Here is a 67,458-nt window from a genome sequence, read left to right as displayed (position 1 = left end):
TTGCACAGCGCTGAGCAAGGAGAGAGGGCAGCTAACGCTCAAATCCCAAACTCCCCAAAAAGCTAAAAGGAAGGGTTTTTATTTGGGGATTTAGGTAGGGGAGGGGGAGCATATGGCCTTGCTGGTCGGAGCTTTCCCACCAGCCTGTCTTTGGCCTTGAGACACTTGCAGAGAGGAGGAAGCCTGTGACCTTGCTGGTCAGCAGCTTTCCCACCAGCTCGTATCTCTTTATGGGAGGAGATAGTCCAGTTGCTTGTCCTTGACGGTGTCTGTCTCCATGGAGGAGAGTGGATTCTGGAGCCAGGAAGCCAGAGAGTAAGCAGGGAATGAGTGTTTTGGTTTTAACCCCACATATGCTGGGTTCAATGTGGGGAAACTGATATCAGGGCCGATATCAGCAGGGAGCCCTGGAATGAGAAATGCGTGGGCTTCTCAATGAGGAGCACCTCCTAGTGGTGCAGGCCCCTTGGTTCAGACTCTTCTGTAAGTTAAGTCCTCTACAGGTTACGTTCTGTGATTATAATGTAATAAACACAGACTTTCAGCCCACAGAGAAAGTTTAATTCACTCGATGTAGGCCACGGTTTCACAATGCAGGGCCTTGTGAGATACAGCAGTAGTTTAAAAGTCTACTCTGACCTATTTTGGAAAATCCTTATCATAGTAGCATACCTAATTACCTTTGCTTATGGGTGGTAGCAAGAATAGAAGAAGGAAAAGAAATTAAGGCTAAGAAATTATTGCTAAGGTACAATGGGCGTGGAAGGATGATGACATGGACTAGGTTAGTGCCAATGGAAGTAGAATGAATAATAGATGGATTTGTGATATGTTCTTGAGTTAAAAATGTCATAGCTTGCTCATTGCTTGTATGCGAAGGATTGAAAAACACAAAGAAATCCAATTTGTCCCCTATATTTTAGGTTGGAAAATTGTTTCACAGTAACCACTGAAGTTAAACATACACATGCGACCCAATGATTCACTCTAAGTATATACCTGAATAATCATCAAAACACTTGTATTAGAACGTTTATAACAACACTATACAAATGAGCCCCAGACTGACTGAAAACCACAGTAAACTGTGGAATAATCACATACTGAAACACTACAGCAAAAAGATAGAACACTACAAAACATCGTAGATAATTTTCACAGCCAACACATTAACCAAAAAGGAGCTATATAGAAAGAGTATATACAATATGATCCCATTTTAATAAATAATACGTAAATAAGTAGTCACAATATTGGTTACTCCTGGGGAGGCAGTAACTTAATGGTGGGGAGAGGGACTAAGTAGGGAGATTTAGGGGTACTGGTAACACTTTTTCCTTGATTTCAGTGACGTTACATGGATGCGTTCAGCTTGTGAAATTCCATTCAGCAAAGCACTTACAATATGTGTGCTTTGGAATATACATATTATCGTTTAAGTAAAAGTAAAAAAGTAATCAAAAAAATAACTTAAAACAAGGTGTCCACTCAAGATGCCGGATAACTTTATGTGGACTTTCCCTGGTCCCTTGAGTGTATGCTAGAGAATGTAGGTTCTCAGCTGCAAATGACCAGGAAGAACTGAGAAATAGTAGAGTTACTGCAACATCATTGCTCTTTTATTCTCATCAAAGAATTAAAACTATCATTTCATGGAAATTTATGCTTCCATGTAAAGTATGGTTTAGAAAGATCAGACTCTCTTGGTTCTAGAATCAACCACGAAATCAATAAAGCTGTATACTTGTCTTATGGGAGAAAAACAAAGCACCAAGGTGTTGAAAAACTACATAACTCTTCTAAGATTTCTATAAAACATATTTTACACAAAATGACAGAGAGAGAATAAGAGTAAACATTAAAAATGAGAAATGCCGTAGAAGAAATGGAGTATAAGGATATCAGCAAAGATAAAGTTCATTTTTAATGAGAATACTTTGTGCAGCATTTAGATAAATGTATTTCTTAAAATTACCTACCATTTTATTTCATTTTTTAAAAATTTACTATCGTAAGGACACTTAGCATCAGATCTAGTCTCCTAACAAAATTTTTGGTGTACTGTACAGTACTGTTAACTATAGGCATTATGTTGTACAACGGATCTATAGTACTTACTCACCTTGCATAACCGAAGCTTTGTACCCATTGAACAACTCTCTATTTTCCTCTCCCTGCAGTGCCTAGCAAACACCTTTCTAATCTCTACTTCTATGAGTCTGATTATTTTGTATATCTAAATGGAATCATGAAGTTTTTATCCTTCTGTGACTGCATTATTTCATTTAGCATAATATCCTTAACAGCCAACCATTTTGTAGCATATAACAAGATTTCCTTCTGTTTTAAGTATGAATAATATTCACCTGCAAGTATATACCACATTTTCTTTATCCATTCATCCATTAATGGACATTTAGGTAGTTTCCATAGCATGGCTGTTTCTATAATGCTGCAATGAACATGAGAGTGTATATATCTTTGAGATCATGATTTCAATTATTTTGGATATACATCCAAAAGTGAGATTGCTGGATTAAATTGCTGTTTTATTTTTAATTTTTTGAGAAACCTCCATACTGTTTTCCATAGTGGTTGCACCATTTTACATTCCCACCAAGAGTGTACAGGGTTCCAATTTTTCCACAACTGCACCAACACTTATCTTTTTTAAAAAATAACCTTCCTAATAAATGTACAGTGAAATCCCTTTTAGTTTTGATTTGAATTTTCCTGAGGATTAGTGATGTCAGCACCTTTTTATATACATGTTGACCATTCATATATCTTCTTTGGGATAAAGTCCTTTGCCCATTTTTTAATCAGGTTAATTGTAGTTTTATTATTGAGTTATAGGAGTTACTCATGCATATTAGACATTAACCCCTTATCAGATATAGGGTTTGTAAATATTTTCTCCCATTCTATAGGTTGCCTTTTCACTCTGTTGATTGTTTCTTTTGTTGTGTAGAAGATTTTTAGTTTAGTCCAACTTGACTATTTTTGCTTTTGTTGCCTATGCTTTTGGAATCACATCCCGTAAATCATTCCCAAGACCAATATTATGGAGACTTTCTCATATGTTTTCTCCCAGAAGTTTTATAGTTTCAGGTCTTACATTTACATATTTAATCCATTTTCGGACTGATTTTTGTGTATGGTGTAAGACAACGATCCAATTTCATTCTTTGGCATGTGGATATCCAGTTTTACCTATATTATTTTTTGAAGAGACCGTCCTTTCCTCATATGTAGTCTTGGTACCCTTGTTGAATATCATTTGACCATACACGCACAGGTTCCTTGTTGGGGTCTCTATTCTACTTCACTGCTAAATGTCTGTCTTTACGCTGAGACCGTATAGTTTTGACTACTGAAGCTTTGTAATGCGTTTTGAAGTCAGGCAGTGTGATGCCTTCCACTTTCTTCTTCTTCTTGTTCAACATTGCTTTAGCTATTTGGAGACTTTTGTGATTCTGTATGAATTTTAGGATTGTTTTTCCTGTTTCTGTAAAAAATGCCATTGGGATTTTTATGGGTATGGCACTGAATCTGTAGATTGCTATCGGTATTAGGGACGTTTTAAAAATATTAACTTTTCCAATCCGTGAACACAGATATCATTCCATTTTATTGCATTTTCAATTTCTTTCATGAATATTTTATATTTTTCTCTGTACAAATCTTTTGCCTCCTTGGTTAAGTTTATTCCTAAGCATTTTATTCTTTTTGATTTTATCATAAATGGGATGATTTTTTAATTTCCTTACTGGATAGTTTGATGTTATTATATAGAAATACAACTGATTTTTTTGTATATATTCATATCCTATAAATTTAGTGAATTCATTTATACTTCTGTTTGTGTGTGTGTGTGTGTGCGTGTGTGTGTGTAGTCTTTCGGGTTTTCAACATATAAGATGTTGTCATCTGTAAGCATAGATAATTTTTTACTTCTTCTTTTCAAATTTAGATCCTTTTTATTTCTTTTTCTTGTCTAATTTTTCTAGCTAAGACTTCCAGTAATATATTGCATAGAAGTGTGGAGAGTGAGCTTCCTTGCCTTATTCTGATCTTACAGGAAAAGCTTTCAGTTTTTCACCATTGAATATACTGTTAGCTGTGGAATTTTCATATATAGCCTTTATAATATTGAGGTACCTTTCTTCTATAGACAGTTTGTTGAAAGTTTTTATCATGAAAAGGTATTGAATTTTATCAAATGCTTTTTCTGCATCTACTGATATATCATGTGGTTTTTATAATTCATTCTGTTAATGTGGTGTAACACGTTAATTGATTTGCATATCTTGAACCATCCTTGCATCCAGGGATTATGGTTTATTGTCCTTTTAATGTACTGTTGAATTCAATTGGCTAGTATTTTGTTGAGGAATTTTTCATCTATGTTTGTTTAGGATATTTCTCTGTAGTTTTCCTTCCTTATAGTGTCCTTGTCTCACTTTGGGTGTCAGAGTAATCCTGGCCTCATAAAATGAGTTTGGAAGTAGTCCCTCCTAATATTTTGGAAAGTTTAAGGATTAACATTAATTTTTTAAATATCTTCTGGAATTCACTAGAAAAGCCCTCTAGTCCTAGGAATTATTCTCTTTGAAGGTTTTTAATTACTGATTCAATCTCCTTACTCATTTTTGGTAAATTCAGAATTTCTATTTCTTCATAATTAATTCCTAGTAGGTTTCTAGGAATTTCTCCATTTCTTTTAGGTTATCTGATTTATTGGAGTACAAATGTTCATAGCAGTCTCATATGTTCCTTTTTATTTCTGAGGCTTCAGTTGTAATGTCTCCTCTTTCATTTCTGATTTTACTTATTTGAATCCATTGTCTTTTGTTCTTAGTCTAAAGTTTTGTCAATTTTATTATCTTTTGAGAAACTCTTAGTTTTGGTAATTTTTTCTACTGTGTTTCTATTCCATTTATTTCTGCTCTAATCTTTATTATTTCCTTCCTTCTGCTAACTTTGGGATAGTTTGCTCTTCTTCTAGTGTCTTGAGGTGTAGAGTTAGGTTGTTTATTTGGCATTGCTCTTCTTTTTTAAGGTAGGTGTTTATTGCTACAACCTTCTTTCTTAGTACGGCTTGTCCAGCATACTATAACTTTTAGTATGTTGTGTTTCATCTGCTTTTTCTTAGAATTCTTCCAGCCATACTTACTTTCACTACAACCATCACGAGAGGAACAGTGATATCTAAGGAGCAGGAGGAAGAAGAGGGCCTCAAAGAAGTGACAGAGAAAATCAAAGGAGTCAGAAAAAAACTGGGAGGAACTGAAAAATATAGTCCTCTCACATGAAAGGCAGGATAGCATGATGATGAAGTGCCTGGATTTTGGAGATGGACTGACAGCTCCACCACTCACTCACCAGCTGTGAGGCTTTGACAAAGTATTAAACTTTATAGTTGCTTACCTGTAAATTGTAGCCAGTGGTAATATCTATCTTAGAGAGTTGTCAAGATATGTTGGGTTTTCATTTTCCTTTGTTTTCAGATCTTTTCTGATTTTTCCTTTTATTTATTCCTTTTGTCATTGGTTGTTCTGGAGTGTGTTGTTTAATTTTCACGTATTTGTGAATTTTTCTTCCCTTTGATTTCTAGGTTTATTTCATTGTGGTCAGAAAAGATACTTGGTATGATTTCATTCATCTTAAATTTGTTAAGACTTGTTTTGTGGTCTAAAGTGATCTATCCTGGAGAAAGTTGATTGTGCACTTGGATATGTACTCTGCTGCTCTTAGGTAGAATGTTCAGTAAATGTCTATTAGGCCCAGTTGACCTAAGTGTTGTTCACGTCAGCTGTTTCCTTATGGATTTTCTTTCTGGATGATCTATCCATTGTAGAATGTGGGGTATTGAAATGTGCTACTCTTTTGTATTGCTGTGTATTTCTCCCTTCAGTTCTGTCAATGTTTGCTTTATATATTTAGGTGTTCTGATGTTGGGTGCATGTATATTTATTATTATCATATCTTCCTGATGAATTAATCTTTTCACCATTATATATTGTCTTTTCTTGTCTCTTGTGACAGTTTTTCATTTAAAGTTTATTTTGTCTGATATAAATATAGCTACCCTTGGTCTCCTTTGGATACCATTTGCATGGAATATATCTTTTCCATCCCTTCACTTTCAGTCTATATGTCTTCTTAAAGCAAAAGTATATCTCTTAGATAACATATAGTTGGGTCTTCTTTTTTTTAATCCATTCAGCCACTATATGTCTTTTGATTGGTGAGTTTAATTCATTTACATTTAAAGTAATTATTGATAGCGAAGGACATACTGTTGCCATTTTGTTAATTCTTTTCTGCCTGTCTTGTAGTTCTTTTGCCATTTTCTTCCTCTATTGCTATCTTCCTTTGCGTTTTGTTGATTTTTCTGTAGGTGTATGCTTTGATTTTTTACTCTTTTTCTTTTTTGCATCTTCAATATGTATTATCTTTGTGGTTACCATGGGAATTATGTAAAATATCTTATAGTTATAAATATATTTTAACTTAACTTCAATTGCATACAAAAACTCTATACTTAAGTCCCTCCACGTACTTTATTATTGATTTTGTAATTTGCATTATTTACATTTTTTCCTAAGTTTTTGTAGTTACAGTTATTCTTAATACTTCTGTAACTTTTATACTGAACTTAAAAGTGATTTATGTACCACCATTACAGTATTAAATTATTCTGTATTTGTCTATATATTAACCTTTTTCAGTGAGTTCGACTTTGCACAATTTGATTATAATGCGTCTCAGTGTAGACTTCTTTGGGTTCTTCCTATTTAGATCTCTTTGGCTTCATGAATCTGGGATGTCCATATTGCACATATTGATTTTTTTTTTATGGTGTTCCAGAAGTCCCTTAGACTTTCTTCATTCTTTTTCACTAATTTTTATTTTACTCCTCTGACAGAATATTTCAAATGACCTATCTTCAAATTTCTTTTCTTCTTTAAAATTCTTCAAATTCTTTCTTTCTTCAAACTCTTTATTCTGCTTGATCAAATATGATGTTGAAGCTCTATTGAAGTTTTCAGTTCAGTTGTTATATTCTGTAGCTCCTGCTTTTTTTAATGGTTTTTGTCTCTGTTGATATTCTCATCTGGTTCATGTTTCGTTTTTTCTGATTTCATTTGATTGTTTATCTGTGTTCTCTTGTAGCTCACTGAGCTTTTTTCAGATGAGTATTTTGAATTCTTTGTCAGGCAATTCATAGATATATATTTCTTTAGGATTAGTTACTGAATATTTATATTGTTTGTTTGGTTGTATCATTTCCCCCTGATTCTTAATGTTCCTTGTAGATTTGTATTGGTGTCTGTTCATTTGAAAAATCAATCACCTCTCCCAGTCCTTATGAACTGGCTTTGTCCATACTACTTTCTTACAAGTATTAAGGTTCTAGGTAAAGATTCTTCTGATATCCTAACATAGATTTGGAGTCTTAATGTATTTAGTTCTAAGGGAACAACAGGTGAGCATTGATGGATAAATTTGGTCAAATACAGTATATACAGTCAGCTGAAATTAGCCTAAATTTAGCGATAGTTTTATGCACAGAATATACTGTTATGTTCTGGACATCTCTTCGGCACTACTTCTAAATAATTGGCCTCACTTTTCTCTCTTATTCCAGGCACCTTCACAGTGACTGGTTTGCACAACTTGCTTATCATCTCATAAGTGGATATGATGACAATTTGACACAGGATGCTGTTATCATTTTGTTTCTATGTTCAGGGCTTCTCTGTTATTACTATAGTCTGAACTTCTGAGAAAGATTATTTAGTACTCATAAATATGAAATCAGCAGTTATTGCCTTATTGGGTGAACTTTTGGACAATAAGGAACCAGAGCTGATGGATAAAAACTTCTTTGATTTTCTCTCCCGGTGCTGAATCTAATCAGTAGTCACCCAGAGGAGAGGTCAACTTGATAATGCTTGTTTTATTGTAAAATTATATCATCTCTCCCCCATCCCTCACTCCTGACTCTGGGATCACATTCCTCAGTGAAGGGATTTATAAACAAGCCTTTGCCTTCATACTGCTTTCTGTTGATCCCAGACTGAGAGGTTAAATGATTTATTTTTTTAGGATAAAATGATCAATTATCTAGATTAATTCCATATATAAACATGGGAGATCGATATTTTTAAGGAAATCGTGTCCATATTAGAGGATATTGCATCAAATAGTAAGTTCTTTAAACACATGCCATTTTTAGTTAGTTACAAAATAAGTAACTAATTACAATTACACTGTATCTACTTAGACTTTTAGTTTTGGCAGTGTTTTCAATTTAGTCCTCATTACTTTGTGACTTTTAATTATTCTTACATTGGTACATAGTATATTTAGGCATTTTAGTTTACACATGTTTATTTTATATTTTCTGGAATCAAATTCCTGCTTTTGCTTATAACACCAAGTCCTGTTCAAATTCCACTTCAATTTATCTATTTTGATAGCACTAACATTGTTATTCCCTCTTTGCGATTGTATTATTTAGTTGATTCAAACTTAGTATAAGGTATGATCACAAACAAACACAAAGAAGAAAAAGAGCAACTTTACTGAATAGTGTTTATGTCCAGTTAAATTTCACAGATAGGCATCTCCTTTATATTGATACATGTTCAATGAACCCATTTGTATCTTGTTTAAATAGCCAGAATCCTCTTCTAAAGCTATTTTTCACTTTTGTTTTATTTCTCTATTTTTCCATTATCCTTGTATGTATATTCTGTCCTGAATTGTCAGTTCATTGTTAACAATTTTCTAGATGACTGACTAAGAACTTTAGATAGATTTGAAGTTGCATTACCCTTTTCACGCAATTGGCTACCACCCAATGATTTCTCTGTCCTTCTGCTGACACAAGATATTTCTTGCTGTTAGTCTGTTTTTCCCTCTTAGCTATATTCCAGACTTTGCATAGATAATCTATTTAAGTCCATCAAATAGAGTGTAAAATGTAGCATCTCAATAACTTTTCCAGCCTTTACAAAGTGGCATCATCCATCATACATAATAGGCTCCTTTCAAGCACTCAACCACAACAGGTTTAAAGAATAAACACATGGATCAAAACGGGAAATGACTTGAAAAAATTCTCCCTATTAAGAGAATACAGTTAAAATGTTTAGTATTAATGTATAATAGTAACCTTTTACTGAAACGAATACCAGAAGTACCAAATTAAATTTAATTTTCACACTTAAACTCATTTTTGGATTTTTAATTATTATACTATACTTTGGTCATGGATTTTGTTCTTAATGTGGAGAATTGCATAGTCTTAGGCATTAAAATTTGTCTTCAGCTACCTCAAGTCTTCTAGGGTATTTTTAAAGTATACCCACGTTTACTTTCTAAATGACTTCATCCGGGATTAGGGTTTGGCTGCCTGTCAATTTAGAGACTGAATTCCTTATGCCCTTAATATAATTATAGAATTAAGGAGCTGAACTACTTCCAAGAGCTAAAAAAATCACATATAAAATTAGTCTGTAAGAAAAAGTCTCATTACAATAAAAGACAGTCAAGAAAAATCAAACAGAAAATTAGTGAATATATTTCAAATATGTCAAAAGGAAATGAAGATATGACATTACGTCAAAGAATAAGAAAGTAGAAAACCATATAGGCAGAAGTTTAAAAAATGAGGTAAACAGGAAAAGCATAAAATAAGTCATATAAATTAAAACATATTTATTACAATTAAAATATTAGTAGATGGAGTAAATTCTAGCCTGGAAAAATAAGAGAATGTTAAAATTTTTCCGAGAATTCTCAAAGAACAAAACTCAGATATCAAAAATTTTAAAATAGGTAAAAATATTAAGGTAAATGAAAGACACATTTGACAGCTTGAGAAAACATCTAATAGGAATCCTAGAATAAGACACAAGGGAAAGTAGTCAAGCAGCAAAATTTGAAGGGATAATGACTAAGAATTATTCAGGTGTGAAGAAAAATCATGAATCCTGGGGAAAAGGTGAGTTCTGAATATAAAGAAAAAAATTATATTTAGACACAGAAGTACAACTAAGGAACATTAAGTATAAAGACATTGGTTAAAGATACCAAGAAAAAATACCAGATAATCAAAAGAAAGAAGAATGACAGTTAGACTGACAGTTGACAAATTTTATTGTCAGGGACAATACAATACAAAATAAAGTTATATCTTCAAACTACTAAGAGGGAACTCTTCCATACTACATATCCCTACTCAGCTAAGCCATCCTTTAATGTTGACACTCAAATACAGAGTTATTTCAGTATCCAAAAAACTATGAGTTATAAATACTAGCACCTTCATTAAAATAGTTTCCATAGTTTTATTTCATCAGGAATTTCACATACACAAACACATATGGAAAGGCTGCATTAAAAAAAAATTGTGATCTAAGGTGTGTATATGTTTGTGTATACACTTGCATATACATATTGACTTAATTAAGTTTATTATACGTATTAGTTTAAAAGTGATACATGAATTTTGTGTTTGGTTTCTGAAAATGAAATTTGTTTTTAGGTGAAAATAAAATGTAATACAAGCATGGATATTTATAGATTTCTGAATTATTTTTATTGTTTCAAATGGTTACACGTTTTAACTTTAAATATAATAAGTCTATAAAATAAATTAAAAGCATGAATTTATAAATCAGTAAACTAATGTTCAAAAGGATTATAGGGTAATGTTTATCAAAAATGAAGTAGCAAATAAAAAATAATTAAATTCAGCATTCTTTCACTAACAACAGCAAAAAATGCTTTCCTAGAAAACTAGGAAGAGAGCTGAACCTGTTTAAACTGATAAAATATATCTACCAGAAACTTATAATCAGTTTTTTCCGTGGAGAAATTTCCCAAAAACGTCAGGAACAAAACAAGTATGCCCTCCATAATTGCTTCAGTTCAGTACAATACGTCTGGATTGATTCAATGCCACAGCATAAAGGAAAAAATTAAAGTCATAAGGATTGGAGAAAAGATATATCATTTTTATTCAGAGAGATTATTGTATACTAGAAAAAATTGGAGACTGTGTAGATCAACTAGCAATCTGTACTGAGTATGGTTACTGTATTCTAGACCAACATATAAAAAACTTTTAGCTCTTATATGTAGATTTAAAATATAACTGAGTATACAACTTGCGCATAATACTAGAAAATATAAAAGATATAGATGAATCCATGTAACTATATATGTGGTTTATTTACTTAACAATAAAACATTTTAAATTACATAGAACTCTTAAATAAATGTAGATGTATACAGGAGCCTGCCCGGTGGCACTGCAGTTAAGTTTGCACGTTCTGCTTCTCGGTGGCCTGGGGTTCACCAGTTTGGATCCCAGGTGCGGATATGGCACTGCTTGGCACACCATGCTGTGGTAGGTGTCCCACATATAAAGTAGAGGAAGATGGGCACGGATGTTAGCTCAGGGCCAGACTTCCTCAGCAAAAAGAGGAGGACTGAAGGTAGTTAGCTCAGGGCTAATCTTCCTCAAAAACAAACAAACAAACAAACATAAATATATACAATATTCATGGATAAGGAAGTGAAGCATAAGAAGAGCATCAATTTTCCCAAAATTAATTGTAATATTTTGCTATAACAGCAGAATCTCACACAAAACTTGACATACTGTTCCTAAAATTCACATGGAAAGGTAAAGAGTGAATAAATGTCAATACTAGTTTAAAGAAGATAATTTGTGAAATATTTGTTATAAAGAGGCATCAAAATGTAATATAATGCTATGTTAAATAGAAGGATGTAGTATCAGAGAGAGTAGAAAAATAAGCCAAAGAATAGAGAGCAAAGAAACAGACTCAAGACTATATAGAATCATGATATATTATTATGATGACATCATAAGATAGAATGTATGGATGGACATTCAAATAAATGTTGTGGAAGCAATTGCTTGTCATATGGGAGAAAAAACCCATAAAGCACTTACCTTGTCCTGTACACTCAAAAGAGTATCTAAATGTAAAGTTTAAATTTTGAAATTAAATTTAAAGTTTTTCCTTTTTTTTTTCTTTTTAGTTTGTACAAATCAGTGTCCATTCACTAAAACAAAATCCATGCCAGGTAGCTTAATAGATGGGATTTAATACGACACCTGGTTACAAAACTGATAGAAAAGCTAAAAGGGTGGGCCAGCCCCGTAGCATAGCGGTTGGGTTCGCATGCTCTGCTTCAGTGGCCCATGGTTCATGGTTTTGGATCCGAGGTGTGGACCTACACACTGCTTCTCAAGGCACGCTGTGGCAGAGTCCCACATACAATAGAGAAGGAGACTGGCACAGAATTTAGCACGGGGGCAATCTTTCTCATCAAAAGAAAGAAAAACAAGAAAAGAAAAGGAAAGTTAAAAGATCATACAGGGGAGAATGAGACAACTTAGATATTAACAACAAAAAATTAAGATTGGAGGGGAGAAGGGAGGAGTTGATGAAACCAAATATGAGAATTCAGAGTTGTCCAAAAGAAGATGGAGCTACAGTGGGGCTGCCCAGTAGGAACTAGTAGCATAAAGGTAAGAGCTATCTGAGGAAATTGGGCAAGAAATTACTGGAAAGGTCACCACCCATTGTCCAATCTTCTCCTTACTTATGGAGGAATTCAGGCTGGCTGGACATGAACAGAAGCCAGAAAATATGGGGCAAAGTGTCAACCTTCTGCAAAGCAAAGCAGATTAAGAAAAAGGTGCTAATGGATATGACAGCAAGATGACATGAAAACAAAATGTCAGAATATATTTATTAAGTGAACATTGATGGATATATAAAAAAGAAAGACTAAATAAAATATTTTATAATTGACTACATTTGTATGTTGGAAATTTTTATTGAGGTATAATATTCATAAAGTAAAAAACTGCTTAAATATACAGCCCATTTCAAGATAAAGAGCATTTCTAGCACCATAAAAATTCAATATATCTACTAACTCATTAAAATGATATATATTCATTTAACAAATAAAAATAATATAAAGTACAATGTAATTCACTTTAGGTAAATATTTTCACTAAAATATAGGAAAATTAATTTGGGAATTAATCTCTCGCTCTAAAAAATATCTCATTTGCTGAAATGGAGCAATAGAACAGTGAAGTTTACAATTCACAAGTACAGGGAACTCCGGCAAAAAAAAAGAAAAGTCCACACCTGTGACTACTGAGTTGTGTGAAAATTTCCTTTCCTGATATACAATTCTACAGCACTTGGCTTTCGTTCAGGCACAAAACAAACAGCAAAAGCAGCCAAGTTTCAGCTAAGTAACATTTAGTTCCCCAGAGGCTCATGTCAGGCAGTCCACGCAACCTTTCGGATTTCCTAATCAAGAAAATTTTGTAGTAAAAGTTTTTAAAAATGTTTTTGATATAGTTCCCTGCAAATTTTTAGTGATCTTACATTCAATCTGAAAATTATTGCTATTAATATTAGCTCTTGATATTCAAAAATATTTGTTAATTTATAAGCATCACACAGATTCTAAAAAGTTTCCACAGCACCAGTGTTTTTTGAAATTCAAATGGGAACTCTTCTATAATTGCTTTTATTATTTTAAAGTAGACTGATGTAAGCAGGAACTCAAAGTGTGACACTTAATATGACATAGTTAATGTATATGGTAATTTAACTTAATATATTATGGTTGCTTTGTGTTGCAATTTATAGCATCAAGACAGCAATCTCCGTTATGGGTGACACAAAGCTCTGTCTGATGAGATCTGAATGTCTACCTAAGTCTCTGCCTTACCTACCAGCTACCCACCTAACTAGCTCCTTTATAGATATATTACATACTTTTAGTTTAAGAAATTTTAAGTTCTCTGTAAAGAGCTGAAGGAAGGACAAAAGGAGAAAGGAAGAAATGGATCTTTTTATATTGGGGATATATTTTGAAATGTTTTAATATATGTAACAGGAAAGTATGGTAATAGTTGTTGAAATCTCACTCCATGGTACAAGCCTATTTAAGTTATTCTACCATTAATTGAAGATTCTTGTGCATATTTCATTCTGTTACCAAATAAATAGTAATCTAACATTAAGTCAATGGTTGATTCTATAACCTTATTAATGTTTCTAAATCCTCATATTTTTACATTCTATCTTGCTCTGTAGCAAGTTCCTCTTTTCATGTCCCTTTGGTAATCGTTAAACTGGTTTCATCTTTAGAATTATGAGAGGAAATATAAATTCTATTGTACAAGGATGGTAATAAAGAATTAGAAAGATTCATGTTACTGCAATTCATGTTACTGAAATTCATGTTACTAAAAGATGGCAAATAATGTGTTTTCACAAGATATTTTTATCTCTAAATCTTTGATGGTAAATAATTATGAACTAATTACACTAAATTCATCACTGGTTGGATATAGTTCACACAACATTTGAACAACAACAATGACATTGTCTATGTGCATACGTAAAGGCTTACACCATCACATCTCCTAGTCAAGTGGGAGTATACTTTAGAATTAAGATTGGGTTTAATGCAATACCTTTCCAATAAACTTAATTGATTCACTCTTCAGAACTTCAAAAATAATGCTAAGCGTTCAGCTTTAGTGATAAATGTTTTTTACCAGAAAACATTAATACTTTGCAAGAAATTTTGGGCATGAGAAAATTCAAAACTCTTCCTAGTCCATAAACTCCTAGCTTATGAAAGCTCCAGGAATGAAAATGTTAGACATTCAAAGGTACCACTCAGTTGATGTAAATGCTCAATGACTTTTCATATCAGGAAAAAGGGAAGACTAAAGAGGGTGCTTTAAACAATGGAAGTTCTACTTAGTAAACATAGATTAAAATGGATCATTTTATTTTATTCAATTTACTGTGTATTTTTTTTTCTTTTCTTTTTGTTTGAGAAAGATTGGCCCTGATCTGACATCTGTGCCAATCTTCCTCTATTTCTTACATAGGGTGTCAACACAACACGGCTTGAGGAGCTGCGTGTAGGTCTGTACCTGGGATCCAAACCCATGAACCCCAGGCCACCAAAGTGGAGCTTAACCTCTGTGCCACCGACCGACCTCTACTACAAGTTTTTTGAATTCACTAAATGTTAAAATTTTATTCAATCTTTTAGCTACTATTTAATTAAGTTGTTACTTCTTGGCATTACATTATATTCTATTACTGATATTAGATGACAAAGGACTAGAAAGGATCTGAAAGTAGTATTTTTGAGATCACCTTAAGGATAGAATAGAAATGATAATAACAGCAAACCTATCTATGGGTTGTCTAAACATTAAACATCAAATAGTGAGCAACGAGGTGGGATGCAATTCCAGCAGTCTAGCTCTGAAGTCCATATTCTTAAACACTACTGCATCAAAAAATACATGTGTGATAAGCAATTTAAAGGAAAATTTAATTGTAACTATTTCTGCTGCCCTTACTAGTGGGTTGTAGTGAGGGAATTCATTAATTCATATCAGTGAAAATGTTATTCCTAGATGAAATCGTTCTATTTAGGGATCTGATAGGGGGAAAGAAAAGAAAGGCTTGTCCAGGTCTCCAGCACTTCTAAACAATGAGTTCCCCAGTGATGGGTATTTGTTTAAATCTAGAGCTGATTAGGGAGTAGAGAGATAAACTCAATTGCATGATAAAGTGGAAGAAATGAATATTAAAGATGTTGCCCAGAAAACAGAAGAGCAGGAAGAACAAATCAAGTTGAGAGAGAGACAATACCTTATGATCTAGCAATTCCATTACACGTATACACTCAACAGAAATGTATGTATGTGTTTACCAAATGGTGCGTGTATGGAAGACCATAGGAGCACTGTTTGCAATATCCCAAATTCTAAACTACTCAATGCCTAACAGTGATGGAAGATTTTAAAAATTATGACATATTATTACACTGGAAAACTGTATAGCAGTGAAAGACAATGAAAAAACACTGCATACAACAACATGGATGAACCTTACAAATCTAATATACTAAACAAAGACAAAAGAGTAAATACTGTGTGATTTCACATACATAAATTTGAAAAACAAGATAATTTAGTCTATATGATTATAGACTAGAATCATATTTCTACTGGGCTGGAGGGGTGGTCGTGACTGAGTTTGAACTTAAAGGGAGGACCCAGTAAAGTTCTGTTCTCGACATTGTTGTTTATTTCAGTGATGACTACATGGTTGTCATCACTTTGTAAAAAGTTTTTTTTTTTTTTTTTAAAGATTTTATTTTTTCCTTTTTCTCCCCAAAGCCCCCCGGTACATAGTTGTGTATTCTTCGTTGTGGGTTCTTCTAGTTGTGGCACGTCGGACGCTGCCTCAGCGTGGTCTGATGAGCAGTGCCATGTCCGCACCCAGGATTCGAACCAACGAAACACTGGGCCGCCTGCAGCGGAGCGCACGAACTTAACCACTCGGCCACGGGGCCAGCCCCTGTAAAAACTTCTTACAGCAGTTACTTCTGATTTGAGCTTTGTTTTTCATGTAAGTTGTATACAAAAAAAATGTGTTTACAGAAAATTATCATCCAATTAAAAATTTCACAAAATTAAAGAACCACAATGAGCCAAAAGGCTAAGATTCTGGAATGCTGAGAGCCCCGGGGAGCTTTTTGCAGCTTCTTTTTCCCTGGGGTTTTGAGGACGCTGAGACACTCGAATTGGAAGGTGAATCAAGGCAGTTGGTCAACGCTGGGCTGCAGAATGAGTAGAGTGTTTGGCTTTGTGTCTTCCAAAAATTCATTAATATTTCTACTTAGGGAAGGACTCATTTCATTTTTACAATTTTCTTGTGTGTTTATTATTTCAATATATCATCCTTGATATTTAATGATATTTTCAGATAATCAGTATTGCTGGATGTCCATTAAATTTTATTTTCCTTTAGATTCATTTGTGTTTAGTCCCGTAAATTTTGTTTTGAGGATTTATATTTTACTCCTTGGAATATTTTTTCTCATGGAAGGTATTCTTAGATTTTTTTAAAAGATTTTTATCTTTCAAAGTCTTTTTATTTTATCTACTTGCCAATTCTTATGCTTATTTTCTTTGTTGGTTATTATAGTATTTTAACAAAATTAAATGTCACACACTGAATGCTAATTCTTTATCAGTTTTTAACAACCTGAAAACTTTTCCACCACAAAACTATAGTTAATTTGATGATTCATAGTCTGTCTAACAAATGTCATAATAGAAAGATAAACATTCTCCTAAGTATTTTTTGGTATTTAAATTTACAAAACAATTCTTCTATATAAATGTCACATCCCTATAGAAAATATATCTGATTCTTTCATAATCCTCAAATCTTCTTTTATATGATTTTTTAAACCAATTTTGTACTCACTGCTACATAAGTTATTGATATTTTTACCAAGAGAAAGGGCATGGAAATTACGAAATATTTTATATACTAACAACTTCATTGTCTAAAATTGGATATAATTTTTTTGGTTATGTACCTACTGTTTCTAAGTATTGTGTATGTGTGCATGCATGTGTATGTGTGCATGCGTGTGTATGTGTATGTTTAAGCATCATCTACTAATATGCTTCATTATGGGCAGTGTTTTCCTAATGAGAAGTTGAAAATATTTTTCTGCATGTAAAACACGAAATTCTTTTCCTCTCATATGGTAATTCACAGCATTATTAGTATTTCTGTCTAAGGGGAGGATGGAGAATAAACAGTTATACTTGAGTTTCACATAGTTCTATTATTAGTATATCTTATAAAAATGGTAAACAGACACACAGGTACATTTTGCTTCGGGCTGTGAGTAACAATGTGGTTTGGAATCACATTCCTCTTATAAACATCTTCAAAATTGGACAGAATATTGGAAACTTTTTTCCTGACATCAGACAAGAGGCGGTGTAGCTATGATTCTTAAGACGTGGGAAGCTCACAAAGTGAGCTCCACGGTTCGCCAGAGCTTTGGGGCATGGAAATATCCACACAGCAGCTGAGAGAGGAGGAACTCAAATAAAAACTTGCAATCTTGCTGAGTGGAGCAGATAAAGCTCAAAGTTGAGGGAGAAGGAGATACTGAGAAGAGTTCCAAAAATCTGCATAAGTTTGGCCTTGAGGCTTTGGCACGAATAAGATGAAATTTCAGAAGGAAAGGCTCAGAAAATCCTGAAAAAGAATTATGAAGCAATTATAATCCAAACAATTCTCAGAGCTCACAGAGGGTGGCAAAACTTTCGGATCTCCACAGGCTAGAGTAGAGTAGCTGTGTTAAATACAGCAGCATTCATGGGAGATCACTATGCTTGCAAAAATAAATTAAACCTAAAACAAAATACTACCCTATCTTGGGGCTGGCCTGGTGGCACAGCGGTTAAGCTTGTGTGAGCCACTTTGGTAGCCTGGGGTTCCATCGTTTGGATCCTGGGCATGGACCTACATACCACTTATCATGCCATGCTGTGTCAAGCGTCCCATGTATAAAATAGAGGAAGATGGGCACAGATGTTAGCTCAGGGCCAATCTTCCTCAGCAAAAGAAAAAAGAAGAAAAACAAAGAGGAGGATTGGCAGCAGATGTTAGCACAGGGCTAATCTTCCTCAAGAAAAAATATTGCTAACCCTTCAAAAAGAAAATGTACTTAAAATTAATTATCTTTCATATGATCTTTACCAGCTCTTGGACTTAATGTGTAATCTTGTATAAAATTTTGGGAAATATTTGTTTATTATTCAGAGAATTTTGCAAGAAGAAGAATTTTTATTGCTGGAATTTTGAAATTGTTCATCCATAAAATTGTCTTCAACTATAAAATTTGACGTCATATCTTCTAAAGCAAATCTATTTTTCAAAATTCTGGCATTTGTGTAATATGCTCACTTTAATAACATTAAATAAAAGATGAGAATATCCCACATTTATGCTGTTTTCAAAACTCTTCCTTTCTGAATAATTGTACGGAAACAAACGTGTTTCCCAGAGGTATTAACATGTTATAAGATATAAGACTAGATTGTTATAGCACAAATTGAATTTGTATATTATCTCACTTTAAAAATATTAATTGCTTAAAAAGCAACAACAAAAATCAAGCTCATAGATATAGAGAACAGATGGGTGGAGGCAAGAGGCAGGGGTGAGGAGTGGTCAAAATGGGTGAAGGGATTCAAAAGGTACAAGCTTTCAGTTATAAAATAAATAAGTCCTTGGGATGTAATGTGCAGCATGGCGGCCATAGTTAATAATATTATATCGCAATTTTGAAAATTGCTAAAAGAGTAATCTTAAATGTTCCCATCATGAGAAAAAACTTCCGCAGCTAGGTATGGTGACGGATGGTAACAACAATTATTGTGGTGGCCATTTCAAAATATATATAAATATTGAATCCGAATGTTGTAAAGTATTAATACCATATCCAATAATTGGTATCTCTAATTGAACAATTTCCAATTTTTCAATAATGATTGGCCTGAAGGATCCATCTGTGTCCAAACACCTCTATTTCACTTTAGAAGTGATGACTAGACAAAGGACTTCTGGGAGGCAATTGACAAACTCTGTTTCGGTGTTGGCTGCATGTTCGAATATTGAAGATTTCTCTATGAAGTAGGAATCTTGTTTGGGAAAGGAGAGATTCCAGAGAAACTGAACATGATGTCTGAAGGAGGGAGGTAGACAGGACAGAACTGAGCCCATCAGAGTATCAGGCAGGGAGCCACTGAGCAACGAAGGGCAGAATCAGTACCCCTCCGCCAAATGCTACTAACAGCACAGTCAAACGTCCTCCACCATGGTCAAGTGGAATTTATCGCTGGGATGGGAGGATGGTTCGGTCAGTAAATGACAGGCACCACATTCATAGGAGGAAAAGGTAAAAGTCACATGCTCTTCTCCATTGAAGCAGAATCAGCATTTCCCAGAGTACGCATGTTTTGATCATAAACACTCAACAAATTGAGCCTAGAAAGAACGTACCTCCACAGACTAAGAGCCACCTGTGACCAGCCCACAGCTACCATCATGCACAATGCTGAAAGGATACCAGCTCTCCCTCCAAGATCAGGAACAAGACGAGGGTGCCCCCTCTTCCCAGTCCCACGACACAGGGAGAGGCCATCTGGTCAGAGGAAACACGAAATTGGCCACTGACCACATCCAAGTCTCAGGAGTGAACTGGCATCGCTTTGCCGTCCTCGGTGGAATCGCTCAACTGAGTCCCCACTCAAGAGGAGGGGTTATACCAGGAGGTCTAGACCAGGAAGTCCTGATCCCGGGTGGCCAGTGAGGGGAGAAGGAGAAGACCCCAGAACTTCAATGCCTTGCCCAGAATCCCAGATGACGAAGAAGGTGGAGCCAGGGAGGAAGCCAGCTCTGCGTCCTCAAGGCTGGGGCTCTGGCTGCACACAGGCATTCCCCGGGGGCTCTGGAGAAGGCTGTGTTGGTGGAAGTGCATACAGATCTGGAGATGGTGTGGGGGTGAGGGGGAGCATTCGGCAGTGTAGATGGGCATTTGCTCAGTTCTTGTTTGAGGAGGAGCCCGGGTCAGGGGCACCCTTGACTGTAGCTCTGCCCACCTCACACCCACGGTGGAGGGAGTGGTGGCCACCTCTCTGCTGAGCTCATGCCTATGCAGTCCTGAATTGAATGTCTCACTGGGAAATTGGGAAACTGAGGCCCCTAGAGGGGTAGGGAACGGCCCATGACAGGGTGAGTCCAGTGGGTAAGTGTGTGTTCTGACCTTCTAGGGCAAGACTGGAACCCCACCCGGAGGGTTGGCTTCTGAAACTAGGAACCATGAGATCTTGAGAAGCTCTTGCCAATCCCTCCCTATTGTGGGAGCTGTTTTCTTCTTGGCCTCCACAACCTGAGCACACAAACACACAAACACACACACACACACACACACACACACACACACACACACACGCACACACCTTGACCTTGGATGCAAAAATGGCCTCTAAGGTGGGATCCTAAGAGAAGTAGACACAGGGCAAGTTGCAAGAGGAAGAAACACGAAGTGGGAGGCATTGCCTGCCAGTGACACACGCCTCCAGTTTGAGAGGTGTTGTCCTCTAAGGTAGGACACATGCCAGAGGACATCTCTAGCAAGTCCACGCTCCAGTCCTCCCCAGTGTGCAGACAGGAGGCCGACAGGCCCTGAGAGACACAAGGGCTTATGCAGGATGCAGAACAGGTAAGAAAGAGGAGTTGTTTCTGCGTCAGTCTCCAAGCTGGGACCTCGGCTGCACCCAGACCCTCTAGGGAGCCTGGGAGACGGGTGTGTTGGTGTTCCTGGGTACGCATTCGACGTCGCATGGAGAAGGGGGGTGAGCAAGGCCATGGCCAGAGGACTGTTTGCATGGGTGGTATCTGAGGGGGGCACTCAGGTAAGGGCACTGCAGGAAATGAGGTCACTTCCTTGACAACAGGCCCCGACAGAACTTGGAACCCCCGCAACTAGGCAGCCACGTGCGCAAAGCCAGCTCACTTGGCTGGAGACGCTTGATAGAGAAACATGTTCTCCTGCTTTCTCCCGCCTGACCAGGGCTCTGGTTCCCGGAAACCCCGGAGGGAGAACCTTTGGAGACGTTGTGGACGCTGGCTCAGCTCCCATGCCCCCCACCGCCGGACCTTCGGCAGGAGGTCCTCTCAGGTAACATGAGGAAGCCTAGATCAGCCCGATCTAGGCCAGACCAGCTCCCCGAGCCCTCCCAGGGCAGCCCTCGTCCCGTCCTCGTGAGTGTGGGGGCCAGAGGGACATGTGGGCAGCATCTGCCCTTGGCCGGAGAAGGTTGGTGGGCATTCGATAAGCTGCTTTTCCCGTCACGTTCCCAAGCCAGGACGGGGCTGTCAGGACTGAAAGGGGACTCCTAAGGGGCCTCCTAATGCCAGGCCCTCAGGCTGCCATGTGTTCCCCTCCTCGCTGGAGGTCTGTGTGGACTGTGGGGCGGGCTATGTGTGTCCAGAGTGGAGAGAGTCACAGAGGTGTGAGAGCCAGCAAAGACAGCCAGTCGGGTCTCTGAGGCTTGCCGCCTGGCTGCCGGGCACTGTCTTTCCAGAGCGTCGCTCAGGAGACGGGCCAGCAGCTGAGCAACGGCGCCCTCGACTCCATCACCCTGCAGGACAGGAAGGTGCCCCACACTGCCAACCGAGGCCAGGGCCGGCTCAGGGTGAGTGCAGGTGCCGGGGAGACCCAACCCCCAGGGCCCCCAAGACAGCGCTGAGGACCCCAGGTCTTCGAAGGCCCCGAGACAGGCCCGGGGCTCCTGCCTGGAGCCCTGCTCCCAAAGGAATCTGAATCCCCATCTCTTCCCCCAACCTTCCCCTGCGGGCCCGGCCCCTGTCTTGGCCAGAGGAGACGTCCCTGTCCACAGGGGTGTAGCAGAGAAGAGACATTTCTAGCACATCAGCTCACGGGCATTCAAGAGCACTTTCGTGTTTGGTAGAGATTTTCCTGTTTGAACTCCCATGCTCATATGTCCACGTGGCCTGACAATCCTTCCCCACCGTCTCCCAGTCGGACGCAGCCTCCTGATGGATAGGCATGCTTTTGCCCAAAAGGACATGGGGCTCACAGTGTTCTTTCTGTTCCTCTGCCTTTGCTGTCCAGGGGAACACGTCCACGTGGCCTCTCGAGGTCAGGGCGTCGGGCCTCAGCAGGCTGCACAACTTTCCAGAAGGGAGACCCGTTAGCCCCGTGATTCAGCCCTTCACTGAACCGGCACCTTCTGTTGCCATTTCCACAGCACCGCCCTGGTCACCCTGCCTGTCCTCCTGTCCTGATCCCTCCCAGCCCACGAAAAGCCTCTGTGCTCTCCTCTCTAGAATGGGCCGTCGGTCAGCCACCCCAGGGATGATGCTCTTCATCCAGGGAGGGGCTGTCACTTCTCTGCCAGCACAAAGACCTAGGAGACCAAGAGCTTGAATCCTTCTCCACCTCACATCCTACTTGGAATCCCGAGAATTCTTCCCTGCCCTGGGCAATGATGCCCACTTCTGGCCACAAGTCACCGAGGGCTTGGGCATTCGGTCTGACCTCCAGGCCCCGACACTTCTGGGGCCCAGGAGTGGTGCGGCCTCTGATGGCAAGTGCCCCCTCTGTCCGACCCCAGGCTGAAAATCCATCCCGAGCTAAGAGCCAAGCGTGCCGCCTGGTGTGGACCGTGCAGGCTGCAACGCGGCAGAATCGAGTGGAGCACCTGGTGCCCGCCTTCCTGGATGGCGACACCGCCTACGTCCGCAGCTTCCTGTGCACGTACAGAGGTTTTGCCACCACACAACAGGTGCTGGAGCTTCTGTTTCAAAGGTGAGTGCCGTGCCCCTCCGCAGCACCGTGGGCATTCAGCCACCTACTAGCTGTGAGGCTTCCGAGCCTCTCGGAGCCTCGGTTTGCTCTCTGCAAGGCGGGGTGAACAGAGGATCAGCCTCCAGGGGATATTGTAGGGACTCAAGGAGGTGCTGCACGCAAAGGCTTTTCGAGAAGCCTAGCCCTCTGGGAGGGTCGACTGGAGCGGGGGCTGTGGTTGTGCTCATTGAGGATACTCCTCTTCCCTATGGCGAAGCCTCTGCCTCATCCCTCACCGGCCCCGGGAATTGGACTGAGTTGTCGTCTTCCGATTGGAAAAGGAGACGGGAGAGCCCTTCTAGGTCCCTGACCTGGGTGAAGCCAGAGCAGCCATCCCTGGGCTGAGCCGAGGCCCCCGACCCGCCCAAGCAGGAGTGAGGGGCCGGTTGGAGCTCCCTCCTTCATCACACACAGAGAGAGGTCCCCACTAGGTGCAGAACGTTTTCTAGGCACCGACCATAATCCCGTGCACAGAGCGGGCGGCAGCCGTGCCCTCCAGGGCTCCATTCTCGTCGGGAGTCAGACAGCGCCGCTAGGCTTCTCAGGCAGGCCTGATCCACAGTCCAGTCCGTGTGACGTCCTCCTGTGTCTTCTAGATACGGTTGCGTCCTTCCTCACTGCGATGAGGACGGCGGACCCCTGGACCAACTGAAAAAGTGAGTGGGCTTTGGAATCCCTAGGAGGGCGCCCAGCGTCCACACTTGGAGGGGAGTTCCCTGCAGCGTCCCGCTCACTCATCTGCTAGAACCTCAACAGCGGGTGCTCAGCTCCTGCTCAGGGGGCTCGGGGAGTGCTCCGGGGCCACATAAGCCCCTCCCTGGTAGAGATTCGGGGCGGGGGAGCATGACCCTCATGGGACACTTGGTGAACTGGGCAGCACGTAGGCCCAGGAGGGAAAGCTGGAGGCAAGAGGAGGGCCCTGGGAAGCCTGGGCGGGAGACAATGTCCGCTGTTCCCTCCCTGGTCAAATATTCTGGGAGCAGCTCCTGTGTGCCAGGGAGGGCAATGAAAAGAGGGGACCGCACCGTTCCCTGCCCTCACGGAGCTGACGTTCCAGTGGGCAGTGGGCAGAGAGATGCTCCAAGCAGTGTGTCAGGCTTCCCTGAGGACTAGGAGTGGTGACGCCACCATCGCACAGGGCTCTCCCTTCCAAAGGCCTTTTCCTAGCCCCTCCATGGTGACCTGGCCCACCTCTGCCAAGACTGCCAGATTGGAGGTGGACGCCAAGTAGGACTGGCCCCTGGACAGCCAGGAGCGGGAGGCCCAGGAGCCCAGGCCCGCACAGAGCTGCGCGGGAGGCCAGTGTGCAAGGAAACGACCCTTCTCTGACTCTGCTGCCCACCTGTCCGTCCTCAGGGCCATCTCCTTCATTCTGGGCACCTGGCTCCAACGGTACCCTGAGGATTTTATCCAGCCCCCAGATGTTCCCAGCCTGGAAATGCTCTTGGCCTACGTTGGCCTTAATATGCCCGGCTCGGAGCTGGAGCACCGTGCCCGCGTTCTTCTTTCCCAGCTGGAGCACCCTGAGCACACTGATGCCGAGACTGAGGCTGAGGAGGACTCAGGTGTGTGATGTGGGCATGTGCACAGGGGATGGCGCCGCGCCCCCCAGAGCAGAGTCTCCAGAGGCTGGGGTTCGGCTGGGAGCAAGGGGCGGGCTCAGATCACTCTTCCCGCGGACTCCACTCTGGGAAGCCTTTCGGGGGCTTGCTTCTTGGACTGAGACTCCTTCAGTGGCGGCAGAGGCTTCCTTCCTTTGGAGTGACTTGGGCAGGCGCTCATGTGGGTGGCATTTTCTCTTCTTCCCTCTCCAGCTGCAGCTCCACCGAAAGATCCAGAAGACCCTGCAGATCGAACACCATCTCTCCCTCTCGCGCCCACCCCAGCTCAGAGCCGCACAGGCATCTTCCGAGCCACAGCCGGCTCAAGACCTTCAACAAGCACTTGCAGCATCCCAGCCACTACCCTCAGCTCCTGAGCTGCAGCCCCGGAGAATCCTTGCCTTCCCCTATCCATTGCGTGGGTCTTAAAGTTTTGTTTTTCGCTTTTCTTTACTTGACCTTTCCCTATATTTTATCTCGTCAGTTCAATAAAGTTTAATTCTTGGATGTTTTTAAATTGTTCGCTGAAGTGGCATGAAGTACACTCACAAGATCACACCAACGTCATCCTCATCTAGTTCCCGCCCATTTTTATCCAAGAGAAACCCTGTCCCTGGGAAGCAGTCAGTCTCCCTTCTTCCCACCGCAAGTCCCTGGTAGCCACTGCGTTTCCTTCTCTCGGACTCCGCGCGTTTCCCTCCTCCGGAGTTTGCCTGGAAGTGCCAGCCTTCCAGAGGTGGCCTTCTGTGCCTGGCTGGGTCTGGTGTGAGGTGGGTGACTCCAGATGTTTTAATTTGAAATAACAGTTTTCATTAAGAAGAAAAATCCCCCGGAGATCAAAGATTCTGTCTCAAAGAGGATGCCCCGCTATTCCCTCTTTTCACTTTCTGGGGATGGGGACCCACTGGAGGTGTGACACCGGAGCTGGAAACAACGAGGGAAATTTCGGGGCCCGGGAGACCCCTTTCAAATCTTTCCCTTTCCTGGATGGGCCATGGTAACGTTTTCAAAATGTGCAAATTGTAAAAATATTCTCACCGCATATGAAACGTTGGCGTTTATAAGAAGCGTATTGTGGACTAAAATATATTACCAAAAGTTTTAACGTTTTAGATAGACAATTAATGTTAATTTGGTCAAAGAATGATTTAAAGATGAGTAATAAGAAACGATGCCCTTTTTCTACCAAGAAACAAGTGGCCATAACAAGGGGTGACCAGCTTTTCAGTGCTCTTCATTGAGCTCTGGTGCCGGGGGGGGGGAGTGTGAGTGTGTGTGTGTGTGTGTGTGTGTGTGTGTGTGTGTGGGCGGTGTGGGTGTGTGGGTGTGTGGGTGTGTGAGGGTTTGTTGCGGGAAGGAGCCTGGGGCTGTTCCTTCGTGGTACCTGATGCCCCACAGTGGGCTATGAGTAGTCACACCTATCCCCTTGCGCGTTCTCAGCGGCCACACGGCACACCCACCGAGGCAACCCAGGGGTGAACAATTGGACCCTTCTTCACTCTCATAATTGTCCCGTAGTGTCCGTCTGGGTCCACGCATCTCGATTTCTCTTTAGAAGTGATGCCCTGATGCAGAGTTTCTTGGAGGCAATTTAGACACTCTCTTTAGGTGTCAGCTGCCTTTTCGAATATCTACGCTTTGTTGATGCAGTTGGAGCCTTGTTTGGGAAAGGAGAGAGTCCCGAGACACTGGACGTGATGTCCGAAGCGGGGAGGTAGACAGGACGGAAGGGAGGCCCTCGGAGGACCAGGCAGCGACCCATGGAGGAGAGAAGGGCCCACCCAGTCCCCCTCAGCCAAACGCTACTAACAGTACAAACGTCCTCCACCATGGTCAAGTGGAATTTATCGCTGGGATGGGAGGATGGTTCGGTCAGTAAATGACAGGCACCACATTCATAGGAGGAAAAGGTAAAAGTCACATGCTCTTCTCCATTGAAGCAGAATCAGCATTTCCCAGAGTACGCATGTTTTGATCATAAACACTCAACAAATTGAGCCTAGAAAGAACGTACCTCCACAGACTAAGAGCCACCTGTGACCAGCCCACAGCCACCATCATGCACAATGCTGAAAGGATACCAGCTCTCCCTCCAAGATCAGGAACAAGACGAGGGTGCCCCCTCTTCCCAGTCCCACGACACAGGGAGAGGCCATCTGGTCAGAGGAAACACGAAATTGGCCACTGACCACATCCAAGTCTCAGGAGTGAACTGGCATCGCTTTGCCGTCCTCGGTGGAATCGCTCAACTGAGTCCCCACTCAAGAGGAGGGGTTATACCAGGAGGTCTAGACCAGGAAGTCCTGATCCCGGGTGGCCAGTGAGGGGAGAAGGAGAAGACCCCAGAACTTCAATGCCTTGCCCAGAATCCCAGATGACGAAGAAGGTGGAGCCAGGGAGGAAGCCAGCTCTGCGTCCTCAAGGCTGGGGCTCTGGCTGCACACAGGCATTCCCCGGGGGCTCTGGAGAAGGCTGTGTTGGTGGAAGTGCATACAGATCTGGAGATGGTGTGGGGGTGAGGGGGAGCATTCGGCAGTGTAGATGGGCATTTGCTCAGTTCTTGTTTGAGGAGGAGCCCGGGTCAGGGGCACCCTTGACTGTAGCTCTGCCCACCTCACACCCACGGTGGAGGGAGTGGTGGCCACCTCTCTGCTGAGCTCATGCCTATGCAGTCCTGAATTGAATGTCTCACTGGGAAATTGGGAAACTGAGGCCCCTAGAGGGGTAGGGAACGGCCCATGACAGGGTGAGTCCAGTGGGTAAGTGTGTGTTCTGACCTTCTAGGGCAAGACTGGAACCCCACCCGGAGGGTTGGCTTCTGAAACTAGGAACCATGAGATCTTGAGAAGCTCTTGCCAATCCCTCCCTATTGTGGGAGCTGTTTTCTTCTTGGCCTCCACAACCTGAGCACACAAACACACAAACACACACACACACACACACACACACACGCACACACACCTTGACCTTGGATGCAAAAATGGCCTCTAAGGTGGGATCCTAAGAGAAGTAGACACAGGGCAAGTTGCAAGAGGAAGAAACACGAAGTGGGAGGCATTGCCTGCCAGTGACACACGCCTCCAGTTTGAGAGGTGTTGTCCTCTAAGGTAGGACACATGCCAGAGGACATCTCTAGCAAGTCCACGCTCCAGTCCTCCCCAGTGTGCAGACAGGAGGCCGACAGGCCCTGAGAGACACAAGGGCTTATGCAGGATGCAGAACAGGTAAGAAAGAGGAGTTGTTTCTGCGTCAGTCTCCAAGCTGGGACCTCGGCTGCACCCAGACCCTCTAGGGAGCCTGGGAGACGGGTGTGTTGGTGTTCCTGGGTACGCATTCGACGTCGCATGGAGAAGGGGGGTGAGCAAGGCCATGGCCAGAGGACTGTTTGCATGGGTGGTATCTGAGGGGGGCACTCAGGTAAGGGCACTGCAGGAAATGAGGTCACTTCCTTGACAACAGGCCCCGACAGAACTTGGAACCCCCGCAACTAGGCAGCCACGTGCGCAAAGCCAGCTCACTTGGCTGGAGACGCTTGATAGAGAAACATGTTCTCCTGCTTTCTCCCGCCTGACCAGGGCTCTGGTTCCCGGAAACCCCGGAGGGAGAACCTTTGGAGACGTTGTGGACGCTGGCTCAGCTCCCATGCCCCCCACCGCCGGACCTTCGGCAGGAGGTCCTCTCAGGTAACATGAGGAAGCCTAGATCAGCCCGATCTAGGCCAGACCAGCTCCCCGAGCCCTCCCAGGGCAGCCCTCGTCCCGTCCTCGTGAGTGTGGGGGCCAGAGGGACATGTGGGCAGGATCTGCCCTTGGCCGGAGAAGGTTGGTGGGCATTCGATAAGCTGCTTTTCCCGTCACGTTCCCAAGCCAGGACGGGGCTGTCAGGACTGAAAGGGGACTCCTAAGGGGCCTCCTAATGCCAGGCCCTCAGGCTGCCATGTGTTCCCCTCCTCGCTGGAGGTCTGTGTGGACTGTGGGGCGGGCTATGTGTGTCCAGAGTGGAGAGAGTCACAGAGGTGTGAGAGCCAGCAAAGACAGCCAGTCGGGTCTCTGAGGCTTGCCGCCTGGCTGCCGGGCACTGTCTTTCCAGAGCGTCGCTCAGGAGACGGGCCAGCAGCTGAGCAACGGCGCCCTCGACTCCATCACCCTGCAGGACAGGAAGGTGCCCCACACTGCCAACCGAGGCCAGGGCCGGCTCAGGGTGAGTGCAGGTGCCGGGGAGACCCAACCCCCAGGGCCCCCAAGACAGCGCTGAGGACCCCAGGTCTTCGAAGGCCCCGAGACAGGCCCGGGGCTCCTGCCTGGAGCCCTGCTCCCAAAGGAATCTGAATCCCCATCTCTTCCCCCAACCTTCCCCTGCGGGCCCGGCCCCTGTCTTGGCCAGAGGAGACGTCCCTGTCCACAGGGGTGTAGCAGAGAAGAGACATTTCTAGCACATCAGCTCACGGGCATTCAAGAGCACTTTCGTGTTTGGTAGAGATTTTCCTGTTTGAACTCCCATGCTCATATGTCCACGTGGCCTGACAATCCTTCCCCACCGTCTCCCAGTCGGACGCAGCCTCCTGATGGATAGGCATGCTTTTGCCCAAAAGGACATGGGGCTCACAGTGTTCTTTCTGTTCCTCTGCCTTTGCTGTCCAGGGGAACACGTCCACGTGGCCTCTCGAGGTCAGGGCGTCGGGCCTCAGCAGGCTGCACAACTTTCCAGAAGGGAGACCCGTTAGCCCCGTGATTCAGCCCTTCACTGAACCGGCACCTTCTGTTGCCATTTCCACAGCACCGCCCTGGTCACCCTGCCTGTCCTCCTGTCCTGATCCCTCCCAGCCCACGAAAAGCCTCTGTGCTCTCCTCTCTAGAATGGGCCGTCGGTCAGCCACCCCAGGGATGATGCTCTTCATCCAGGGAGGGGCTGTCACTTCTCTGCCAGCACAAAGACCTAGGAGACCAAGAGCTTGAATCCTTCTCCACCTCACATCCTACTTGGAATCCCGAGAATTCTTCCCTGCCCTGGGCAATGATGCCCACTTCTGGCCACAAGTCACCGAGGGCTTGGGCATTCGGTCTGACCTCCAGGCCCCGACACTTCTGGGGCCCAGGAGTGGTGCGGCCTCTGATGGCAAGTGCCCCCTCTGTCCGACCCCAGGCTGAAAATCCATCCCGAGCTAAGAGCCAAGCGTGCCGCCTGGTGTGGACCGTGCAGGCTGCAACGCGGCAGAATCGAGTGGAGCACCTGGTGCCCGCCTTCCTGGATGGCGACACCGCCTACGTCCGCAGCTTCCTGTGCACGTACAGAGGTTTTGCCACCACACAACAGGTGCTGGAGCTTCTGTTTCAAAGGTGAGTGCCGTGCCCCTCCGCAGCACCGTGGGCATTCAGCCACCTACTAGCTGTGAGGCTTCCGAGCCTCTCGGAGCCTCGGTTTGCTCTCTGCAAGGCGGGGTGAACAGAGGATCAGCCTCCAGGGGATATTGTAGGGACTCAAGGAGGTGCTGCACGCAAAGGCTTTTCGAGAAGCCTAGCCCTCTGGGAGGGTCGACTGGAGCGGGGGCTGTGGTTGTGCTCATTGAGGATACTCCTCTTCCCTATGGCGAAGCCTCTGCCTCATCCCTCACCGGCCCCGGGAATTGGACTGAGTTGTCGTCTTCCGATTGGAAAAGGAGACGGGAGAGCCCTTCTAGGTCCCTGACCTGGGTGAAGCCAGAGCAGCCATCCCTGGGCTGAGCCGAGGCCCCCGACCCGCCCAAGCAGGAGTGAGGGGCCGGTTGGAGCTCCCTCCTTCATCACACACAGAGAGAGGTCCCCACTAGGTGCAGAACGTTTTCTAGGCACCGACCATAATCCCGTGCACAGAGCGGGCGGCAGCCGTGCCCTCCAGGGCTCCATTCTCGTCGGGAGTCAGACAGCGCCGCTAGGCTTCTCAGGCAGGCCTGATCCACAGTCCAGTCCGTGTGACGTCCTCCTGTGTCTTCTAGATACGGTTGCGTCCTTCCTCACTGCGATGAGGACGGCGGACCCCTGGACCAACTGAAAAAGTGAGTGGGCTTTGGAATCCCTAGGAGGGCGCCCAGCGTCCACACTTGGAGGGGAGTTCCCTGCAGCGTCCCGCTCACTCATCTGCTAGAACCTCAACAGCGGGTGCTCAGCTCCTGCTCAGGGGGCTCGGGGAGTGCTCCGGGGCCACATAAGCCCCTCCCTGGTAGAGATTCGGGGCGGGGGAGCATGACCCTCATGGGACACTTGGTGAACTGGGCAGCACGTAGGCCCAGGAGGGAAAGCTGGAGGCAAGAGGAGGGCCCTGGGAAGCCTGGGCGGGAGACAATGTCCGCTGTTCCCTCCCTGGTCAAATATTCTGGGAGCAGCTCCTGTGTGCCAGGGAGGGCAATGAAAAGAGGGGACCGCACCGTTCCCTGCCCTCACGGAGCTGACGTTCCAGTGGGCAGTGGGCAGAGAGATGCTCCAAGCAGTGTGTCAGGCTTCCCTGAGGACTAGGAGTGGTGACGCCACCATCGCACAGGGCTCTCCCTTCCAAAGGCCTTTTCCTAGCCCCTCCATGGTGACCTGGCCCACCTCTGCCAAGACTGCCAGATTGGAGGTGGACGCCAAGTAGGACTGGCCCCTGGACAGCCAGGAGCGGGAGGCCCAGGAGCCCAGGCCCGCACAGAGCTGCGCGGGAGGCCAGTGTGCAAGGAAACGACCCTTCTCTGACTCTGCTGCCCACCTGTCCGTCCTCAGGGCCATCTCCTTCATTCTGGGCACCTGGCTCCAACGGTACCCTGAGGATTTTATCCAGCCCCCAGATGTTCCCAGCCTGGAAATGCTCTTGGCCTACGTTGGCCTTAATATGCCCGGCTCGGAGCTGGAGCACCGTGCCCGCGTTCTTCTTTCCCAGCTGGAGCACCCTGAGCACACTGATGCCGAGACTGAGGCTGAGGAGGACTCAGGTGTGTGATGTGGGCATGTGCACAGGGGATGGCGCCGCGCCCCCCAGAGCAGAGTCTCCAGAGGCTGGGGTTCGGCTGGGAGCAAGGGGCGGGCTCAGATCACTCTTCCCGCGGACTCCACTCTGGGAAGCCTTTCGGGGGCTTGCTTCTTGGACTGAGACTCCTTCAGTGGCGGCAGAGGCTTCCTTCCTTTGGAGTGACTTGGGCAGGCGCTCATGTGGGTGGCATTTTCTCTTCTTCCCTCTCCAGCTGCAGCTCCACCGAAAGATCCAGAAGACCCTGCAGATCGAACACCATCTCTCCCTCTCGCGCCCACCCCAGCTCAGAGCCGCACAGGCATCTTCCGAGCCACAGCCGGCTCAAGACCTTCAACAAGCACTTGCAGCATCCCAGCCACTACCCTCAGCTCCTGAGCTGCAGCCCCGGAGAATCCTTGCCTTCCCCTATCCATTGCGTGGGTCTTAAAGTTTTGTTTTTCGCTTTTCTTTACTTGACCTTTCCCTATATTTTATCTCGTCAGTTCAATAAAGTTTAATTCTTGGATGTTTTTAAATTGTTCGCTGAAGTGGCATGAAGTACACTCACAAGATCACACCAACGTCATCCTCATCTAGTTCCCGCCCATTTTTATCCAAGAGAAACCCTGTCCCTGGGAAGCAGTCAGTCTCCCTTCTTCCCACCGCAAGTCCCTGGTAGCCACTGCGTTTCCTTCTCTCGGACTCCGCGCGTTTCCCTCCTCCGGAGTTTGCCTGGAAGTGCCAGCCTTCCAGAGGTGGCCTTCTGTGCCTGGCTGGGTCTGGTGTGAGGTGGGTGACTCCAGATGTTTTAATTTGAAATAACAGTTTTCATTAAGAAGAAAAATCCCCCGGAGATCAAAGATTCTGTCTCAAAGAGGATGCCCCGCTATTCCCTCTTTTCACTTTCTGGGGATGGGGACCCACTGGAGGTGTGACACCGGAGCTGGAAACAACGAGGGAAATTTCGGGGCCCGGGAGACCCCTTTCAAATCTTTCCCTTTCCTGGATGGGCCATGGTAACGTTTTCAAAATGTGCAAATTGTAAAAATATTCTCACCGCATATGAAACGTTGGCGTTTATAAGAAGCGTATTGTGGACTAAAATATATTACCAAAAGTTTTAACGTTTTAGATAGACAATTAATGTTAATTTGGTCAAAGAATGATTTAAAGATGAGTAATAAGAAACGATGCCCTTTTTCTACCAAGAAACAAGTGGCCATAACAAGGGGTGACCAGCTTTTCAGTGCTCTTCATTGAGCTCTGGTGCCGGGGGGGGGGAGTGTGAGTGTGTGTGTGTGTGTGTGTGTGTGTGTGTGTGTGTGGGCGGTGTGGGTGTGTGGGTGTGTGGGTGTGTGAGGGTTTGCTGCGGGAAGGAGCCTGGGGCTGTTCCTTCGTGGTACCTGATGCCCCACAGTGGGCTATGAGTAGTCACACCTATCCCCTTGCGCGTTCTCAGCGGCCACACGGCACACCCACCGAGGCAACCCAGGGGTGAACAATTGGACCCTTCTTCACTCTCATAATTGTCCCGTAGTGTCCGTCTGGGTCCACGCATCTCGATTTCTCTTTAGAAGTGATGCCCTGATGCAGAGTTTCTTGGAGGCAATTTAGACACTCTCTTTAGGTGTCAGCTGCCTTTTCGAATATCTACGCTTTGTTGATGCAGTTGGAGCCTTGTTTGGGAAAGGAGAGAGTCCCGAGACACTGGACGTGATGTCCGAAGCGGGGAGGTAGACAGGACGGAAGGGAGGCCCTCGGAGGACCAGGCAGCGACCCATGGAGGAGAGAAGGGCCCACCCAGTCCCCCTCAGCCAAACGCTACTAACAGTACAAACGTCCTCCACCATGGTCAAGTGGAATTTATCGCTGGGATGGGAGGATGGTTCGGTCAGTAAATGACAGGCACCACATTCATAGGAGGAAAAGGTAAAAGTCACATGCTCTTCTCCATTGAAGCAGAATCAGCATTTCCCAGAGTACGCATGTTTTGATCATAAACACTCAACAAATTGAGCCTAGAAAGAACGTACCTCCACAGACTAAGAGCCACCTGTGACCAGCCCACAGCCACCATCATGCACAATGCTGAAAGGATACCAGCTCTCCCTCCAAGATCAGGAACAAGACGAGGGTGCCCCCTCTTCCCAGTCCCATGACACAGGGAGAGGCCATCTGGTCAGAGGAAACACGAAATTGGCCACTGACCACATCCAAGTCTCAGGAGTGAACTGGCATCGCTTTGCCGTCCTCGGTGGAATCGCTCAACTGAGTCCCCACTCAAGAGGAGGGGTTATACCAGGAGGTCTAGACCAGGAAGTCCTGATCCCGGGTGGCCAGTGAGGGGAGAAGGAGAAGACCCCAGAACTTCAATGCCTTGCCCAGAATCCCAGATGACGAAGAAGGTGGAGCCAGGGAGGAAGCCAGCTCTGCGTCCTCAAGGCTGGGGCTCTGGCTGCACACAGGCATTCCCCGGGGGCTCTGGAGAAGGCTGTGTTGGTGGAAGTGCATACAGATCTGGAGATGGTGTGGGGGTGAGGGGGAGCATTCGGCAGTGTAGATGGGCATTTGCTCAGTTCTTGTTTGAGGAGGAGCCCGGGTCAGGGGCACCCTTGACTGTAGCTCTGCCCACCTCACACCCACGGTGGAGGGAGTGGTGGCCACCTCTCTGCTGAGCTCATGCCTATGCAGTCCTGAATTGAATGTCTCACTGGGAAATTGGGAAACTGAGGCCCCTAGAGGGGTAGGGAACGGCCCATGACAGGGTGAGTCCAGTGGGTAAGTGTGTGTTCTGACCTTCTAGGGCAAGACTGGAACCCCACCCGGAGGGTTGGCTTCTGAAACTAGGAACCATGAGATCTTGAGAAGCTCTTGCCAATCCCTCCCTATTGTGGGAGCTGTTTTCTTCTTGGCCTCCACAACCTGAGCACACAAACACACAAACACACACACACACACACACACACACACGCACACACACCTTGACCTTGGATGCAAAAATGGCCTCTAAGGTGGGATCCTAAGAGAAGTAGACACAGGGCAAGTTGCAAGAGGAAGAAACACGAAGTGGGAGGCATTGCCTGCCAGTGACACACGCCTCCAGTTTGAGAGGTGTTGTCCTCTAAGGTAGGACACATGCCAGAGGACATCTCTAGCAAGTCCACGCTCCAGTCCTCCCCAGTGTGCAGACAGGAGGCCGACAGGCCCTGAGAGACACAAGGGCTTATGCAGGATGCAGAACAGGTAAGAAAGAGGAGTTGTTTCTGCGTCAGTCTCAAAGCTGGGACCTCGGCTGCACCCAGACCCTCTAGGGAGCCTGGGAGACGGGTGTGTTGGTGTTCCTGGGTACGCATTCGACGTCGCATGGAGAAGGGGGGTGAGCAAGGCCATGGCCAGAGGACTGTTTGCATGGGTGGTATCTGAGGGGGGCACTCAGGTAAGGGCACTGCAGGAAATGAGGTCACTTCCTTGACAACAGGCCCCGACAGAACTTGGAACCCCCGCAACTAGGCAGCCACGTGCGCAAAGCCAGCTCACTTGGCTGGAGACGCTTGATAGAGAAACATGTTCTCCTGCTTTCTCCCGCCTGACCAGGGCTCTGGTTCCCGGAAACCCCGGAGGGAGAACCTTTGGAGACGTTGTGGACGCTGGCTCAGCTCCCATGCCCCCCACCGCCGGACCTTCGGCAGGAGGTCCTCTCAGGTAACATGAGGAAGCCTAGATCAGCCCGATCTAGGCCAGACCAGCTCCCCGAGCCCTCCCAGGGCAGCCCTCGTCCCGTCCTCGTGAGTGTGGGGGCCAGAGGGACATGTGGGCAGGATCTGCCCTTGGCCGGAGAAGGTTGGTGGGCAGTCGATAAGCTGCTTTTCCCGTCACGTTCCCAAGCCAGGACGGGGCTGTCAGGACTGAAAGGGGACTCCTAAGGGGCCTCCTAATGCCAGGCCCTCAGGCTGCCATGTGTTCCCCTCCTCGCTGGAGGTCTGTGTGGACTGTGGGGCGGGCTATGTGTGTCCAGAGTGGAGAGAGTCACAGAGGTGTGAGAGCCAGCAAAGACAGCCAGTCGGGTCTCTGAGGCTTGCCGCCTGGCTGCCGGGCACTGTCTTTCCAGAGCGTCGCTCAGGAGACGGGCCAGCAGCTGAGCAACGGCGCCCTCGACTCCATCACCCTGCAGGACAGGAAGGTGCCCCACACTGCCAACCGAGGCCAGGGCCGGCTCAGGGTGAGTGCAGGTGCCGGGGAGACCCAACCCCCAGGGCCCCCAAGACAGCGCTGAGGACCCCAGGTCTTCGAAGGCCCCGAGACAGGCCCGGGGCTCCTGCCTGGAGCCCTGCTCCCAAAGGAATCTGAATCCCCATCTCTTCCCCCAACCTTCCCCTGCGGGCCCGGCCCCTGTCTTGGCCAGAGGAGACGTCCCTGTCCACAGGGGTGTAGCAGAGAAGAGACATTTCTAGCACATCAGCTCACGGGCATTCAAGAGCACTTTCGTGTTTGGTAGAGATTTTCCTGTTTGAACTCCCATGCTCATATGTCCACGTGGCCTGACAATCCTTCCCCACCGTCTCCCAGTCGGACGCAGCCTCCTGATGGATAGGCATGCTTTTGCCCAAAAGGACATGGGGCTCACAGTGTTCTTTCTGTTCCTCTGCCTTTGCTGTCCAGGGGAACACGTCCACGTGGCCTCTCGAGGTCAGGGCGTCGGGCCTCAGCAGGCTGCACAACTTTCCAGAAGGGAGACCCGTTAGCCCCGTGATTCAGCCCTTCACTGAACCGGCACCTTCTGTTGCCATTTCCACAGCACCGCCCTGGTCACCCTGCCTGTCCTCCTGTCCTGATCCCTCCCAGCCCACGAAAAGCCTCTGTGCTCTCCTCTCTAGAATGGGCCGTCGGTCAGCCACCCCAGGGATGATGCTCTTCATCCAGGGAGGGGCTGTCACTTCTCTGCCAGCACAAAGACCTAGGAGACCAAGAGCTTGAATCCTTCTCCACCTCACATCCTACTTGGAATCCCGAGAATTCTTCCCTGCCCTGGGCAATGATGCCCACTTCTGGCCACAAGTCACCGAGGGCTTGGGCATTCGGTCTGACCTCCAGGCCCCGACACTTCTGGGGCCCAGGAGTGGTGCGGCCTCTGATGGCAAGTGCCCCCTCTGTCCGACCCCAGGCTGAAAATCCATCCCGAGCTAAGAGCCAAGCGTGCCGCCTGGTGTGGACCGTGCAGGCTGCAACGCGGCAGAATCGAGTGGAGCACCTGGTGCCCGCCTTCCTGGATGGCGACACCGCCTACGTCCGCAGCTTCCTGTGCACGTACAGAGGTTTTGCCACCACACAACAGGTGCTGGAGCTTCTGTTTCAAAGGTGAGTGCCGTGCCCCTCCGCAGCACCGTGGGCATTCAGCCACCTACTAGCTGTGAGGCTTCCGAGCCTCTCGGAGCCTCGGTTTGCTCTCTGCAAGGCGGGGTGAACAGAGGATCAGCCTCCAGGGGATATTGTAGGGACTCAAGGAGGTGCTGCACGCAAAGGCTTTTCGAGAAGCCTAGCCCTCTGGGAGGGTCGACTGGAGCGGGGGCTGTGGTTGTGCTCATTGAGGATACTCCTCTTCCCTATGGCGAAGCCTCTGCCTCATCCCTCACCGGCCCCGGGAATTGGACTGAGTTGTCGTCTTCCGATTGGAAAAGGAGACGGGAGAGCCCTTCTAGGTCCCTGACCTGGGTGAAGCCAGAGCAGCCATCCCTGGGCTGAGCCGAGGCCCCCGACCCGCCCAAGCAGGAGTGAGGGGCCGGTTGGAGCTCCCTCCTTCATCACACACAGAGAGAGGTCCCCACTAGGTGCAGAACGTTTTCTAGGCACCGACCATAATCCCGTGCACAGAGCGGGCGGCAGCCGTGCCCTCCAGGGCTCCATTCTCGTCGGGAGTCAGACAGCGCCGCTAGGCTTCTCAGGCAGGCCTGATCCACAGTCCAGTCCGTGTGACGTCCTCCTGTGTCTTCTAGATACGGTTGCGTCCTTCCTCACTGCGATGAGGACGGCGGACCCCTGGACCAACTGAAAAAGTGAGTGGCCTTTGGAATCCCTAGGAGGGCGCCCAGCGTCCACACTTGGAGGGGAGTTCCCTGCAGCGTCCCGCTCACTCATCTGCTAGAACCTCAACAGCGGGTGCTCAGCTCCTGCTCAGGGGGCTCGGGGAGTGCTCCGGGGCCACATAAGCCCCTCCCTGGTAGAGATTCGGGGCGGGGGAGCATGACCCTCATGGGACACTTGGTGAACTGGGCAGCACGTAGGCCCAGGAGGGAAAGCTGGAGGCAAGAGGAGGGCCCTGGGAAGCCTGGGCGGGAGACAATGTCCGCTGTTCCCTCCCTGGTCAAATATTCTGGGAGCAGCTCCTGTGTGCCAGGGAGGGCAATGAAAAGAGGGGACCGCACCGTTCCCTGCCCTCACGGAGCTGACGTTCCAGTGGGCAGTGGGCAGAGAGATGCTCCAAGCAGTGTGTCAGGCTTCCCTGAGGACTAGGAGTGGTGACGCCACCATCGCACAGGGCTCTCCCTTCCAAAGGCCTTTTCCTAGCCCCTCCATGGTGACCTGGCCCACCTCTGCCAAGACTGCCAGATTGGAGGTGGACGCCAAGTAGGACTGGCCCCTGGACAGCCAGGAGCGGGAGGCCCAGGAGCCCAGGCCCGCACAGAGCTGCGCGGGAGGCCAGTGTGCAAGGAAACGACCCTTCTCTGACTCTGCTGCCCACCTGTCCGTCCTCAGGGCCATCTCCTTCATTCTGGGCACCTGGCTCCAACGGTACCCTGAGGATTTTATCCAGCCCCCAGATGTTCCCAGCCTGGAAATGCTCTTGGCCTACGTTGGCCTTAATATGCCCGGCTCGGAGCTGGAGCACCGTGCCCGCGTTCTTCTTTCCCAGCTGGAGCACCCTGAGCACACTGATGCCGAGACTGAGGCTGAGGAGGACTCAGGTGTGTGATGTGGGCATGTGCACAGGGGATGGCGCCGCGCCCCCCAGAGCAGAGTCTCCAGAGGCTGGGGTTCGGCTGGGAGCAAGGGGCGGGCTCAGATCACTCTTCCCGCGGACTCCACTCTGGGAAGCCTTTCGGGGGCTTGCTTCTTGGACTGAGACTCCTTCAGTGGCGGCAGAGGCTTCCTTCCTTTGGAGTGACTTGGGCAGGCGCTCATGTGGGTGGCATTTTCTCTTCTTCCCTCTCCAGCTGCAGCTCCACCGAAAGATCCAGAAGACCCTGCAGATCGAACACCATCTCTCCCTCTCGCGCCCACCCCAGCTCAGAGCCGCACAGGCATCTTCCGAGCCACAGCCGGCTCAAGACCTTCAACAAGCACTTGCAGCATCCCAGCCACTACCCTCAGCTCCTGAGCTGCAGCCCCGGAGAATCCTTGCCTTCCCCTATCCATTGCGTGGGTCTTAAAGTTTTGTTTTTCGCTTTTCTTTACTTGACCTTTCCCTATATTTTATCTCGTCAGTTCAATAAAGTTTAATTCTTGGATGTTTTTAAATTGTTCGCTGAAGTGGCATGAAGTACACTCACAAGATCACACCAACGTCATCCTCATCTAGTTCCCGCCCATTTTTATCCAAGAGAAACCCTGTCCCTGGGAAGCAGTCAGTCTCCCTTCTTCCCACCGCAAGTCCCTGGTAGCCACTGCGTTTCCTTCTCTCGGACTCCGCGCGTTTCCCTCCTCCGGAGTTTGCCTGGAAGTGCCAGCCTTCCAGAGGTGGCCTTCTGTGCCTGGCTGGGTCTGGTGTGAGGTGGGTGACTCCAGATGTTTTAATTTGAAATAGCAGTTTTCATTAAGAAGAAAAATCCCCCGGAGATCAAAGATTCTGTCTCAAAGAGGATGCCCCGCTATTCCCTCTTTTCACTTTCTGGGGATGGGGACCCACTGGAGGTGTGACACCGGAGCTGGAAACAACGAGGGAAATTTCGGGGCCCGGGAGACCCCTTTCAAATCTTTCCCTTTCCTGGATGGGCCATGGTAACGTTTTCAAAATGTGCAAATTGTAAAAATATTCTCACCGCATATGAAACGTTGGCGTTTATAAGAAGCGTATTGTGGACTAAAATATATTACCAAAAGTTTTAACGTTTTAGATAGACAATTAATGTTAATTTCGTCAAAGAATGATTTAAAGATGAGTAATAAGAAACGATGCCCTTTTTCTACCAAGAAACAAGTGGCCATAACAAGGGGTGACCAGCTTTTCAGTGCTCTTCATTGAGCTCTGGTGCCGGGGGGGGGGGAGTGTGAGTGTGTGTGTGTGTGTGTGTGTGTGTGTGTGTGTGGGCGGTGTGGGTGTGTGGGTGTGTGGGTGTGTGAGGGTTTGTTGCGGGAAGGAGCCTGGGGCTGTTCCTTCGTGGTACCTGATGCCCCACAGTGGGCTATGAGTAGTCACACCTATCCCCTTGCGCGTTCTCAGCGGCCACACGGCACACCCACCGAGGCAACCCAGGGGTGAACAATTGGACCCTTCTTCACTCTCATAATTGTCCCGTAGTGTCCGTCTGGGTCCACGCATCTCGATTTCTCTTTAGAAGTGATGCCCTGATGCAGAGTTTCTTGGAGGCAATTTAGACACTCTCTTTAGGTGTCAGCTGCCTTTTCGAATATCTACGCTTTGTTGATGCAGTTGGAGCCTTGTTTGGGAAAGGAGAGAGTCCCGAGACACTGGACGTGATGTCCGAAGCGGGGAGGTAGACAGGACGGAAGGGAGGCCCTCGGAGGACCAGGCAGCGACCCATGGAGGAGAGAAGGGCCCACCCAGTCCCCCTCAGCCAAACGCTACTAACAGTACAAACGTCCTCCACCATGGTCAAGTGGAATTTATCGCTGGGATGGGAGGATGGTTCGGTCAGTAAATGACAGGCACCACATTCATAGGAGGAAAAGGTAAAAGTCACATGCTCTTCTCCATTGAAGCAGAATCAGCATTTCCCAGAGTACGCATGTTTTGATCATAAACACTCAACAAATTGAGCCTAGAAAGAACGTACCTCCACAGACTAAGAGCCACCTGTGACCAGCCCACAGCCACCATCATGCACAATGCTGAAAGGATACCAGCTCTCCCTCCAAGATCAGGAACAAGACGAGGGTGCCCCCTCTTCCCAGTCCCATGACACAGGGAGAGGCCATCTGGTCAGAGGAAACACGAAATTGGCCACTGACCACATCCAAGTCTCAGGAGTGAACTGGCATCGCTTTGCCGTCCTCGGTGGAATCGCTCAACTGAGTCCCCACTCAAGAGGAGGGGTTATACCAGGAGGTCTAGACCAGGAAGTCCTGATCCCGGGTGGCCAGTGAGGGGAGAAGGAGAAGACCCCAGAACTTCAATGCCTTGCCCAGAATCCCAGATGACGAAGAAGGTGGAGCCAGGGAGGAAGCCAGCTCTGCGTCCTCAAGGCTGGGGCTCTGGCTGCACACAGGCATTCCCCGGGGGCTCTGGAGAAGGCTGTGTTGGTGGAAGTGCATACAGATCTGGAGATGGTGTGGGGGTGAGGGGGAGCATTCGGCAGTGTAGATGGGCATTTGCTCAGTTCTTGTTTGAGGAGGAGCCCGGGTCAGGGGCACCCTTGACTGTAGCTCTGCCCACCTCACACCCACGGTGGAGGGAGTGGTGGCCACCTCTCTGCTGAGCTCATGCCTATGCAGTCCTGAATTGAATGTCTCACTGGGAAATTGGGAAACTGAGGCCCCTAGAGGGGTAGGGAACGGCCCATGACAGGGTGAGTCCAGTGGGTAAGTGTGTGTTCTGACCTTCTAGGGCAAGACTGGAACCCCACCCGGAGGGTTGGCTTCTGAAACTAGGAACCATGAGATCTTGAGAAGCTCTTGCCAATCCCTCCCTATTGTGGGAGCTGTTTTCTTCTTGGCCTCCACAACCTGAGCACACAAACACACAAACACACACACACACACACACACACACACGCACACACACCTTGACCTTGGATGCAAAAATGGCCTCTAAGGTGGGATCCTAAGAGAAGTAGACACAGGGCAAGTTGCAAGAGGAAGAAACACGAAGTGGGAGGCATTGCCTGCCAGTGACACACGCCTCCAGTTTGAGAGGTGTTGTCCTCTAAGGTAGGACACATGCCAGAGGACATCTCTAGCAAGTCCACGCTCCAGTCCTCCCCAGTGTGCAGACAGGAGGCCGACAGGCCCTGAGAGACACAAGGGCTTATGCAGGATGCAGAACAGGTAAGAAAGAGGAGTTGTTTCTGCGTCAGTCTCCAAGCTGGGACCTCGGCTGCACCCAGACCCTCTAGGGAGCCTGGGAGACGGGTGTGTTGGTGTTCCTGGGTACGCATTCGACGTCGCATGGAGAAGGGGGGTGAGCAAGGCCATGGCCAGAGGACTGTTTGCATGGGTGGTATCTGAGGGGGGCACTCAGGTAAGGGCACTGCAGGAAATGAGGTCACTTCCTTGACAACAGGCCCCGACAGAACTTGGAACCCCCGCAACTAGGCAGCCACGTGCGCAAAGCCAGCTCACTTGGCTGGAGACGCTTGATAGAGAAACATGTTCTCCTGCTTTCTCCCGCCTGACCAGGGCTCTGGTTCCCGGAAACCCCGGAGGGAGAACCTTTGGAGACGTTGTGGACGCTGGCTCAGCTCCCATGCCCCCCACCGCCGGACCTTCGGCAGGAGGTCCTCTCAGGTAACATGAGGAAGCCTAGATCAGCCCGATCTAGGCCAGACCAGCTCCCCGAGCCCTCCCAGGGCAGCCCTCGTCCCGTCCTCGTGAGTGTGGGGGCCAGAGGGACATGTGGGCAGGATCTGCCCTTGGCCGGAGAAGGTTGGTGGGCAGTCGATAAGCTGCTTTTCCCGTCACGTTCCCAAGCCAGGACGGGGCTGTCAGGACTGAAAGGGGACTCCTAAGGGGCCTCCTAATGCCAGGCCCTCAGGCTGCCATGTGTTCCCCTCCTCGCTGGAGGTCTGTGTGGACTGTGGGGCGGGCTATGTGTGTCCAGAGTGGAGAGAGTCACAGAGGTGTGAGAGCCAGCAAAGACAGCCAGTCGGGTCTCTGAGGCTTGCCGCCTGGCTGCCGGGCACTGTCTTTCCAGAGCGTCGCTCAGGAGACGGGCCAGCAGCTGAGCAACGGCGCCCTCGACTCCATCACCCTGCAGGACAGGAAGGTGCCCCACACTGCCAACCGAGGCCAGGGCCGGCTCAGGGTGAGTGCAGGTGCCGGGGAGACCCAACCCCCAGGGCCCCCAAGACAGCGCTGAGGACCCCAGGTCTTCGAAGGCCCCGAGACAGGCCCGGGGCTCCTGCCTGGAGCCCTGCTCCCAAAGGAATCTGAATCCCCATCTCTTCCCCCAACCTTCCCCTGCGGGCCCGGCCCCTGTCTTGGCCAGAGGAGACGTCCCTGTCCACAGGGGTGTAGCAGAGAAGAGACATTTCTAGCACATCAGCTCACGGGCATTCAAGAGCACTTTCGTGTTTGGTAGAGATTTTCCTGTTTGAACTCCCATGCTCATATGTCCACGTGGCCTGACAATCCTTCCCCACCGTCTCCCAGTCGGACGCAGCCTCCTGATGGATAGGCATGCTTTTGCCCAAAAGGACATGGGGCTCACAGTGTTCTTTCTGTTCCTCTGCCTTTGCTGTCCAGGGGAACACGTCCACGTGGCCTCTCGAGGTCAGGGCGTCGGGCCTCAGCAGGCTGCACAACTTTCCAGAAGGGAGACCCGTTAGCCCCGTGATTCAGCCCTTCACTGAACCGGCACCTTCTGTTGCCATTTCCACAGCACCGCCCTGGTCACCCTGCCTGTCCTCCTGTCCTGATCCCTCCCAGCCCACGAAAAGCCTCTGTGCTCTCCTCTCTAGAATGGGCCGTCGGTCAGCCACCCCAGGGATGATGCTCTTCATCCAGGGAGGGGCTGTCACTTCTCTGCCAGCACAAAGACCTAGGAGACCAAGAGCTTGAATCCTTCTCCACCTCACATCCTACTTGGAATCCCGAGAATTCTTCCCTGCCCTGGGCAATGATGCCCACTTCTGGCCACAAGTCACCGAGGGCTTGGGCATTCGGTCTGACCTCCAGGCCCCGACACTTCTGGGGCCCAGGAGTGGTGCGGCCTCTGATGGCAAGTGCCCCCTCTGTCCGACCCCAGGCTGAAAATCCATCCCGAGCTAAGAGCCAAGCGTGCCGCCTGGTGTGGACCGTGCAGGCTGCAACGCGGCAGAATCGAGTGGAGCACCTGGTGCCCGCCTTCCTGGATGGCGACACCGCCTACGTCCGCAGCTTCCTGTGCACGTACAGAGGTTTTGCCACCACACAACAGGTGCTGGAGCTTCTGTTTCAAAGGTGAGTGCCGTGCCCCTCCGCAGCACCGTGGGCATTCAGCCACCTACTAGCTGTGAGGCTTCCGAGCCTCTCGGAGCCTCGGTTTGCTCTCTGCAAGGCGGGGTGAACAGAGGATCAGCCTCCAGGGGATATTGTAGGGACTCAAGGAGGTGCTGCACGCAAAGGCTTTTCGAGAAGCCTAGCCCTCTGGGAGGGTCGACTGGAGCGGGGGCTGTGGTTGTGCTCATTGAGGATACTCCTCTTCCCTATGGCGAAGCCTCTGCCTCATCCCTCACCGGCCCCGGGAATTGGACTGAGTTGTCGTCTTCCGATTGGAAAAGGAGACGGGAGAGCCCTTCTAGGTCCCTGACCTGGGTGAAGCCAGAGCAGCCATCCCTGGGCTGAGCCGAGGCCCCCGACCCGCCCAAGCAGGAGTGAGGGGCCGGTTGGAGCTCCCTCCTTCATCACACACAGAGAGAGGTCCCCACTAGGTGCAGAACGTTTTCTAGGCACCGACCATAATCCCGTGCACAGAGCGGGCGGCAGCCGTGCCCTCCAGGGCTCCATTCTCGTCGGGAGTCAGACAGCGCCGCTAGGCTTCTCAGGCAGGCCTGATCCACAGTCCAGTCCGTGTGACGTCCTCCTGTGTCTTCTAGATACGGTTGCGTCCTTCCTCACTGCGATGAGGACGGCGGACCCCTGGACCAACTGAAAAAGTGAGTGGGCTTTGGAATCCCTAGGAGGGCGCCCAGCGTCCACACTTGGAGGGGAGTTCCCTGCAGCGTCCCGCTCACTCATCTGCTAGAACCTCAACAGCGGGTGCTCAGCTCCTGCTCAGGGGGCTCGGGGAGTGCTCCGGGGCCACATAAGCCCCTCCCTGGTAGAGATTCGGGGCGGGGGAGCATGACCCTCATGGGACACTTGGTGAACTGGGCAGCACGTAGGCCCAGGAGGGAAAGCTGGAGGCAAGAGGAGGGCCCTGGGAAGCCTGGGCGGGAGACAATGTCCGCTGTTCCCTCCCTGGTCAAATATTCTGGGAGCAGCTCCTGTGTGCCAGGGAGGGCAATGAAAAGAGGGGACCGCACCGTTCCCTGCCCTCACGGAGCTGACGTTCCAGTGGGCAGTGGGCAGAGAGATGCTCCAAGCAGTGTGTCAGGCTTCCCTGAGGACTAGGAGTGGTGACGCCACCATCGCACAGGGCTCTCCCTTCCAAAGGCCTTTTCCTAGCCCCTCCATGGTGACCTGGCCCACCTCTGCCAAGACTGCCAGATTGGAGGTGGACGCCAAGTAGGACTGGCCCCTGGACAGCCAGGAGCGGGAGGCCCAGGAGCCCAGGCCCGCACAGAGCTGCGCGGGAGGCCAGTGTGCAAGGAAACGACCCTTCTCTGACTCTGCTGCCCACCTGTCCGTCCTCAGGGCCATCTCCTTCATTCTGGGCACCTGGCTCCAACGGTACCCTGAGGATTTTATCCAGCCCCCAGATGTTCCCAGCCTGGAAATGCTCTTGGCCTACGTTGGCCTTAATATGCCCGGCTCGGAGCTGGAGCACCGTGCCCGCGTTCTTCTTTCCCAGCTGGAGCACCCTGAGCACACTGATGCCGAGACTGAGGCTGAGGAGGACTCAGGTGTGTGATGTGGGCATGTGCACAGGGGATGGCGCCGCGCCCCCCAGAGCAGAGTCTCCAGAGGCTGGGGTTCGGCTGGGAGCAAGGGGCGGGCTCAGATCACTCTTCCCGCGGACTCCACTCTGGGAAGCCTTTCGGGGGCTTGCTTCTTGGACTGAGACTCCTTCAGTGGCGGCAGAGGCTTCCTTCCTTTGGAGTGACTTGGGCAGGCGCTCATGTGGGTGGCATTTTCTCTTCTTCCCTCTCCAGCTGCAGCTCCACCGAAAGATCCAGAAGACCCTGCAGATCGAACACCATCTCTCCCTCTCGCGCCCACCCCAGCTCAGAGCCGCACAGGCATCTTCCGAGCCACAGCCGGCTCAAGACCTTCAACAAGCACTTGCAGCATCCCAGCCACTACCCTCAGCTCCTGAGCTGCAGCCCCGGAGAATCCTTGCCTTCCCCTATCCATTGCGTGGGTCTTAAAGTTTTGTTTTTCGCTTTTCTTTACTTGACCTTTCCCTATATTTTATCTCGTCAGTTCAATAAAGTTTAATTCTTGGATGTTTTTAAATTGTTCGCTGAAGTGGCATGAAGTACACTCACAAGATCACACCAACGTCATCCTCATCTAGTTCCCGCCCATTTTTATCCAAGAGAAACCCTGTCCCTGGGAAGCAGTCAGTCTCCCTTCTTCCCACCGCAAGTCCCTGGTAGCCACTGCGTTTCCTTCTCTCGGACTCCGCGCGTTTCCCTCCTCCGGAGTTTGCCTGGAAGTGCCAGCCTTCCAGAGGTGGCCTTCTGTGCCTGGCTGGGTCTGGTGTGAGGTGGGTGACTCCAGATGTTTTAATTTGAAATAACAGTTTTCATTAAGAAGAAAAATCCCCCGGAGATCAAAGATTCTGTCTCAAAGAGGATGCCCCGCTATTCCCTCTTTTCACTTTCTGGGGATGGGGACCCACTGGAGGTGTGACACCGGAGCTGGAAACAACGAGGGAAATTTCGGGGCCCGGGAGACCCCTTTCAAATCTTTCCCTTTCCTGGATGGGCCATGGTAACGTTTTCAAAATGTGCAAATTGTAAAAATATTCTCACCGCATATGAAACGTTGGCGTTTATAAGAAGCGTATTGTGGACTAAAATATATTACCAAAAGTTTTAACGTTTTAGATAGACAATTAATGTTAATTTCGTCAAAGAATGATTTAAAGATGAGTAATAAGAAACGATGCCCTTTTTCTACCAAGAAACAAGTGGCCATAACAAGGGGTGACCAGCTTTTCAGTGCTCTTCATTGAGCTCTGGTGCCGGGGGGGGGGGAGTGTGAGTGTGTGTGTGTGTGTGTGTGTGTGTGTGTGTGTGTGGCGGGGGTGTGGGTGTGTGGGTGTGTGAGGGTTTGTTGCGGGAAGGAGCCTGGGGCTGTTCCTTCGTGGTACCTGATGCCCCACAGTGGGCTATGAGTAGTCACACCTATCCCCTTGCGCGTTCTCAGCGGCCACACGGCACACCCACCGAGGCAACCCAGGGGTGAACAATTGGACCCTTCTTCACTCTCATAATTGTCCCGTAGTGTCCGTCTGTGTCCACGCATCTCGATTTCTCTTTAGAAGTGATGCCCTGATGCAGAGTTTCTTGGAGGCAATTTAGACACTCTCTTTAGGTGTCAGCTGCCTTTTCGAATATCTACGCTTTGTTGATGCAGTTGGAGCCTTGTTTGGGAAAGGAGAGAGTCCCGAGACACTGGACGTGATGTCCGAAGGGGGGAGGTAGACAGGACGGAAGGGAGGCCCTCGGAGGACCAGGCAGCGACCCATGGAGGAGAGAAGGGCCCACCCAGTCCCCCTCAGCCAAACGCTACTAACAGTACAAACGTCCTCCACCATGGTCAAGCGGAATTTATCGCTGGGATGGGAGGATGGTTCGGTCAGTAAATGACAGGCACCACATTCATAGGAGGAAAAGGTAAGAGTCACATGCTCTTCTCCATTGAAGCAGAATCAGCATTTCTCAGAGTACACATGTTTTGATCATAAACACTCAACAAATTGAGCCTAGAAAGAACATACCTCCACAGACTAAGAGCCACCTGTGACCAGCCCACAGCCACCATCATGCACAATGCTGAAAGGATACCAGCTCTCCCTCCAAGATCAGGAACAAGACGAGGGTGCCCCCTCTTCCCAGTCCCATGACACAGGGAGAGGCCATCTGGTCAGAGGAAACACGAAAGTGGCCACTGACCACATCCAAGTCTCAGTAGTGACATGGCATCGCTTTGCCGTCCTCGGTGGAATCGCTCAACTGAGTCCCCACTCAAGAGGAGGGGGTTACACCAGGAGGTCTAGACCAGGAAGTCCTGATCCCGGGTGGCCAGTGAGGGGAGAAGGAGAAGACCCCAGAACTTCAATGCCTTGCCCAGAATCCCAGATGACGAAGAAGGTGGAGCCAGGGAGGAAGCCAGCTCTGCGTCCTCAAGGCTGGGGCTCTGGCTGCACACAGGCATTCCCCGGGGGCTCTGGAGAAGGCTGTGTTGGTGGAAGTGCATACAGATCTGGAGATGGCGTAGTGGTGAGGGGGAGTATTCGGCAGCGTAGACGGGCATTTGGTCAGTTCTTGTTTGAGGAGGAGCCCGGGTCAGGGGCACCCTTGACTGTAGCTCTGCCCACATCACACCTAGGGTGGAGGGAGTGGTGGCCACCTCTCTTCTGAGCTCATGCCTATGCAGTCCTGAATTGAATCTCTCACTGGAAAATTGGGAAACTGAGGCCCCTAGAGGGGTAGGGAACGGCCCATGACAGGGTGAGTCCAATGGGTAAGTGTGTGTTCTGACCTTCTAGGGCAAGACTGGAACCCCACCCGGAGGGTTGGCTTCTGAAACTAGGAACCATGAGATCTTGAGAAGCTCTTGCCAATCCCTCCCTATTGTGGGAGCTGTTTTCTTCTTGGCCTCCACAACCTGAGCACACAAACACACAAACACACACACACACACACACACACACACGCACACACACCTTGACCTTGGATGCAAAAATGGCCTCTAAGGTGGGATCCTAAGAGAAGTAGACACAGGGCAAGTTGCAAGAGGAAGAAACACGAAGTGGGAGGCATTGCCTGCCAGTGACACACGCCTCCAGTTTGAGAGGTGTTGTCCTCTAAGGTAGGACACATGCCAGAGGACATCTCTAGCAAGTCCACGCTCCAGTCCTCCCCAGTGTGCAGACAGGAGGCCGACAGGCCCTGAGAGACACAAGGGCTTATGCAGGATGCAGAACAGGTAAGAAAGAGGAGTTGTTTCTGCGTCAGTCTCAAAGCTGGGACCTCGGCTGCACCCAGACCCTCTAGGGAGCCTGGGAGACGGGTGTGTTGGTGTTCCTGGGTACGCATTCGACGTCGCATGGAGAAGGGGGGGAGCAAGGCCATGGCCAGAGGACTGTTTGCATGGGTGGTATCTGAGGGGGGCACTCAGGTAAGGGCACTGCAGGAAATGAGGTCACTTCCTTGACAACAGGCCCCGACAGAACTTGGAACCCCCGCAACTAGGCAGCCACGTGCGCAAAGCCAGCTCACTTGGCTGGAGACGCTTGATAGAGAAACATGTTCTCCTGCTTTCTCCCGCCTGACCAGGGCTCTGGTTCCCGGAAACCCCGGAGGGAGAACCTTTGGAGACGTTGTGGACGCTGGCTCAGCTCCCATGCCCCCCACCGCCGGACCTTCGGCAGGAGGTCCTCTCAGGTAACATGAGGAAGCCTAGATCAGCCCGATCTAGGCCAGACCAGCTCCCCGAGCCCTCCCAGGGCAGCCCTCGTCCCGTCCTCGTGAGTGTGGGGGCCAGAGGGACATGTGGGCAGGATCTGCCCTTGGCCGGAGAAGGTTGGTGGGCAGTCGATAAGCTGCTTTTCCCGTCACGTTCCCAAGCCAGGACGGGGCTGTCAGGACTGAAAGGGGACTCCTAAGGGGCCTCCTAATGCCAGGCCCTCAGGCTGCCATGTGTTCCCCTCCTCGCTGGAGGTCTGTGTGGACTGTGGGGCGGGCTATGTGTGTCCAGAGTGGAGAGAGTCACAGAGGTGTGAGAGCCAGCAAAGACAGCCAGTCGGGTCTCTGAGGCTTGCCGCCTGGCTGCCGGGCACTGTCTTTCCAGAGCGTCGCTCAGGAGACGGGCCAGCAGCTGAGCAACGGCGCCCTCGACTCCATCACCCTGCAGGACAGGAAGGTGCCCCACACTGCCAACCGAGGCCAGGGCCGGCTCAGGGTGAGTGCAGGTGCCGGGGAGACCCAACCCCCAGGGCCCCCAAGACAGCGCTGAGGACCCCAGGTCTTCGAAGGCCCCGAGACAGGCCCGGGGCTCCTGCCTGGAGCCCTGCTCCCAAAGGAATCTGAATCCCCATCTCTTCCCCCAACCTTCCCCTGCGGGCCCGGCCCCTGTCTTGGCCAGAGGAGATGTCCCTGTCCACAGGGGTGTAGCAGTGAAGAGACATTTCTAGCACATCAGCTCACGGGCATTCAAGAGCACATTCGTGTTTGGTAGAGATTTTCCTGTTTCAACTCCCAGGCTCATATGTCAACGTGGCCTGACAATCCTTCCCCACCGTCTCCCAGTCGGACGCAGCCTCCTGATGGATAGGCATGCTTTTGCCCAAAAGGACATGTTCTTTCTGTTCTTCTGCCTTTGCTGTCCAGAGGAACACGTCCACGTGGCCTCTCGTGGTCAGGGCATCGGGCCTCAGCAGGCTGCACAACTTTCCAGAAGGGAGACCCGTTAGCCCCGTGATTCAGCCCTTCACTGAGCCGGCACCTTCTGTTGCCATTTCCACAGCACCGCCCTGGTCACCCTGCCTGTCCTCCTGTCCTGATCCCTCCCAGCTCACGAAAAGCCTCTGTGCTCTCCTCTCTAGAATGGGCCGTCGGTCAGCCACCCCAGGGATGATGCTCTTCATCCAGGGAGGGGCTGTCACTTCTCTGCCAGCACAAAGACCTAGGAGACCAAGAGCTTGAATCCTTCTCCACCTCACATCCTACTTGGAATCCCGAGAATTCTTCCCTGCCCTGGGCAATGATGCCCACTTCTGGCCACAAGTCACCGAGGGCTTGGGCATTCGGTCTGACCTCCAGGCCCCGACACTCCTGGGGCCCAGGAGTGGTGCGGCCTCTGATGGCAAGTGCCCCCTCTGTCCGACCCCAGGCTGAAAATCCATCCCGAGCGAAGAGCAAAGCGTCCCGCCTGGTGTGGACCGTGCAGGCTGCAACGCGGCAGAATCGAGTGGAGCACCTGGTGCCCGCCTTCCTGGATGGCGACACCGCCAATGTCCGCAGCTTCCTGTGCACATACAGAGGTTTTGCCACCACACAACAGGTGCTGGAGCTTCTGTTTCAAAGGTGAGTGCCGTGCCCCTCCGCAGCACCGTGGGCATTCAGCCACCTACTAGCTGTGAGCCTTGGGATGTCACGGCACCTCTCGGAGCCTCGGTTTGCTCTCTGCAAGGCGGGGTGAACAGAGGATCAGCCTCCAGGGGATATTGTAGGGACTCAAGGAGGTGCTGCCTGCAAAGGCTTCTCGAGAAGCCTAACCCTCTGGGAGGGTCGACTGGAGCGGAGGGGCTGTGGTTGTGCTCATTGAGGATACTCCTCTTCCCTATGGCGAAGCCTCTGCCTCATCCCTCACCGTCCCCGTGGACTTGGACGGAGTTGTCGTCTTCTCATTGGAAAAGGAGACGGGAGAGCCCTTCTAGGTCCCCGACCTGGGTGAAGCCAGAGCAGCCATCCCTGGGCTGAGCCGAGGCCCCCGACCCGCCCAAGCAGGAGTGAGGGGCCGGTTGGAGCTCCCTCCTTCATCACACACAGAGAGAGGTCCCCACTAGGTGCAGAACGTTTTCTAGGCACCGACCATAATCCCGTGCACAGAGCGGGCGGCAGCCATGCCCTCCAGGGCTCCATTCTCGTCGGGAGTCAGACAGCGCCGCTAGGCTTCTCAGGCAGGCCTGATCCACCGTCCAGTCCGTGTGACGTCCTCCTGTGTCTTCCTGATAGGGTTGCGTCCTTCCTTACTGCGATGAGGACGGCGGACCCCTGGACCAACTGAAAAAGTGAGTGGGCTTTGGAATCCCTAGGAGGGCGCCCAGCGTCCACACTTGGAGGGGAGTTCCCTGCAGCGTCCCGCTCACTCATCTGCTAGAACCTCAACAGCGGGTGTTCAGCTCCTGCTCAGGGGGCTCGGGGAGTGCTCCGGGGCCACATAAGCCCCTCCCTGGTAGAGATTCGGGGCGGGGGAGCATGACCCTCATGGGACACTTGGTGAACTGGGCAGCACGTAGGCCCAGGAGGGAAAGCTGGAGGCAAGAGGAGGGCCCTGGGAAGCCTGGGCGGGAGACAATGTGCGCTGTTCCCTCACTGGTCAGATATTCTGGGAGCAGCTCCTGTGTGCCAGGGAGGGCAATGAAAAGAGGGGACCGCACCGTTCCCTGCCCTCACGGAGCTGACGTTCCACTGGGCAGTGGGCAGAGAGATGCTCCAAGCAGTGTGTCAGGCTTCCCTGAGGACTAGGAGTGGTGACGCCACCATCGCACAGGGCTCTCCCTTGCAAAAGCGTTTTCCTAGCCCCTCCTTGGTGACCTGGCCCACCTCTGCCAAGACTGCCAGATTGGAGGTGGATGCCAAGTAGGACTGGCCCCTGGACAGCCAGGAGCGGAGGCCCAGGAGCCCAGAGCACTACAGAGATGCCCGGGAGGCCAGTGTGCAAGGAAACGACCCTTCTCTGACTCTGCTGCCCACCTGTCTGTCCTCAGGGCCATCTCCTTCATTCTGGGCACCTGGCTCCAACGGTACCCTGAGGATTTTATCCAGCCCCCAGATGTTCCCAGCCTGGAAATGCTCTTGGCCTACCTTGGTCTTAATATGCCTGTCTCGGAGCTGGAGCACCGTGCCCGCGTTCTTCTTTCCCAGCTGGAGCACCCTGAGCACACTGATGCCGAGACTGAGGCTGAGGAGGACGTGGGCGTGTGCAGAGGGGATGGCGCTGCGCCCCCCAGAGCAGAGTCTCCAGAGGCTGGGGTTCGGCTGGGAGCAAGGGGCGGGCTCAGATCACTCTTCCCGCGGACTCCACTCTGGGAAGCCTTTCGGGGCTTGGTTCTTGGACTGAGACTCCTTCAGTGGCGGCAGAGGCTTCCTTCCTTTGGAGAGACTTGGGCAGGCGGTCATGTTGGTGGCATTTTCTCTTCTTCCCTCTCCAGCTGCAGCTCCACCGAAAGATCCAGAAGGCCCTGCACATCGAGCACCATCTCTCCCTCTCGTGCCCACCCCAGCTCAGAGCCGCACAGGCATCTTCCGAGCCACAGCCGGCTCAAGACCTTCAGCAAGCACTTGCAGCATCCCAGCCACTACCCTCAGCTCCTGAGCTGCAGCCCTGGAGAATCCTTGCCTTCCCCTATCCATTGCGTGGTTTTTAAAGTTTTGTTTTTGGCTTTTCTTTACTTGACCTTTCCCTGTATTTTATCTCGTCAGTTCAATAAAGTTTAATTCTTGGATTTTTTTAAACTGTTCGCTGAAGTGGCATGAAGTACACTCACAAGATCACACCAACGTCATCCTCATCTAGTTCCCGCCCATTTTTATCCAAGAGAAACCCTGTCCCTGGGAAGCAGTCAGTCTCCCTTCTTCCAACCGCAAGTCCCTGGTAGCCACTGCGTTTCCTTCTCTCGGACTCCGTGCGTTTCCCTCCTCGGAGTTTGCCTGGAAGTGCCAGCCTTCCAGAGGTGGCCTTCTGCGCCTGGCTGGGTCTGGTGTGAGGTGAGTGACTCCGCATGTTTTAATTTGAAATAACGGTTTTCGGTGAGAAGCAAAATGGCGGCGTGAGCTGACCCGGGATTCTCTCCCCTTCAAAGAGGGGCCGCGCGGATATCCAGGACTCCTGCCACTGATTCAGTGGAGACCCGCTGGAGGTGTGCGGAGGGCAACTGCGGGGACAAAATTCAGGGCCCGGGAGACCCCGAACAAATCTGAACCCTGACCTGGTGGGCCAGGCAACGTTGCCCCAAGGCGGAGATGCTAACACGCGGCTCTCACCCCCTCTGACGTGGCGAACAGGCGTACTGCAACTGAAATCTACCACCATAAGAAAAAACCGCTTCTACCATCCAGCAATTAACGTAAAATCCCCAGACCAGAAGGATTAAAGATGAGCAATAGAAACAAAACCAAGAAACAAGTGCCCATAACAAGGGGTGGCCAGCTTTTCAGTGCTCTTCATTGAGCTCCGGTGCCGGGGGGGGGGAGTGTGAGGTGTGTGTGTGTGTGTGTGTGTGTGTGTGTGTGACGGGGGTGTGGGTGTGTGGGTGTTTGAGGGTTTGTTGCGGGAAGGAGCCTGGGGCTGTTCCTTCGTGGTACCTGATGCCCCACAGTGGGCTATGAGTAGTCACACCTATCCCCTTGCGCGTTCTCAGCGGCCACACAGCACACCCACCGAGGCAACCCAGGGGTGAAAAATTGGACCCTTCTTCACTCTCATAATTGTCCCGTAGTGTCTGTCTGTGTCCACGCATCTCGATTTGTCTTTAGAAGTTATGCCTTGATACAGAGTTTCTTGGAGGCAGTTTAGACACTCTCTTTAGGTGTCAGCTGCCTTTTCGAATATCTACGCTTTGTTGATGCAGTTGGAGCCTTGTTTGGGAAAGGAGAGAGTCCCGAGACACTGGACGTGATGTCTGAAGGAGGGAGGTAGACAGGACGGAAGGGAGGCCCTCGGAGGACCAGGCAGCGACCCATGGAGCAGAGAAGGGCCCACCCAGTCCCCCTCAGCCAAACGCTACTAACAGCACAAACGTCCTCCACCATGGTCAAGCGGAATTTATCGCTGGGATGGGAGGATGGTTCGGTCAGTAAATGACAGGCACCACATTCATAGGATGAAAAGGTAAGAGTCACATGCTCTTCTCCATTGAAGCAGAATCAGCATTTCTCAGAGTACACATGTTTTGATCATAAACACTCAACAAATTGAGCCTAGAAAGAACATACCTCCACAGACTAAGAGCCACCTGTGACCAGCCCACAGCCACCATCATGCACAATGCTGAAAGGATACCAGCTCTCCCTCCAAGATCAGGAACAAGACGAGGGTGCCCCCTCTTCCCAGTCCCATGACACAGGGAGAGGCCATCTGGTCAGAGGAAACACGAAAGTGGCCACTGACCACATCCAAATCTCAGTAGTGACATGGCATCGCTTTGCCATCCTCTGTGGAATCGCTCAACTGAGTCCCCACTCAAGAGGAGGGGGTTACACCAGGAGGTCTAGACCAGGAAGTCCTGATCCCGGGTGGCCAGTGAGGGGAGAAGGAGAAGACCGCAGAACTTCAATGCCTTGCCCAGAATCCCAGATGACGAAGAAGGTGGAGCCAGGGAGGAAGCCAGCTCTGCGTCCTCAAGGCTGGGGCTCTGGCTGCACACAGGCATTCCCCGGGGGCTCTGGAGAAGGCTGTGTTGGTGGAAGTGCATACAGATCTGGAGATGGCGTAGTGGTGAGGGGGAGTATTCGGCAGCGTAGACGGGCATTTGGTCAGTTCTTGTTTGAGGAGGAGCCCGGGTCAGGGGCACCCTTGACTGTAGCTCTGCCCACATCACACCTAGGGTGGAGGGAGTGGTGGCCACCTCTCTTCTGAGCTCATGCCTATGCAGTCCTGAATTGAATCTCTCACTGGAAAATTGGGAAACTGAGGCCCCTAGAGGGGTAGGGAACGGCCAAGACAGGGAGAGTCCAATGGGTAAGTGTGTGTTCTGACCTTCTAGGGCAAGACTGGAACCCCACCCGGAGGGTTGGCTTCTGAAACTAGGAACCATGAGATCTTGAGAAGCTCTTGCCAATCCCTCCCTATTGTGGGAGCTGTTTTCTTCTTGGCCTCCACAACCTGAGCACACAAACACACACACACACACACACACACACACACACTTGACCTTGGATGCAAAAATGGCCTCTAACGTGGGATCCTAAGAGAAGTAGACACAGGGCAAGTGGCAAGAGGAAGAAACACGAGCTGGGAGCCATTGCCTGCAAGTGACACACGCCTGTAGTTTGAGAGGTATTGTCCTCTAAGGTAGGACACATGCCAGAGGACATCTCTAGCAAGTCCACGCTCCAGTCCTCCCCAGTGTGCAGACAGGAGGCCGACAGGCCCTGAGAGACACAAGGGCTTATGCAGGATGCAGAACAGGCAAGAAAGAGGAGTTGTTTCTGCGTCAGTCTCAAAGCTGGGACCTTGGCTGCACCCAGACCCTCTAGGGAGCCTGGGAGACGGGTGTGTTGGTGTTCCTGGGTACGCATTCGACGTCGCATGGAGAAGGGGGGGAGCAAGGCCATGGCCAGAGGACTGTTTGCATGGGTGGTATCTGAGGGGGGCACTCAGGTAAGGGCACTGCAGGAAATGAGGTCACTTCCTTGACAACAGGCCCCGACAGAACTTGGAACCCCCGCAACTAGGCAGCCACGTGCGCAAAGCCAGCTCACTTGGCTGGAGACGCTTGATAGAGAAACATGTTCTCCTGCTTTCTCCCGCCTGACCAGGGCTCTGGTTCCCGGAAACCCCGGAGGGAGAACCTTTGGAGACGTTGTGGACGCTGGCTCAGCTCCCATGCCCCCCACCGCCGGACCTTCGGCAGGAGGTCCTCTCAGGTAACATGAGGAAGCCTAGATCAGCCCGATCTAGGCCAGACCAGCTCCCCGAGCCCTCCCAGGGCAGCCCTCGTCCCGTCCTCGTGAGTGTGGGGGCCAGAGGGACATGTGGGCAGGATCTGCCCTTGGCCGGAGAAGGTTGGTGGGCAGTCGATAAGCTGCTTTTCCCGTCACGTTCCCAAGCCAGGACGGGGCTGTCAGGACTGAAAGGGGACTCCTAAGGGGCCTCCTAATGCCAGGCCCTCAGGCTGCCATGTGTTCCCCTCCTCGCTGGAGGTCTGTGTGGACTGTGGGGCGGGCTATGTGTGTCCAGAGTGGAGAGAGTCACAGAGGTGTGAGAGCCAGCAAAGACAGCCAGTCGGGTCTCTGAGGCTTGCCGCCTGGCTGCCGGGCACTGTCTTTCCAGAGCGTCGCTCAGGAGACGGGCCAGCAGCTGAGCAACGGCGCCCTCGACTCCATCACCCTGCAGGACAGGAAGGTGCCCCACACTGCCAACCGAGGCCAGGGCCGGCTCAGGGTGAGTGCAGGTGCCGGGGAGACCCAACCCCCAGGGCCCCCAAGACAGCGCTGAGGACCCCAGGTCTTCGAAGGCCCCGAGACAGGCCCGGGGCTCCTGCCTGGAGCCCTGCTCCCAAAGGAATCTGAATCCCCATCTCTTCCCCCAACCTTCCCCTGCGGGCCCGGCCCCTGTCTTGGCCAGAGGAGACGTCCCTGTCCACAGGGGTGTAGCAGAGAAGAGACATTTCTAGCACATCAGCTCACGGGCATTCAAGAGCACTTTCGTGTTTGGTAGAGATTTTCCTGTTTGAACTCCCATGCTCATATGTCCACGTGGCCTGACAATCCTTCCCCACCGTCTCCCAGTCGGACGCAGCCTCCTGATGGATAGGCATGCTTTTGCCCAAAAGGACATGGGGCTCACAGTGTTCTTTCTGTTCCTCTGCCTTTGCTGTCCAGGGGAACACGTCCACGTGGCCTCTCGAGGTCAGGGCGTCGGGCCTCAGCAGGCTGCACAACTTTCCAGAAGGGAGACCCGTTAGCCCCGTGATTCAGCCCTTCACTGAACCGGCACCTTCTGTTGCCATTTCCACAGCACCGCCCTGGTCACCCTGCCTGTCCTCCTGTCCTGATCCCTCCCAGCCCACGAAAAGCCTCTGTGCTCTCCTCTCTAGAATGGGCCGTCGGTCAGCCACCCCAGGGATGATGCTCTTCATCCAGGGAGGGGCTGTCACTTCTCTGCCAGCACAAAGACCTAGGAGACCAAGAGCTTGAATCCTTCTCCACCTCACATCCTACTTGGAATCCCGAGAATTCTTCCCTGCCCTGGGCAATGATGCCCACTTCTGGCCACAAGTCACCGAGGGCTTGGGCATTCGGTCTGACCTCCAGGCCCCGACACTTCTGGGGCCCAGGAGTGGTGCGGCCTCTGATGGCAAGTGCCCCCTCTGTCCGACCCCAGGCTGAAAATCCATCCCGAGCTAAGAGCCAAGCGTGCCGCCTGGTGTGGACCGTGCAGGCTGCAACGCGGCAGAATCGAGTGGAGCACCTGGTGCCCGCCTTCCTGGATGGCGACACCGCCTACGTCCGCAGCTTCCTGTGCACGTACAGAGGTTTTGCCACCACACAACAGGTGCTGGAGCTTCTGTTTCAAAGGTGAGTGCCGTGCCCCTCCGCAGCACCGTGGGCATTCAGCCACCTACTAGCTGTGAGGCTTCCGAGCCTCTCGGAGCCTCGGTTTGCTCTCTGCAAGGCGGGGTGAACAGAGGATCAGCCTCCAGGGGATATTGTCAGGGACTCAAGGAGGTGCTGCACGCAAAGGCTTTTCGAGAAGCCTAGCCCTCTGGGAGGGTCGACTGGAGCGGGGGCTGTGGTTGTGCTCATTGAGGATACTCCTCTTCCCTATGGCGAAGCCTCTGCCTCATCCCTCACCGGCCCCGGGAATTGGACTGAGTTGTCGTCTTCCGATTGGAAAAGGAGACGGGAGAGCCCTTCTAGGTCCCTGACCTGGGTGAAGCCAGAGCAGCCATCCCTGGGCTGAGCCGAGGCCCCCGACCCGCCCAAGCAGGAGTGAGGGGCCGGTTGGAGCTCCCTCCTTCATCACACACAGAGAGAGGTCCCCACTAGGTGCAGAACGTTTTCTAGGCACCGACCATAATCCCGTGCACAGAGCGGGCGGCAGCCGTGCCCTCCAGGGCTCCATTCTCGTCGGGAGTCAGACAGCGCCGCTAGGCTTCTCAGGCAGGCCTGATCCACAGTCCAGTCCGTGTGACGTCCTCCTGTGTCTTCTAGATACGGTTGCGTCCTTCCTCACTGCGATGAGGACGGCGGACCCCTGGACCAACTGAAAAAGTGAGTGGGCTTTGGAATCCCTAGGAGGGCGCCCAGCGTCCACACTTGGAGGGGAGTTCCCTGCCAGCGTCCCGCTCACTCATCTGCTAGAACCTCAACAGCGGGTGCTCAGCTCCTGCTCAGGGGGCTCGGGGAGTGCTCCGGGGCCACATAAGCCCCTCCCTGGTAGAGATTCGGGGCGGGGGAGCATGACCCTCATGGGACACTTGGTGAACTGGGCAGCACGTAGGCCCAGGAGGGAAAGCTGGAGGCAAGAGGAGGGCCCTGGGAAGCCTGGGCGGGAGACAATGTCCGCTGTTCCCTCCCTGGTCAAATATTCTGGGAGCAGCTCCTGTGTGCCAGGGAGGGCAATGAAAAGAGGGGACCGCACCGTTCCCTGCCCTCACGGAGCTGACGTTCCAGTGGGCAGTGGGCAGAGAGATGCTCCAAGCAGTGTGTCAGGCTTCCCTGAGGACTAGGAGTGGTGACGCCACCATCGCACAGGGCTCTCCCTTCCAAAGGCCTTTTCCTAGCCCCTCCATGGTGACCTGGCCCACCTCTGCCAAGACTGCCAGATTGGAGGTGGACGCCAAGTAGGACTGGCCCCTGGACAGCCAGGAGCGGGAGGCCCAGGAGCCCCAGGCCCGCACAGAGCTGCGCGGGAGGCCAGTGTGCAAGGAAACGACCCTTCTCTGACTCTGCTGCCCACCTGTCCGTCCTCAGGGCCATCTCCTTCATTCTGGGCACCTGGCTCCAACGGTACCCTGAGGATTTTATCCAGCCCCCAGATGTTCCCAGCCTGGAAATGCTCTTGGCCTACGTTGGCCTTAATATGCCCGGCTCGGAGCTGGAGCACCGTGCCCGCGTTCTTCTTTCCCAGCTGGAGCACCCTGAGCACACTGATGCCGAGACTGAGGCTGAGGAGGACTCAGGTGTGTGATGTGGGCATGTGCACAGGGGATGGCGCTGCGCCCCCCAGAGCAGAGTCTCCAGAGGCTGGGGTTCGGCTGGGAGCAAGGGGCGGGCTCAGATCACTCTTCCCGCGGACTCCACTCTGGGAAGCCTTTCGGGGGCTTGCTTCTTGGACTGAGACTCCTTCAGTGGCGGCAGAGGCTTCCTTCCTTTGGAGTGACTTGGGCAGGCGCTCATGTGGGTGGCATTTTCTCTTCTTCCCTCTCCAGCTGCAGCTCCACCGAAAGATCCAGAAGACCCTGCAGATCGAACACCATCTCTCCCTCTCGCGCCCACCCCAGCTCAGAGCCGCACAGGCATCTTCCGAGCCACAGCCGGCTCAAGACCTTCAACAAGCACTTGCAGCATCCCAGCCACTACCCTCAGCTCCTGAGCTGCAGCCCCGGAGAATCCTTGCCTTCCCCTATCCATTGCGTGGGTCTTAAAGTTTTGTTTTTCGCTTTTCTTTACTTGACCTTTCCCTATATTTTATCTCGTCAGTTCAATAAAGTTTAATTCTTGGATGTTTTTAAATTGTTCGCTGAAGTGGCATGAAGTACACTCACAAGATCACACCAACGTCATCCTCATCTAGTTCCCGCCCATTTTTATCCAAGAGAAACCCTGTCCCTGGGAAGCAGTCAGTCTCCCTTCTTCCCACCGCAAGTCCCTGGTAGCCACTGCGTTTCCTTCTCTCGGACTCCGCGCGTTTCCCTCCTCCGGAGTTTGCCTGGAAGTGCCAGCCTTCCAGAGGTGGCCTTCTGTGCCTGGCTGGGTCTGGTGTGAGGTGGGTGACTCCAGATGTTTTAATTTGAAATAACAGTTTTCATTAAGAAGAAAAATCCCCCGGAGATCAAAGATTCTGTCTCAAAGAGGATGCCCCGCTATTCCCTCTTTTCACTTTCTGGGGATGGGGACCCACTGGAGGTGTGACACCGGAGCTGGAAACAACGAGGGAAATTTCGGGGCCCGGGAGACCCCTTTCAAATCTTTCCCTTTCCTGGATGGGCCATGGTAACGTTTTCAAAATGTGCAAATTGTAAAAATATTCTCACCGCATATGAAACGTTGGCGTTTATAAGAAGCGTATTGTGGACTAAAATATATTACCAAAAGTTTTAACGTTTTAGATAGACAATTAATGTTAATTTGGTCAAAGAATGATTTAAAGATGAGTAATAAGAAACGATGCCCTTTTTCTACCAAGAAACAAGTGGCCATAACAAGGGGTGACCAGCTTTTCAGTGCTCTTCATTGAGCTCTGGTGCCGGGGGGGGGGGAGTGTGAGTGTGGTGTGTGTGTGTGTGTGTGTGTGTGTGTGTGGGCGGTGTGGGTGTGTGGGTGTGTGGGTGTGTGAGGGTTTGTTGCGGGAAGGAGCCTGGGGCTGTTCCTTCGTGGTACCTGATGCCCCACAGTGGGCTATGAGTAGTCACACCTATCCCCTTGCGCGTTCTCAGCGGCCACACGGCACACCCACCGAGGCAACCCAGGGGTGAACAATTGGACCCTTCTTCACTCTCATAATTGTCCCGTAGTGTCCGTCTGGGTCCACGCATCTCGATTTCTCTTTAGAAGTGATGCCCTGATGCAGAGTTTCTTGGAGGCAATTTAGACACTCTCTTTTAGGTGTCAGCTGCCTTTCGAATATCTACGCTTTGTTGATGCAGTTGGAGCCTTGTTTGGGAAAGGAGAGAGTCCCGAGACACTGGACGTGATGTCCGAAGCGGGGAGGTAGACAGGACGGAAGGGAGGCCCTCGGAGGACCAGGCAGCGACCCATGGAGGAGAGAAGGGCCCACCCAGTCCCCCTCAGCCAAACGCTACTAACAGTACAAACGTCCTCCACCATGGTCAAGTGGAATTTATCGCTGGGATGGGAGGATGGTTCGGTCAGTAAATGACAGGCACCACATTCATAGGAGGAAAAGGTAAAAGTCACATGCTCTTCTCCATTGAAGCAGAATCAGCATTTCCCAGAGTACGCATGTTTTGATCATAAACACTCAACAAATTGAGCCTAGAAAGAACGTACCTCCACAGACTAAGAGCCACCTGTGACCAGCCCACAGCCACCATCGTGCACAATGCTGAAAGGATACCAGCTCTCCCTCCAAGATCAGGAACAAGACGAGGGTGCCCCCTCTTCCCAGTCCCATGACACAGGGAGAGGCCATCTGGTCAGAGGAAACACGAAATTGGCCACTGACCACATCCAAGTCTCAGGAGTGAACTGGCATCGCTTTGCCGTCCTCGGTGGAATCGCTCAACTGAGTCCCCACTCAAGAGGAGGGGTTATACCAGGAGGTCTAGACCAGGAAGTCCTGATCCCGGGTGGCCAGTGAGGGGAGAAGGAGAAGACCCCAGAACTTCAATGCCTTGCCCAGAATCCCAGATGACGAAGAAGGTGGAGCCAGGGAGGAAGCCAGCTCTGCGTCCTCAAGGCTGGGGCTCTGGCTGCACACAGGCATTCCCCGGGGGCTCTGGAGAAGGCTGTGTTGGTGGAAGTGCATACAGATCTGGAGATGGTGTGGGGGTGAGGGGGAGCATTCGGCAGTGTAGATGGGCATTTGCTCAGTTCTTGTTTGAGGAGGAGCCCGGGTCAGGGGCACCCTTGACTGTAGCTCTGCCCACCTCACACCCACGGTGGAGGGAGTGGTGGCCACCTCTCTGCTGAGCTCATGCCTATGCAGTCCTGAATTGAATGTCTCACTGGGAAATTGGGAAACTGAGGCCCCTAGAGGGGTAGGGAACGGCCCATGACAGGGTGAGTCCAGTGGGTAAGTGTGTGTTCTGACCTTCTAGGGCAAGACTGGAACCCCACCCGGAGGGTTGGCTTCTGAAACTAGGAACCATGAGATCTTGAGAAGCTCTTGCCAATCCCTCCCTATTGTGGGAGCTGTTTTCTTCTTGGCCTCCACAACCTGAGCACGCAAACACACAAACACACACACACACACACACACACACACGCACACACACCTTGACCTTGGATGCAAAATTGGCCTCTAAGTTGGGATCCTAAGAGAAGTAGACACAGGGCAAGTTGCAAGAGGAAGAAACACGAAGTGGGAGGCATTGCCTGCCAGTGACACACGCCTCCAGTTTGAGAGGTGTTGTCCTCTAAGGTAGGACACATGCCAGAGGACATCTCTAGCAAGTCCACGCTCCAGTCCTCCCCAGTGTGCAGACAGGAGGCCGACAGGCCCTGAGAGACACAAGGGCTTATGCAGGATGCAGAACAGGTAAGAAAGAGGAGTTGTTTCTGCGTCAGTCTCCAAGCTGGGACCTCGGCTGCACCCAGACCCTCTAGGGAGCCTGGGAGACGGGTGTGTTGGTGTTCCTGGGTACGCATTCGACGTCGCATGGAGAAGGGGGGTGAGCAAGGCCATGGCCAGAGGACTGTTTGCATGGGTGGTATCTGAGGGGGGCACTCGGGTCGAGGGCACTGCCAGGAAATGAGGTCACTTCCTTGACAACAGGCCCCGACAGAACTTGGAACCCCCGCAACTAGGCAGCCACGTGCGCAAAGCCAGCTCACTTGGCTGGAGACGCTTGATAGAGAAACATGTTCTCCTGCTTTCTCCCGCCTGACCAGGGCTCTGGTTCCCGGAAACCCCGGAGGGAGAACCTTTGGAGACGTTGTGGACGCTGGCTCAGCTCCCATGCCCCCCACCGCCGGACCTTCGGCAGGAGGTCCTCTCAGGTAACATGAGGAAGCCTAGATCAGCCCGATCTAGGCCAGACCAGCTCCCCGAGCCCTCCCCAGGGCAGCCCTCGTCCCGTCCTCGTGAGTGTGGGGGCCAGAGGGACATGTGGGCAGGATCTGCCCTTGGCCGGAGAAGGTTGGTGGGCATTCGATAAGCTGCTTTTCCCGTCACGTTCCCAAGCCAGGACGGGGCTGTCAGGACTGAAAGGGGACTCCTAAGGGGCCTCCTAATGCCAGGCCCTCAGGCTGCCATGTGTTCCCCTCCTCGCTGGAGGTCTGTGTGGACTGTGGGGCGGGCTATGTGTGTCCAGAGTGGAGAGAGTCACAGAGGTGTGAGAGCCAGCAAAGACAGCCAGTCGGGTCTCTGAGGCTTGCCGCCTGGCTGCCGGGCACTGTCTTTTCCAGAGCGTCGCTCAGGAGACGGGCCAGCAGCTGAGCAACGGCGCCCTCGACTCCATCACCCTGCAGGACAGGAAGGTGCCCCACACTGCCAACCGAGGCCAGGGCCGGCTCAGGGTGAGTGCAGGTGCCGGGGAGACCCAACCCCCAGGGCCCCCAAGACAGCGCTGAGGACCCCAGGTCTTCGAAGGCCCCGAGACAGGCCCGGGGCTCCTGCCTGGAGCCCTGCTCCCAAAGGAATCTGAATCCCCATCTCTTCCCCCAACCTTCCCCTGCGGGCCCGGCCCCTGTCTTGGCCAGAGGAGATGTCCCTGTCCACAGGGGTGTAGCAGTGAAGAGACATTTCTAGCACATCAGCTCACGGGCATTCAAGAGCACATTCGTGTTTGGTAGAGATTTTCCTGTTTCAACTCCCAGGCTCATATGTCAACGTGGCCTGACAATCCTTCCCCACCGTCTCCCAGTCGGACGCAGCCTCCTGATGGATAGGCATGCTTTTGCCCAAAAGGACATGTTCTTTCTGTTCTTCTGCCTTTGCTGTCCAGAGGAACACGTCCACGTGGCCTCTCGTGGTCAGGGCATCGGGCCTCAGCAGGCTGCACAACTTTCCAGAAGGGAGACCCGTTAGCCCCGTGATTCAGCCCTTCACTGAGCCGGCACCTTCTGTTGCCATTTCCACAGCACCGCCCTGGTCACCCTGCCTGTCCTCCTGTCCTGATCCCTCCCAGCTCACCAAAAGCCTCTGTGCTCTCCTCTCTAGAATGGGCCGTCGGTCAGCCACCCCAGGGATGATGCTCTTCATCCAGGGAGGGGCTGTCACTTCTCTGCCAGCACAAAGACCTAGGAGACCAAGAGCTTGAATCCTTCTCCACCTCACATCCTACTTGGAATCCCGAGAATTCTTCCCTGCCCTGGGCAATGATGCCCACTTCTGGCCACAAGTCACCGAGGGCTTGGGCATTCGGTCTGACCTCCAGGCCCCGACACTCCTGGGGCCCAGGAGTGGTGCGGCCTCTGATGGCAAGTGCCCCCTCTGTCCGACCCCAGGCTGAAAATCCATCCCGAGCGAGAGCAAAGCGTCCCGCCTGGTGTGGACCGTGCAGGCTGCAACGCGGCAGAATCGAGTGGAGCACCTGGTGCCCGCCTTCCTGGATGGCGACACCGCCAATGTCCGCAGCTTCCTGTGCACATACAGAGGTTTTGCCACCACACAACAGGTGCTGGAGCTTCTGTTTCAAAGGTGAGTGCCGTGCCCCTCCGCAGCACCGTGGGCATTCAGCCACCTACTAGCTGTGAGCCTTGGGATGTCACGGCACCTCTCGGAGCCTCGGTTTGCTTCTGCAAGGCGGGGTGAACAGAGGATCAGCCTCCAGGGGATATTGTAGGGACTCAAGGAGGTGCTGCCTGCAAAGGCTTCTCAGAAGCCTAACCCTCTGGGAGGGTCGACTGGGAGCGGAGGGGCTGTGGTTGTGCTCATTGAGGATACTCCTCTTCCCTATGGCGAAGCCTCTGCCTCATCCCTCACCGTCCCCGTGGACTTGGACGGAGTTGTCGTCTTCTCATTGGAAAAGGAGACGGGAGAGCCCTTCTAGGTCCCCGACCTGGGTGAAGCCAGAGCAGCCATCCCTGGGCTGAGCCGAGGCCCCCGACCCGCCCAAGCAGGAGTGAGGGGCCGGTTGGAGCTCCCTCCTTCATCACACACAGAGAGAGGTCCCCACTAGGTGCAGAACGTTTTCTAGGCACCGACCATAATCCCGTGCACAGAGCGGGCGGCAGCCATGCCCTCCAGGGCTCCATTCTCGTCGGGAGTCAGACAGCGCCGCTAGGCTTCTCAGGCAGGCCTGATCCACCGTCCAGTCCGTGTGACGTCCTCCTGTGTCTTCCTGATAGGGTTGCGTCCTTCCTTACTGCGATGAGGACGGCGGACCCCTGGACCAACTGAAAAAGTGAGTGGGCTTTGGAATCCCTAGGAGGGCGCCCAGCGTCCACACTTGGAGGGGAGTTCCCTGCAGCGTCCCGCTCACTCATCTGCTAGAACCTCAACAGCGGGTGTTCAGCTCCTGCTCAGGGGGCTCGGGGAGTGCTCCGGGGCCACATAAGCCCCTCCCTGGTAGAAGTCGGGGCGGGGGAGCATGACCCTCATGGGACACTTGGTGAACTGGGCAGCACGTAGGCCCAGGAGGGAAAGCTGGAGGCAAGAGGAGGGCCCTGGGAAGCCTGGGCGGGAGACAATGTGCGCTGTTCCCTCACTGGTCAGATATTCTGGGAGCAGCTCCTGTGTGCCAGGGAGGGCAATGAAAAGAGGGGACCGCACCGTTCCCTGCCCTCACGGAGCTGACGTTCCACTGGGCAGTGGGCAGAGAGATGCTCCAAGCAGTGTGTCAGGCTTCCCTGAGGACTAGGAGTGGTGACGCCACCATCGCACAGGGCTCTCCCTTGCAAAAGCGTTTTCCTAGCCCCTCCTTGGTGACCTGGCCCACCTCTGCCAAGACTGCCAGATTGGAGGTGGATGCCAAGTAGGACTGGCCCCTGGACAGCCAGGAGCGGAGGCCCAGGAGCCCAGAGCACTACAGAGATGCCCGGGAGGCCAGTGTGCAAGGAAACGACCCTTCTCTGACTCTGCTGCCCACCTGTCCGTCCTCAGGGCCATCTCCTTCATTCTGGGCACCTGGCTCCAACGGTACCTGAGGATTTATCCAGCCCCCAGATGTTCCCAGCCTGGAAATGCTCTTGGCCTACCTTGGTCTTAATATGCCTGTCTCGGAGCTGGAGCACCGTGCCCGCGTTCTTCTTTCCCAGCTGGAGCACCCTGAGCACACTGATGCCGAGACTGAGGCTGAGGAGGACGTGGGCGTGTGCAGAGGGGATGGCGCTGCGCCCCCCAGAGCAGAGTCTCCAGAGGCTGGGGGTTCGGCTGGGAGCAAGGGGCGGGCTCAGATCACTCTTCCCGCGGACTCCACTCTGGGAAGCCTTTCGGGGCTTGGTTCTTGGATGAGACTCCTTCAGTGGCGGCAGAGGCTTCCTTCCTTTGGAGAGACTTGGGCAGGCGGTCATGTTGGTGGCATTTTCTCTTCTTCCCTCTCCAGCTGCAGCTCCACCGAAAGATCCAGAAGGCCCTGCACATCGAGCACCATCTCTCCCTCTCGTGCCCACCCCAGCTCAGAGCCGCACAGGCATCTTCCGAGCCACAGCCGGCTCAAGACCTTCAGCAAGCACTTGCAGCATCCCAGCCACTACCCTCAGCTCCTGAGCTGCAGCCCTGGAGAATCCTTGCCTTCCCCTATCCATTGCGTGGTTTTTAAAGTTTTGTTTTTGGCTTTTCTTTACTTGACCTTTCCCTGTATTTTATCTCGTCAGTTCAATAAAGTTTAATTCTTGGATTTTTTTAAACTGTTCGCTGAAGTGGCATGAAGTACACTCACAAGGTCACACCAACGTCATCCTCATCTGAGTCCCCGCCCATTTTTATCCAAGAGAAACCCTGTCCCTGGGAAGCAGTCAGTCTCCCTTCTTCCAACAGCAAGTCCCTGGTAGCCACTGCGTTTCTTTCTCTCGGACTCCGTGCGTTTCCCTCC

General features: G+C 50.7%; 6 protein-coding genes across 8 annotated transcripts; all 6 read left to right on the top strand.

Moving 5' to 3' along the window:
• Positions 1-21,391: 21,391 nt before the first annotated feature.
• Positions 21,392-25,380, top strand: LOC139077869 (ral guanine nucleotide dissociation stimulator-like). The gene is made up of 6 exons (XM_070587190.1): positions 21,392-21,675; positions 22,082-22,192; positions 23,135-23,328; positions 23,964-24,023; positions 24,724-24,932; positions 25,182-25,380. The coding sequence occupies exons 1-6, from the start codon at positions 21,538-21,540 to the stop codon at positions 25,343-25,345; spliced, it is 876 nt and encodes a 291-aa protein (XP_070443291.1). The 5' UTR covers positions 21,392-21,537; the 3' UTR covers positions 25,346-25,380.
• A 2,987-nt stretch (positions 25,381-28,367) lies between these two features.
• On the top strand, positions 28,368-32,356 carry LOC139077868 (ral guanine nucleotide dissociation stimulator-like). Its single transcript, XM_070587189.1, has 6 exons — positions 28,368-28,651; positions 29,058-29,168; positions 30,111-30,304; positions 30,940-30,999; positions 31,700-31,908; positions 32,158-32,356. Exons 1-6 carry the CDS (start codon positions 28,514-28,516, stop codon positions 32,319-32,321), a joined length of 876 nt encoding a protein of 291 aa, XP_070443290.1. The 5' UTR covers positions 28,368-28,513; the 3' UTR covers positions 32,322-32,356.
• A 2,987-nt stretch (positions 32,357-35,343) lies between these two features.
• On the top strand, positions 35,344-39,332 carry LOC103566172 (ral guanine nucleotide dissociation stimulator-like). The gene is made up of 6 exons (XM_070587188.1): positions 35,344-35,627; positions 36,034-36,144; positions 37,087-37,280; positions 37,916-37,975; positions 38,676-38,884; positions 39,134-39,332. Exons 1-6 carry the CDS (start codon positions 35,490-35,492, stop codon positions 39,295-39,297), a joined length of 876 nt encoding a protein of 291 aa, XP_070443289.1. The 5' UTR covers positions 35,344-35,489; the 3' UTR covers positions 39,298-39,332.
• A 2,986-nt stretch (positions 39,333-42,318) lies between these two features.
• On the top strand, positions 42,319-46,307 carry LOC139077866 (ral guanine nucleotide dissociation stimulator-like). The gene is made up of 6 exons (XM_070587183.1): positions 42,319-42,602; positions 43,009-43,119; positions 44,062-44,255; positions 44,891-44,950; positions 45,651-45,859; positions 46,109-46,307. Exons 1-6 carry the CDS (start codon positions 42,465-42,467, stop codon positions 46,270-46,272), a joined length of 876 nt encoding a protein of 291 aa, XP_070443284.1. The 5' UTR covers positions 42,319-42,464; the 3' UTR covers positions 46,273-46,307.
• Positions 46,308-46,494: 187 nt separating this feature from the next.
• Positions 46,495-53,263, top strand: LOC139077867 (ral guanine nucleotide dissociation stimulator-like). Of its 3 annotated transcripts, XM_070587187.1 has the most exons (8): positions 46,495-46,665; positions 47,465-47,800; positions 48,676-49,115; positions 49,466-49,573; positions 49,980-50,090; positions 51,021-51,214; positions 51,866-51,921; positions 52,621-53,263. In XM_070587187.1, the coding sequence occupies exons 3-7, from the start codon at positions 49,098-49,100 to the stop codon at positions 51,915-51,917; spliced, it is 483 nt and encodes a 160-aa protein (XP_070443288.1). In that variant the 5' UTR covers positions 46,495-46,665; positions 47,465-47,800; positions 48,676-49,097; the 3' UTR covers positions 51,918-51,921; positions 52,621-53,263. The 3 variants fall into 3 exon arrangements, with proteins under 3 accessions (XP_070443288.1, XP_070443287.1, XP_070443286.1); XM_070587186.1 differs by lacking the exons at positions 47,465-47,800; positions 48,676-49,115 and having other exon boundaries at positions 46,522-46,665; positions 49,360-49,573; XM_070587185.1 differs by lacking the exons at positions 46,495-46,665; positions 47,465-47,800; positions 48,676-49,115 and having other exon boundaries at positions 49,290-49,573.
• A 2,953-nt stretch (positions 53,264-56,216) lies between these two features.
• On the top strand, positions 56,217-60,208 carry LOC139077973 (ral guanine nucleotide dissociation stimulator-like). Its single transcript, XM_070587678.1, has 6 exons — positions 56,217-56,500; positions 56,907-57,017; positions 57,960-58,153; positions 58,790-58,849; positions 59,552-59,760; positions 60,010-60,208. Exons 1-6 carry the CDS (start codon positions 56,363-56,365, stop codon positions 60,171-60,173), a joined length of 876 nt encoding a protein of 291 aa, XP_070443779.1. The 5' UTR covers positions 56,217-56,362; the 3' UTR covers positions 60,174-60,208.
• The last annotated feature ends 7,250 nt before the right edge of the window (positions 60,209-67,458 follow it).

The sequence above is a fragment of the Equus przewalskii genome, chromosome 20 (assembly GCF_037783145.1).
Source record: "Equus przewalskii isolate Varuska chromosome 20, EquPr2, whole genome shotgun sequence".
NCBI classification, from domain to species: Eukaryota; Metazoa; Chordata; class Mammalia; order Perissodactyla; family Equidae; genus Equus; species Equus przewalskii.
The sequence above is the reverse complement of the archived record's forward strand: the minus strand, read 5'-3'. Positions and strand labels throughout refer to the sequence as shown.

What these genes read in the sequence shown, in the direction of transcription:
- LOC139077869 (XM_070587190.1), top strand. Translation starts at nt 21,538, where the DNA reads ATGTTCTCCTGCTTTCTCCCGCCTGACCAGGGCTCTGGTTCCCGGAAA. An exon ending in TCGGCAGGAGGTCCTCTCAG is followed by an intron (nt 21,676 to 22,081) that starts GTAACATGAGGA and finishes CTGTCTTTCCAG; the next exon opens with AGCGTCGCTCAGGAGACGGG. An exon ending in TGAGGCTGAGGAGGACTCAG is followed by an intron (nt 24,933 to 25,181) that starts GTGTGTGATGTG and finishes TTCCCTCTCCAG; the next exon opens with CTGCAGCTCCACCGAAAGAT.
- LOC139077868 (XM_070587189.1), top strand. Translation starts at nt 28,514, where the DNA reads ATGTTCTCCTGCTTTCTCCCGCCTGACCAGGGCTCTGGTTCCCGGAAA. An exon ending in TCGGCAGGAGGTCCTCTCAG is followed by an intron (nt 28,652 to 29,057) that starts GTAACATGAGGA and finishes CTGTCTTTCCAG; the next exon opens with AGCGTCGCTCAGGAGACGGG. An exon ending in CCCCTGGACCAACTGAAAAA is followed by an intron (nt 31,000 to 31,699) that starts GTGAGTGGGCTT and finishes GTCCGTCCTCAG; the next exon opens with GGCCATCTCCTTCATTCTGG.
- LOC103566172 (XM_070587188.1), top strand. Translation starts at nt 35,490, where the DNA reads ATGTTCTCCTGCTTTCTCCCGCCTGACCAGGGCTCTGGTTCCCGGAAA. An exon ending in CTGGAGCTTCTGTTTCAAAG is followed by an intron (nt 37,281 to 37,915) that starts GTGAGTGCCGTG and finishes TGTGTCTTCTAG; the next exon opens with ATACGGTTGCGTCCTTCCTC. An exon ending in CCCCTGGACCAACTGAAAAA is followed by an intron (nt 37,976 to 38,675) that starts GTGAGTGGCCTT and finishes GTCCGTCCTCAG; the next exon opens with GGCCATCTCCTTCATTCTGG.
- LOC139077866 (XM_070587183.1), top strand. Translation starts at nt 42,465, where the DNA reads ATGTTCTCCTGCTTTCTCCCGCCTGACCAGGGCTCTGGTTCCCGGAAA. An exon ending in CTGGAGCTTCTGTTTCAAAG is followed by an intron (nt 44,256 to 44,890) that starts GTGAGTGCCGTG and finishes TGTGTCTTCTAG; the next exon opens with ATACGGTTGCGTCCTTCCTC. An exon ending in TGAGGCTGAGGAGGACTCAG is followed by an intron (nt 45,860 to 46,108) that starts GTGTGTGATGTG and finishes TTCCCTCTCCAG; the next exon opens with CTGCAGCTCCACCGAAAGAT.
- LOC139077867 (XM_070587186.1), top strand. Translation starts at nt 49,436, where the DNA reads ATGTTCTCCTGCTTTCTCCCGCCTGACCAGGGCTCTGGTTCCCGGAAA. An exon ending in GAGGCCAGGGCCGGCTCAGG is followed by an intron (nt 50,091 to 51,020) that starts GTGAGTGCAGGT and finishes GTCCGACCCCAG; the next exon opens with GCTGAAAATCCATCCCGAGC. An exon ending in CTGGAGCTTCTGTTTCAAAG is followed by an intron (nt 51,215 to 51,865) that starts GTGAGTGCCGTG and finishes TCTTCCTGATAG; the next exon opens with GGTTGCGTCCTTCCTTACTG.
- LOC139077973 (XM_070587678.1), top strand. Translation starts at nt 56,363, where the DNA reads ATGTTCTCCTGCTTTCTCCCGCCTGACCAGGGCTCTGGTTCCCGGAAA. An exon ending in TCGGCAGGAGGTCCTCTCAG is followed by an intron (nt 56,501 to 56,906) that starts GTAACATGAGGA and finishes CTGTCTTTCCAG; the next exon opens with AGCGTCGCTCAGGAGACGGG. An exon ending in CCCCTGGACCAACTGAAAAA is followed by an intron (nt 58,850 to 59,551) that starts GTGAGTGGGCTT and finishes GTCCGTCCTCAG; the next exon opens with GGCCATCTCCTTCATTCTGG.